Below are 72,089 nucleotides of genomic sequence, written 5' to 3' on the forward strand. Positions count from 1 at the left end.
TCTCCCCAACATCCCAGTGTTTGGAAATTTCACTAAAAACTCACAGGTAAAGAAAGGTATATAAAGTGTATCCACAGTTACCTAACTCACACACATAGATCCTCTCCTCCTTGTTTCTTTTCCTTCTTTATGGAAGTCTTACTCCTTATTTCTGAACTTGCTCGTTCGTTCTCTGCTGTTGTGACATCTTTTGCTCATATTTTCTGCCTATTTTTCTATTTACTTTCTGAGATATTTTCTCAACATCATTTTTTTTTTTAAGTTCACTTCAAAAATACCTCTGAGGGGCAATCGTGAATTTAATTTCCAATAACCCATTTTATGTTTTGCTTTTGGGTTATTCCTCCTTATAGCATCATATTCTTGATTTTTAGATGTAATGATCCCCCTTTACAATTACTATAAACATCGAGTCATAGTTTCACACTTTGGCTTTTGCCTTTCACCATAGTATTGTCCTCAAATGCCATGTGTTTTAATTGGCTGTTTTGCTGCTGTGACCCAAAGGCCTGACACAATGAGAGGAAGACCTCCAAACTTTCTTGCACTGGGAGACACCTAATATCTAACCATAACACTGTGGATCACTTGACTATCCATTTATATTTAAGGACCAAGGGAGCTGGGAATGCAGCTCAGTGGTAGAGGTTTTGTGGATGATTTAGAAGCCCTGTGTTTGATCCCCAGCACTTAAAAAAAAAATTAGCAAGAATACAGATAAAAATCTAGTACCTGTGTGGGATTTGCTGACTCTTGGCTTGACCTCTCTGTGTGGTGATCTCACAATAGCAGCCCAGTAGTTTGGAGTCCTTAAAAGTCATTACCTTGTGTCTATTCCTTTGGCCCAATCAGGGTCTCTGTCGAGGAAGCCACCCCAGCCACCCATCTCTTGACTGGGAAAAGCAGGATGGGAAAGACTTGTCCCTGTTCACCATACTCCTAATCCCCCTTATTTTGAACATGGCATTTCACTGTCACCTCTGCTTGACTGGTCACCACATTTTAAAGCATTTCTCATTCTGTGTCCCCACATAAAACAATTCTTGCCTCCTTCAGGGTTATAAAATAGAATCATGAGCTACATGAAGCATCTAATGGATGACTGTATCGGGTCTGACTTCTCTATAGATTCATCAGCTTTCTGTATTTTAGCTCTATACTCTCCAAGCTACCTTGTCCCTCCAATTTATTTCTTTTCTTTTTCTTTTTTGTCTTTTTTTTTTTTTCTTTTCCAGGATTCTATGATACAAATCAAGTTTTTCCTTTTTTTTTTTTTTTCTATTTGAATAGAAAGGCACTTGGGTTTCAGGATTTTCCAGTCTGTTAGATCAGTTACTACTTACTCATCTGCTTTCCATCTTCCAAAAATTTGTTGATGCCTCTTTTCCAGTTCATCTTGTTTCTGGTTTTCTTCATCCTCATGAATTTATACATCTTAATTTCATTATTATCATTTTCATGGTGATTCAGAAGGAAACCTAGAAAAACACATGTGCTAGATTGCCATTTGAACTGGAATTCTTCTGTCCTATATTGACATAATATGAATTTGTGTAATGTAAATTATATGAATATGGGTTATTAAAATAATATGACTCTACACTAAAATAATATAAACACATTATCTCCAGAATGCAATGGAAATCTTGGAGCTCGTTCCTTTACTATTCTTTAATTTTAAGAAATGCTGTGTGCAGGCATTTTTAGGTTTCATGCACTTTTTCAAAAACATATAATTCAAGTCTTTTGAGGAAGGAGTTCATGATTTTACAAAAATGCATAGTGAGTGTTATGCCAGTGGACGTTCAGGGACACTGGAGAATACTTGGATGGGAGACCTCAGGCACTGGAGGAAGGAAGGTTTTCCTGAAGAAATGACTTGGTTGAGACAAGACATGGAGGATGGACAAGAATTGCTCAAGATAAACAAGTTGTGTGTGTGTGTGTGTGTGTGTGTGTGTGTGTGTGTGTGTGAGTGTGTGTTTACTGGAGGTGAGGTGTAGTAAGGAATACAAGAGTTCAACCACCTAAACGTATTTTAAATAACTTTGAAATGTGAAGTGTGTATGGAGAGCAAAGAGAAATCATGGGAGGATCTTTATTAATATGCCTGAATGGATCAGACTTTATTTTAGAAATATATCTCTAGTGCTAAAATACAGAATGAACTGTACCAGGCACATGGACAGAGGCTGGAAGCTCAGGTTTGAGGCTGTTATTGATAGATGAATAGGAAAAGACTGGACCATAGTATGCCCATGGTGTGTTGCAGAAGAACAGATGAATTTTAGAAATATTAGGTAGGTGAATCAAAGAGACTTGTTGATGGATTGGTTTTAAGACAAGACAGAGAGTTGAGGATTACTGTTAATTAATTCATTCATTTGACTTAGAAGTTGGAGTGAAATTTATTTTCAAAAAGGAACACATGTGGTGGAGCATATTGAGAGCAGAGGATTATTAATAATTTAGAATTTGACATACTTGCAGGTCCTTCAAGCTGCAATTGCATGCAAGGAATTAGATGTGATTTTGAAATCATGAGTTCCTCTGGATGGAGTATCAATCTGGGGTAATCATCATAAAGACTATGACTGAATCTATGACAGTGGGTGATATCTCTCCAGAAGCATGGCTACTGATACTGGCCCACAATCAAGGAGAGTTAGCATTTAAGAACAGGCAAAGGAAGAGGAGGCTCCATTGGAGGTTGAGACAAAGTCACTGGAAAAGTAGAAGGAAAACAAGCAAAGTGAGTTCCCAAGGAAGAAAAAGGATTAGCAGGTATCATTTAGGAAGAAATGAATGGCCAGTTAAATACAGACTTGAAAGTTGCCCAAGCTTTCACAACTGGGTCATTGATGACCTCACTGGAGAGTTTCAGTGGTGTGTTGGGAGAGCCTAACTGGACAGATTCAGAGTGACTGAGAACTGAGGACATGCAGAAGGCTGGTGGAGAGGAGCTTGGTTGAGGGAGGGAAAAGAAAAATGAAAGAGGATGGAGAAAAGGATCATTCTAGTTTACTTATAGGTACAGAGTTAACTATGCCAAGAATTGTTGTGAAAAGCTTGTAGAAAGAGGAGGTAGAGAACTAAACAGGGCCACACATGAAGGGCAGGATTTGAAAAATCAAGACAGGATTGGAGTATGCACACAGGAAGAGAAGCTTTGCTGTTGCCTTTTACTTTTCTGTTTTTCTTTTCATTTTTTTAGGATAACGGAAGGTTGGAAGACAGGTATACACAGGACTAAATTTACAGGTCACGTTGTGGACAGTTAAGGAATTGCTTCTAATGTTTTTATATTCTTGGTTAAAAGGAAGTGAAATGATGTTCTATAAGCAAGGTAGCAGAAGGAAGGTAAAAATATTGAAGTAGTTATTGTGGAGGAGAGGAAAGGTGATTAAGAAAACAGTGAAATTGCTTTGCAGAGTTAAGGGCTGAGCCAACTGATGATCATAATTTTATAATGACAGCTCACGTAAAATGTCAAAGAAAAAATGCTAGTTTGAAACGAGAAAGATCTAGCTTTTAATTCTGAAAGATCTAAATTAAATTTGGATCAACAGTGTGATATTAAGTAAATTAATTGTCCTCAGCCTCTGTTTTGTCATCTGTACAATGGGGACTATTTTATATATCTTGCAGAATCGTGCAAGGATAGCTCTTGGCAGATAGTCCCTGTAATTTTTATACATTTCTTTTTAAATTTGGTGACTATCCAAGGTATATGTTGTTCCAAATTTTGAAAAGTATAGTTTCTCAAAATTACTAAAGACGTTTACTTTTTCCATATAATTAACAAAGTAGCTCTGTCAATGTTTTCCAATATGTGTTCTGCTGAGATTTTAATTCCTCATGATGTGACTAGTTACCAAGCCAAAACAGTCTTAGTAATCAAACATTTTGAGGAATGTGGAAATGCATATAGTCAATGAGTTACTTTATTATTAGACTTATCAGTGTCTTTAATATGCCCATGTGCATTATGAATTTTCACAAGAAATATATAATGTGTGACAGCACTAAGGTTTTGGATCTAGATTCTCTTTTCTTGGGAAAGCACAAGGGATCATCGTGCAGAAGTCTTTAGTAAATATTCCTCCTGAGCAGCAATAGACAAGAGTATTGCCAGCCCTGATAAACAGTATCCTGCTATGACTCTCTTAACATTGAGACTCCCTGAGATGAATGCTTAATTTCTTCATTTGTTTATTCACATGTTTTTGTTTTTCTTCTTCACATCTTTCCTTCATACATGTGCTGAATCTGGCTGTCTCATTTTGCCTCACAAGAGATCACTGTTATGATTTTAGGAATTTTGTGAGCCAGCTGACATCACATTGATAGCTTGAAAATGGCCATAGAGGGAATATTTACACTACAGAAATTGGCAAACTCTACAAATCTGAGCTTCCTATTTTGGAGAACCACTTGTTGAACATTTACCAGCACACCACTAAAATTGAATTGTAATATTATATTAAGGTAGATCTGACATGCTTTCAATACTCAGAGGTTTACTTTTGGTTAAGGGAAATAAGAAAGGGACTCAAATACATGTAAAACATGATAGAAAGTTATTCTTAACCATTGTAACAAATAACATTTATCAGATACTCGTTATGTGTTAGACATTGTTCCAAGAGCTCCTTGTGTACTATCTAACAGTAATATACATAATATTATCCTGGTATATATAACAGAGAAGGAAGCTAAGGTATAGGGAGGATAAATACATTTGTAATTATGTTGTTAGGTGGCAGAGCCAACATTCTAACTCAAAATGTTATAACTCAGGTCACAAACATTGGCCTGATCCCCTTGCCATGCATTAAAAGATGATCGAATAAAGTAGTATGCATATTCTGATGTGAGCATAAGTGATAACAGAGCTGAGGAAAACAGCAGCCTTTAACACACTGAATTTGTGTTTGCAATAAGTAAAGGGTCCCCTCTTTCCCACCTGCACTTCTTACTCAAATGCAAAACCAGTGGAGTCAAAGTGAACCATGTCATTAGAGGCCTAAACTCCAATTGTCCTTCTCTCTGGCCTGGAGCCAGATCCCTGCATTAGTCCGTGTCATTTTTCTCTGAGGTATGCACAAAGTAGAGGTTACTCATGTCACATCTGTTCCTGCTTTGTGGGTCCATTGGAAAAAAAATCACTGACTTTATTTTCCAAGGGAGACCCTTTTAAGAAAGGCCGGATGCAGGGTGGCCAGGAGGGAAACCTGCGTGCGTCCTTAAAAGCAAACCTTTCAGCCTTAGCATTCATAAAGCATACCTTGGCATCTGCGCTCAGACTCTAACGATCCCCCTCCCTGACCCCTGCTCGGGTTTAGAATTTCAGAAACGTCACAACATTGCATTCCTTCTCCGCAGAAGAAATCAAACCTCTATGTCTATATTACACACCCACATGCAAAATCTTCACAGATAGGATTGGTTTTTCACCTGAACAACTTTCAACTTTAAAACAACCTTGCATTTTTGACTCCTGGCTTTCTAATGAAAGGCTTTCTCCTGCTAAGAGACTTTGTTTGAAATGAATAGCATTTCTAAGGAACATTATTTCTACCATTCTTTCATATCATGTTATGTATTCCACTTTTTAAAATACTCAGGGAATACAGCTGGATACAGTTATAGGCAAATTCACATCCACCCAGAAATTCCTATTTGAAAGTACACTGTGGACAATTTCCAGGACAAAAAGCATACAACTTTTGAAACAGAGCATACCGGATATTCTTTCTTTTTCTCTTATGATAAATTAGTAATAATTTGATTAGTACATAGACAAGTAAAATCCTCATAACTGTGTAGAGCAAGGAACATTCTTGGATAAGCTAAGGAGCCTTTGAACTCCTTGGCAACCTGGAGCATGTCACAGCCTGATCTGTATTTTCAGGATGCCCACTCTGAACGCTGTGGAGAATTGGTTAGAGGGGAGACCTGAAATGGAGAGATGAGAGGACGAAAGAGAAAACAGAAAATTATTCACATCTACCACCAAGTTAATTAGGAGTGGGGGAGAGATGTTTCTTGCAGTCCTTTTTGAGCATCCTACTTAAGACGGGCTCTTGACTTTGAACTTACCATGGACAGAATGTGGTGTTACTTCTTGTTCCTTTGGGTATCTAATTCTCCTTCTGTGCACACGTGTGGTTTGTCTTCCCGCTTTGCACTTGAGGCTCTTTGTGGGCAGGAAATATGCTTTGTGATTACACATGCCCTTCTGTTTAACCTAGTACCTTCTACTCAATAAGCATTATATGATTACATTATTACAAGTAATGTACCCCTCCTCTGCCTCTGATATTTCCCTTTCTATCTCCCTCTCTGTTTCCACATCTCTGTCTCTCCCTCCCTTTCTCTGTGTTCTCCCTCTTTCTTGCCCTTTGAGCAACCTATGTCAGCTGCTGGTCCTCATTAATGAGTTGATGTGCTGGATACTACCAAGTTTTTTAATCTCCATTTATGCATGGAGAGAGATCCATTCATTGGAGGAAAGATGTGCAAGTGACTATTTTCAACTCTGTGACCATTCTTTTAGAATTCAGGATAAAAGATCAGCTAACCTGAGCTGGGGATATAGCTTGGTTGATAAATAGCTTACCTTACATTCACAAAGACCTGGGTTCAATTTGCAGCATCACACACACACACACATATACACACAATGCTAACCTGAGCTTTAGATTCCTTTCCTGCAAATTATAATTATTAAAATGAATGTATGAAACTGTTCAGAATAGTGCTTGGCATGTATGTATTAGGCATTTAGTAATTTTAATTTTCTTTGCCTTCATGAATTTTCTCAGTTCTTTGGCCTGTGTCATGCCAGCTATCTCATCCCCCTTTGTCTTTTGGTATCCCTCATATTTGCTTTAGTACAAAGAAAACAAAATAAATTAATACAGAGAAATTATAATTTTGTTTTTAAAAAGACATGCTTGGTTGGAAAAGAATGATGTTTTTTCACATTGCACCACCTGCCCATGACAGTTGATTAAAATACAGGGCTATGTGTCTTCATTTACTAGGCCAGTTACATAGTTATGTTTATGTCCTGCAGCAATTCATTTGAAAACAAATTGATCTTCACTAAATGGGATAGTGTTTACCCAAAGAAGAGGATGCCCGTGAAGAGGGTTATGGATCACCATTTATTATATAGTCCTCGGTCACAGTAACCTGAGTGACCATATGGGTATATTTATCGAACACCTATTTACTGGATACCTTCAAGACTCTAGGTCAGGCAGTAGATGCTGCAGATGACTTTAAGATGAAAGACAATGTCTTTGATCCAAAAGCATGAGTGGAGAAAAACAGACCTGCTAAATCTACATGAGAGGCGGGTGGGTTAACGGGTTTCCGCTGTGAAGGTAGGGTGCCTTAGGAACAGAGGGAAGAAAAGACAAGACAGAGGAGGCTTCCTGTAGAAGTGATGAGAATATAAATGAAGGAAATGACAGTACTTGCCACGTCAAAACTGGATGAACCCTGGGGGTTTTCTGGCCCAAACTCTTCCACTACAAGCCAGTTAACTAAAGGCTCCAGAGATATCCAACATGCAGCACACTATAGGAAGTTAGAACATGAATCCGTGTTGCTTTGTCCCCACTCTAATATCCTTTTCAATTTTCATGTGGGTTCGTGAGACATGGGCAGAGGTAGCACGTTATATCTTCTGAGAGTCGAAAGTGAAATAGAGCTTAGAGCATAAGATGTTTACTAGGGATTGATAGTGCGGAAGGAAAAGAGATGATACAGGATTGGTAGGGGGAGAAGTTGGAAAGCCAGACAGGCCTGACCAAGGCTTAACCAGTCTAGAGGGGAACTGGACAGAGGGCTCCACCTTATGTCAAAATGATGCTAACTTTCTACCCTCTCTCCTCTGCATCTTTGTATGTAAATGGTTGTGGGGACGGTGTGCAGTCAATGGGGCGATTCTTGCAGACAGAGGTAGATAGACCCTGAAGTTGCTGGCACCAGGAGGCTGCTTACTTCACTTCTGTATCTGGGTGGTATACCCTTCCAGAATGAGGATCTGAGTAGCCGTCTCTGTACCTATTAGAACAAAACCGAACTCAACTGATATTTATTGAAGGCTTACTATGTGCCAGACCCTGTGCCAGGACATTTTGTATGCACTATTTTATTTGATCTTCCCAATACCTTTTGGAAAATTTATCATTCTGCTACCTAATAGCCATGCAATATCAATAGTAAAACCACCTTTCATGTGGGGATGCTGAGCAGCCTGACAACATTTGCAGTGTAACCTCCATTTGAGCTTCAACAACCCCTTCATTGTCTGGGGAGGGCTCTGAGTCAGACTCAGGCTATGGTTTTTGTGCAAGAGGAACTATCCAGTCTGAGTCAAAAGGCCAATGTCTGGGTCCATTCCATTTCTCCACTTGAGTAGTCTTTAGTGATTACTAAGCAAACAGATAATTTTTATTATGCAAATATAGACTCCATGTTTGGGGAGAAATCCCCCAAGTTGGCCACCATAGTCCCTCCATCCAAATCAAGAATCTTGTCTATAATATTGTAGGCAAGTGAATATTTGAGTGAGGAATTGAACATTTCTAATTACTGGACACTCACCATCTTAAAATACAGTCCTCCTGATTGTATTTCTACTGCTCCCTGAAGCCACACAGAATAAAAGCAACTTCTTTTTCCTTGGGCTGTCTTTTTATGTGAGCCAGAAAACCTTTCATGCAGAATTTCCCCTTTTCCCCAGATTGCCAATCCTTGGTTCTGGCACTAACTCTAACCTTGGTTCATTCACTCAACTTTCTAAGTTTTTCTTCCTTGTTCATATGATAGAGAGAATAATATGTGTTTAATTGGATTATGAAAATTAAACAAACTACTGCATTTATATAGGAGGTGATCAATGAGCAGTAGTCATTATGAACAGTGTCAGCAGTGTTGAATTTATATGCATGGTAATTCTGATGATCAGTGACTTGAAAAGCACTATACATTTCCTCAAATAGGTGCAATAATTCAATTACAAAAATCATTAAAATGTATAAATTAATTTTGGTTATGTCTTTCTTCTCCCACATGGAAGTACAGTGAATTTAGGAGGGAAGCCAGCCTCTGTGTGCATCTGATTATTTATGGAATACATGGATCTCTGTATTCTCTGGTTCTCTACTGGCATGATTAAATACACTGGATCATTTGCAGTCACATCTCCATATTGTGTGGAAGCCAAATAAGTGTGGGAGTGATAGGTTCATCCAAAACTCACACACATTTTTATGGGTCAGAGCCAGTCCTCGAATTGAGATCTTTCTTTAAAAAAAAAAAAATGACACTTCATGATGTATGGGTTGTGACCTTTTTGGAAACTCTAGTAGAGTCTCTCCCTGGAAGGAGAAAGACTTCAAATATAGGTGCATAGAAATTTTTCTTTATTTGTAGGAGGTATGGACAATTTGAAAAGTTCTTACTTAAAGACAATATGGTTTAGTAGACTCAGTATTTCAGCAATCAGGCTGGTAGGGATTTATTCTGTGATCCGGATTCTGAGCAAAGACAGTAGAATCGGGGGCAGTAAGACTAAATGGGGAGCAGATCCACAGTAACAGAGTAGGTGAAACGTACGAATATTTCACATCTCTTTCATATTAAGAGAGGATGATATTCTTAGAATAAAGAATGAAATCATGGACACTCTGCACAGAACTCCTAATTTTAAAGCTAATGCATGTTCTGTGAGCTGCATATGTCAGGACACTCTGATTCACGATGCCACGAGACCCAGAGCTATCTGTCCCAGGGGAAAGCAGAAATAGAAAATAGAAGAACAAGAAGATGGTTTGTTGTGTTTTCAGTCAAGCCCAGGTGAATGGAGCTGTGCTTGCTTCACAGGACTTGGGGTTCTTTCACCAACTTGTCCTCTACACACAAATCTGGTACTGTGGTGTGAATGCAAAATCTCCATTTTTTCTCTCTTCCTTAAACTAACACAAAAACCTCTCGGTTCTAGTGTCACTCCACATTTTTGCCTCCTGATCTCTTCATTTTCTTTATATCCTCAATATAAGTCTCTCCCAAAGGCAGGTCCTCAGACACAGGTTGTAGTAGTTGCATTACATCACCTGCAAAATTGGTTAAAAGTACTGATTCCTGGGCCAAACCATTCAAAATCCAGGCTCAACAGAGTTTAACATTAAGACTAGGCACCAGTCTTTATAATTAATTGCTACACTTATTCTGTGGCCCCCAAATGTTTGGGAACTTTCAGTAAAATATTACCAGTTAGATTTCTATATTACTGTAACCCAGAGTATGCTGGGCTAGTTTTATGATTCTTCTTCACCACTATGAAAGCTCGACACAAATATCTAACTTTTCAAGGACTTTCCAAAGAACTCCTGTCATACCAAGCATTTTCCATGCCTTAAATGTTTTGGGGAGGAGTTCTAAGGTCCTAAAGAAAAGTAATACACTATAGCCGTGGTATTTCACTTGACAATGAAACTGTTAGGTGCCACTTTGCTCCAGAAGTTCTCCTTCTCACCTGCAGCCCCATCAGGGTGACTCCCAACCCTTAATGCTGACTGCTTTTACAAGAAGTTTGAATTTTTGCATTGGTCTTCATCTCACCTTAATTATGGGAAGTAAACTCTTCCTTCTTCTTGATACCTGGCTAGAAACCCAGACTTCCACAATAAAGTGTCTTCAAAAATGTTCTCTCCATTGATCATAATTTTAAGGGCTCTCTTCTCTGAAAAACAAACCCCTACCCATCCTGCAGTACTTAATTAAAATGCTCTATGGCATACAGGCATCCCTGATCTCTGCTATGTGCATGCAGTCTCTCCTCTTCTGAACTAATTTCTTTTTGTCTCATTCATCTTAACAAGCCTATTCTACTTCCTAGTAAGAATTTTACATTAGTGTATATTCCTCTCCATTAGCCCATCAGCATTCTTTATTACAAGGCATTAAAATTAGCATTTTCTCTATTTTAGTGGTGGTACTAATAACCTATATGTGATGAATAGTCTTATTAATGGAAAATTCAAACATCCATCCCATTACATTTATGCCACGTAGCTTTCTATGACTTACAAAAGACAGCAAAATCAGATGCAAAAATGGTAAAACCACCAATAGGCGATTTTAAAATTGGCAGGGATCTTTAAACTTTAGAGCTGAAAGGACATTAGAAATCACTTCCTTCTATCCTTTTAATATGCAGATCAATATGACAAAGACCCAATACAGGAAAAGAACTCACTAACCTTAGACAGCCACATAGCTGACAGCCGTCATGAAGCTCCAGATGCCCTCCTTCAAATAATTCCCACTGAAACAGAGCGCAATATAGTTTACTCTGAAAGCAACTAGATGGCATGATACCCCACCCTGGACAGCTGGGATAGGCAGATTTTGACCTGGGGACAGCTATGCATCTTTAGGCCCTGTTGCAACCCAACCAAGCTATGCATTTTTTTATGAAATCCCAGCATGGTTATAACTTACTTCATCATAAATACATTGGAAAACATTAGGTAGGCATGCACTAAAGGTCCACCTTAACTGGATGACTTGAAATTTTCTCTGGGAGTCCAAACAGGGTTTCATTTGTTGTGATCCAAAGGCATGATTCAACACAGGGAAAATAAGACTGATTTGACCCTGGGTTGTAAACATGATAATAAATACTTCGAGGAAAACTGAGATGCCTGTAAGTTATTTAGCATCTTCTTAAAACTTCCATTCTAGTTTGGGGGAGGTCAACACAAACTCCAATTACTCTAAAATAAGGTAACTGGTCAGTGTAAGAATAAATTATTTATGGGCATGGAGTGAAGAAGAACTTTTGTTATGGAGACCCAAAACTGCCTTCTTAAGAGACTAGGAACTTGTGACATATTGACTTTCAGAGAGTCTTACTGGGTTTAGCTATACAGAAAAAATGTCTGGAACTGAGATCAGATTTAGGCACCTTAAAGAGGCGGTTCTCCCAAATCTAGAAAGCAGCAAGTTCTCATCTGGTGTTCTTTATCTCACACTTTGCTTCTCTTAGGAGTCTTATTAGAATTCACAGAACCTGGCCGGGCACAGTGATTATAACCTCAGCAACTTGGGAGACTGAGTCAGGAGGATCACAAGTTTGAGTTCAGTCTCAGCCACTTACTGAGGACCTAAGTAACTTAGTGAGATCCTGTCTCAAAATTAAAAAAATAAAAAGGACTGTGGATGTGGCTCAGTAGAGAAGCATCTGTAGGTTCAGTTCACAACACCAAAAATTAAACAAATAGATAAATAAAAAAGAATTTGCAGAACCTGTCTTTTTAAAGAATTTGCTGACCTTAAATAAAACAGTAATATGGGAGGCTTTGCTTGAATTGCTTCTCACCTCCAGGAATTCCCAAGCATTCTACAAGGTACCTGTGAGTGAAGGGCTGTCCCCCCTGCACACTATTTGTCCTTCCTGATGTTTATGATGCATTGTCTGTTATGGTCTCTCAATAAAAGCCTTTGCCTCATACACTGGGTTTTAGTCACGGCTGAAAGCACTATGGAAATTGTTTTTTTCTTCCTCCATTATCATTTATCTTTCCTTTACTGCCTTGAAGAGGTGCTAACAGGACTCTTAGCAATGAAGGGCAGTTTTTCTTATCTGGACCTAGGTTGTGGCATGCTAATGTAAAAGATTAGGGGGATGCTAAATTATCCCATTTCTTTAAAAAATGACACATAAGAGGTATTTCACATGGCAGCACCAACCAAATCATATCTGACCCACCCCACTAGTGACATTTATGGAGAAACAGAGCTATTGTTGGCTGTTTGCAGAGAGCAAAGTGTCTTGGTCATATAATTGATATTCCCAAATCCCATAAACATCACGCTCTCTAGAGAGCTATATTTTTGAGTCCAGTGAGGTCATGTTTTGTTCACAAATTTTGGGGACTTTGCAGGAAGATTTTGAGTTCCGAATATGTAACTTCTGAGTATCAAATATTTGTGATGTTACATTTACTGTCTTTGTGAATGCAGCCTCAAATGCCAAGGTTTGAATCAGATATATCAGAAAGGTAATTTCAGTACCTGAAGCAACCTATATCAGTACTTCTCCATCTCTAGCACACATAAGAATCACTCACAAATATGTTGAGACCCACATCCCTGAACCCCAACCACCAGGATTCTGCTTCAGTGACCTTGGGATGGGGCTCAAGAATCTGCACCTCTAGAAGGCTTCCACACCATGCAGATGTGCTGGTCTGTACCTCCGAATGATGACACACATTATTTAGGTTAGGAGACAAAATGTAAGCTTATCCTTCTTTGTTACACACGTTGAATATTTTCATAATTTCCTCCAGAACTGGAACAATTTTCAAAGATCATCTTCTCTCATTTGCTCAAACTAGTTAGGCATATTGAAATATCTGATTTGCCTCTTTTGTTGGTTCTGTCTGAATCCTCTTTCATTAGCTTCTGCTGTGGCTAATTTTTCCTGCTGAAGTTCAAAGGACATTTCCAGTGGAAGACTGTCCTTGCTTTTGGTTTGCTGAGTTTCTTCTTCTGTAATGAACATCTGGACTATAGCTATTACTCACTACCTTTTCATATCACTTATAATTTGTATGTCTTACTGTTCAGACTGAGATTTTCATGAAGTTCTAAACCTTCTCTAGCAAATTTGCTTAAATATTCAACAAGGTAGTTGCATTATAATCAGTTATTAATTGCGTGAAGAAAGACCTCAAGATTCCAAGAAGCAGAAGAGTACAAGGGCAGGGTCATGTAACTCTCCAGAAATCATCTGCTTCAACTGACACATTATATTGGGGAGGGGGTGCTGAGACTCTGAGAGAAAAACAGTATATGTAAATAAATCTCAACTAGTACTTACTCCCTTCTTATCTCTCTCCACTGGTTCCAAGTTTATAGTATTGCAACATCCTCAAAGAGAAGACTAGAATTGGAGGTCTGTATAGCAGGTGAATTAAATACAGTTATCACATATTTTCCATACATGTCCATCTAAAGAGTATGAAATGAGGGTACATTGCACTCTCTGCCTCAAATGGACCCTTAGATGGGGACTCCATTGGTGGAGAAATGAAGTACCCAGATGGGATGGTGAGACCTAGTTCTTCTAAACTGTATTCTATAGGTGGCTAGAAAAATGATTCTGCCCTTCAGTGAATTAGGAGGCAAATAAAATCAAATAAGTTTCTTTGGCTTGACAATTCTCACAGCTTGGAATATGGGCATTGCAGATCTCTGAGGAACTAATACAGTAGTCACTGATTGACAAACTCAGTTGACCATGAAACCCCTTTGCAGGCAAATTTATTCCTAACCAATTAGGGAAATTCCAGTGAGGTAATAATCTCTGCACTTCTGTCTTGCTCTGAAATTCTGTAATTCCTCAAGCACCAAATGAGATAAGGGACTTAGAACTTAACACTAATTTTGGAATGAATCACCGTGTTTTCTTAGCAATATCCTTTCCCTTTCTGAGCTTCAGTTTAGAGTCCCTGGCTGAAAAAAAAATATTGTTGAGACTTTTCACCTCCAATATTTTGTGGTTTTATGGAGGCTCCAGGGCATCAAAGACAAGTCTCACCTACTTGATAGTTCTCCTGGGTGTGCCTTCTTCTAATGCTAGCAAGTTTCCAATCTGGTGGCTTTGAGGGGGTGCACATTGTTTCTGGATCCTATTCTGCTGGATAGCAGTTTGAGGACAGGAAGCCAAAGGACCTCCCATTCTGGAGGTTTCCAAATTGATTTCGCAGACCTCAGCAATTCAGAATGTTTGAAGACACTGCAGAGATGTGCAGTTCTGTGGTTGACCCCTCTCAAACAGTACATAATTCTGAAAAACTTGGAGCTCCTCCATTAAGCCATATTTCAGTTGCACATTGTAGGCATGCAATTTCAGCCAACAGCCATAATGTAGCACGGCTGAGGACTTTTTTTTTTTTCAAAAATATGCATTTGGACAAAACTAGGGAACCTAAAATTACAGGAATTGAATGTACCTTCTATGCTAACCTAAGTGCTAGAGATCAAATGGTAAATCACAGAAATGTAGAATTTGATGCCTTTCTAGAGATTTCCCAGTCCTAAGTCTTTAAGACTTCAGTCTTCCCTATGTCCTTGTGAAGTCTTGCTTAACTCTTTGACTACACATGAAAAGCATGCTATTTCTGAGGCAGATCAATCTGATATCATCCATCTCTTACTGCTAGGCGGTGTCTCTGAATTCATTAAGCCCATCTGTATTTCTTGCTCAACTGTCCAGGAATCTGGGGGCTTGAGGGATCTGTTCTTTCTTCTCTGAAATTGTCTTGAGTTTTTTATTTTAATTTTAATTGGTTTTGTCTTGAGTTTTAAAGACAAAAAAAGTATCTCCCTTCAACAGATCTTAATAGTATCAATCTTTCAAAATAAATATTCCCCATTTCTTTGCTAGAGTCAGTGTAGCCAAACCAAAGAAAAGCCCAGTATTTGAATTCAGAAAGTCCTGGAGTCTAAGTCCCACTCGCCCGCCTGCTTGCTAGAGAACTGGAACTCTATCATGAGGGTTGCTGGCCTCAGGTCCCTCATTTTTGAATTAGAATTCACAATGACCTTATCATGTGATTGGGGGAGGAGGTAATGAGTCAGACAAATTTCTGAAGCCTTCTCCATGGTAAGTGTCCTCTGCTCCATCTCCTCATTCCCCTTGACTTTCCTTCTGTCCTCAAGCAAATCCAATAAGACATGAGATAACATTTTACATTCTTAACTGTGCATTGCCCCGACTCAGGGTCTGGAGGTAAACATGATTCCAAGTAATCGTAATTCTAAGAAAGTTTCTCAGTTCCCTATTTTGGACCATTATATTAATGTAACTATCCTACAACATTAAAATAATGTGTTTTTCTTTAGATATCAGAATTCGGACTGAAGAAAGAGCTTGAATATTTTTCAATATAGTATTAATATCAGTGAGAAAGCATTTGAGGAAGTCCAAACAACCACTGTACTTGGACAATAGCTAATTTCCTTGAGGATTATTTTATTATGCATTCAGTGTTCTGAAATGCCAATGTCTGTGGATGCAGTGTGATTGCCTTTTTCATTTCAATTATTCTTTAAAAAGAATAATTGTTTTTCATTACAGAATAAAAAATTGCATGCTCTGGACTAACACAGAAAAAGTAACAAAACAACATCTCTCTGTGAGGTCTGATGTCAGATTTAATCACATTGAAGAAAATGCATGACACTAGACTGAAATGGGGGCCTAGGTCAGACCTTTGCTTTGCATTGGATTAAATTATGATTTGGGGAAGCCAATGCTTGCCCTTCTGTGGTCCTCAGTATCTCTTCTGATTATTAAGAATAGAACAAGCTGAAGTCCAAGGGCTCTTAGTTCTTTATTACTAGTGTTTGAAATTGGTAAGAGACTAATCAAGGGTGCTACTTCGAAATGGCCAGGATGAAGAACTTTTCCCCAAAGGGGAGCAGAGAACTCAAAATAGCCAAGCTATGAAAATAACCTAGGTGCCCTTGAACAGATGAATGGAAAAAGAAATTTGTGGTATATATACATAATGGAATATTACACAGCCAAAAAGAACAGTGAAATTATGGCATTTGCCAATAAATGAATGGAACTGCAGAATATCATGCTAAGTGAAATAAGCCATTACCCAAAAAACAAAGGCTGAATGTTCTCTCTGATATGTGGATGTGAACCCACAAAAAGGGAGGTTGTGGAGGGGAGGAATAGAAATCCATTGGATTAAACAAAGGGGAACAAAGGGAAGGGAGCCAGGAGGGAATTAGGAAGGATAGTAGAATTTATCAGACATAACTTTCCTAGTCCTGTGTTTGCAAATATCACCAGGGTCACTCTGCATCATGTATAACCATAAGAATAGGATCCTAATTAGAATAAATTATACTCCATGTATGTATAATTTGCCAAAATGCATTCTACTGTCATGTATAAATAAAAGCAACAAATTTTAAAAGGAGGGCAGAGCAGAAAATACCCATTGGACCTTAGAGAAAGCACGAAAGATGAGGGTCAGAGGTGGTCACTGGGGAAGTGAACATTTTCTCTTTTTAGACTGAGGAAAGGAAAAACATCTTGCCCAAGATCTTTGAAAACAAGAAATCTACAAAACTCATTAGATTTATGAGTGTTGATTTTATATCCTGCTACTTTACTGAATTCATTTATGAGTTCAAGAAGTCTTTTGGTGGAATTTTTTTGGATTCTCTAAATATAGAATCAAGTCATCAGAAAATAGGGATAGTTTGAGTTCTTCTTTTCCTATTCATATCCTTTTAATTTCTTTGGTCTGTCCGATTGCTCTGGCTAGAGTTTCAAAAGATAATGTTGAATAGAAGTGGTGAAAGAGGGCATTCCTACCTTGTTTCAGTTTTTAGGGGGAATGATTTCAGTTTTTCTCCATTTAGAATGATGTTGACTGTGGGCTTAGCAGAGATGGCCTTTACAATATTGAGGTATGTTCCTACTATCCGTATTTTTTCTAGTGTTTCAAGCATGAAGGGGTGCTATATTTTATCAAATGCCTTTTCTGCATCTATTGAAATAATCACATGATTCTTAACTTTAAGCCTGTTGATGTGGTGAATTACATTTATTGATTTCCAGATGTTGAACCAACCTTGCATCCCTGGGATTGCACCCACTTGATCATGGTGCACCATCTTTTTAATATGTTTTTGTATGTGATTTGCTAGAGTTTTGTTAAGAATTTTATGTCTATGTTCATCAGGGATATTGATCTGAAGTTTTCTTTCCTTGATGTGTCTTTGTCTTGTTTTGGTATCAGGGTGGTATTAACCTCATAGAATGAATTTGGAAGGGTTCCTTCCTCTTCTGTTTTATGGACTACTTTGAGGATTGGAATGAGTTCTTCTTTGTTCATCAGGGATATTGGTCTGAAGTTTTCTTTCCTTGATGTGTCTTTGTCTGGTTTTGAAATCAAGGTGGTATTAACCTCATAGAATTAATTTTGAAGGATTCCCTCCTCTTCTATTTTATGGAATACTTTGAGGAGTAGTAGAATGAGTTCTTCTTTGAAGGTCTAGCAAAATGTATGTCCAAATATGTTGGACTCAGGAGTAAAGCACCTGGAAGCTATTCAGATATATATGTATGTATGTATGTATATATATATATATATATATATATATATATATATATATACATATATATATATATATTTGTCTCAGCTGCCTACAATTCTGAGTTGATAGTAAATATAGATGTAGAGAGTGGCAGAATGGCATTCATAATGTGTCATGTTTTGGTGTGAGTTGGGGATGAGGAACAATGCCTGGGAATTTAGTTCTTGTATTAGGTTAGTATTATATTTGAAAGCTTTTTCTTGTTTCTTAAAACATTATCCTGCAACATTATAAAAATTCTCTCTGAAAACAAACTTTTCTGAATGGTCTGATGTAAACTACTATCTACATTTTGATTTTTCCTTCCAGAGTCTATTTGATTAAAATATGGGATATGGAGCTGAGGATTTACTTCACTGGTAGAGTGCTTGACTTGGATATATATTTGAGCCTGGGAAATACCACCAGCCTCCAAATCAAGTTCATCTACTCTTCCTACTTTCAAGTTCTCTCATACAATGTAATTCAGTTGCACATCAATTTGTATCTTTCCTTTTTTTTTACAAAAACATTGTAAAAAATCTTTACATTTCAATGAGAGTACATATATTCCTTAAACCCACAAAGCAGACATTCACAAGGAGAGATTGTGAGATCTAGTTCAAATCACTCCAGTCTTTGGGCCCACAGAGAAGAGGATAGAAAAAAAAAATCCCTGAAAATCTGAAGAATAAGTGATTGAAAGCTCTGCTAACACTTGAGCAAGGGCTTAGAACATGTGTCTGAGACAAGCAACTAACCATTGACTTGTAGTTTTTAGAATGATTTGCACAATGAAATGGGTGATTTCAAAGCAAAACATTCACTATTTCTTTCACCTTTAATGCCAGAAAAGTTTCAAAAGTGTGAAAACATCCACTAACAGACTCAGACTCCATGTCAGGCTACATGCCTTTTCTCTAACGAGTCATCATCCCAACACAACAAATAGTGTTGTGCTTGGTGCCTATTTATAGATGAGGGAATTAGAGCCCAGAGAAGGAAAAAAAAAATATATATATATATATATATATATATATATTTTCATTTTCAAAGAGTCTTAGCCCAAAAATAGAATCTCTTTCAAGTTTGAAATTGGTCCAGTAAGAGTTGAACTCACAAATTTTGGTCTGCTTGGCAAAACATGCTATTAATTAAACTTCAGCACCACAAAGGTCTATAATTTAAAGATTATTTTGTGGTCCATTTTGCCATGAGTTTTCTCACATGTCATTTCCACTTTCCATGTCAGTGCAAGATGCCACCCTTGAACCTTTTTCAAATGTTTTCCTAAGCTCCACTTTCTCATCAGAGTCCACAGTGTCTACCATATTGAAATTTGCAATACTGCTGCCTTCTTGCAGAACCCACTTACTCTGGTCTACATTTTTTGGGATTTTTTTCCCACAGCTCTTTTCAATGTCTAACAAGCTATACAATTTGCTTCTTCATTATGTTTCTTATTCCTCATATTTTCCTATAGAAAGTCAGCAACATAATGGAAGGAACCCACACCTGCTTTTTTTCCCTAGTGAATTCCAGTTCTTGGAAATAGTATCCGGAATATATAAAAAAATTGAATAATATTTGCTGTAAGAATTGCTAATTAAGCATATCATTCTATCTGCTGTTACTAAATTTGGCTTCAGAATCTTTCTCAACATCATCCTATGGTTTTCCATTACCATTGGATCTGAGCTGTAATTTAAATTAGAATTTAAGCACTGTTTCCTAATCCGTGCAGTTTAATGGAAGTGATAACATCCTCCATAAGATTGTAAAACAGGTGAGTCAATCAATACATGTGCTTTATACACTTTGAGGTCTATAGGAGGTACATAGTATTTATTTCTAACACTTATCTTCTAGCTTTCATTTATCTGACTTGGGACACATGCTTGTGAATAGTTCTAGTCAAAGGGAATGTAAGAATTTATCTTATCAAGAGAATCACCTTGACTTTCCACATTATTCTGATATGTGAAAATTTAATATTATCTCATCAAAAAGTGTTCCTCCAACCTTCAGTGAAAAACCGTGTGTTCACTTATCTCATTCCCATAGTACCTAGAAAATACAAGTCTTTATGGCTTCTCACACAATCATATACTCATTCTTCTATTCACAAGAAGATTCTTCAATGGCAGGGTCTTTGTCTTCTACTTTCTCTACTCCCACTTACCCAGATGGTATCTGGCACATGGTATATATTTAACAGATACTTGCTACATGATTAACATAATTATAGCATTTAGGTGCAGGGAGAGAACTTGGAATTTACAAGTTCTATCTTCAAATACAGATGGTGATATTGAGGATCATGGACGGGAAAGACTCACAGAAATCAAGTTTGTTGTATAAATTTCACTAAATTTGATTCCTTTCTCACATAACATTTTCACTTTTAAGTGGGTTTATCTTAACATAATTCATCAACTTGCTTTCCTTTTCTTTATTTCATGGTTAACATTGAAGATGCGCTTTTGCCAAAGTCAAGTTTAAATGAGCACTTTCTTTTGAAAGCAAATTCAACTGGATAATTATCTGTTAAGGGGATCAGAGGATATAGTATGCAAGGTTAGCAATTTATTATATCTAGCCAGTGACTGAAATGACTAATGCCTGGGTAGGGCTGTCACAAAGTCCATCCTGGGATGAAATTATTTGTTGACTCTGCTTAATAGAAGAGACTCTCTCTGCTTTGAATCTGTTCCTCTACCGATGAGAGCTGGGACCTTATTGTCTTAGACCCTCCTCACAGGTTTGCTGAATAGAGTTGCATCTAGTCTAGGCATCTACCAAGTGTGGGCATTCCCATTCCTTGCTTAATTAACCAGTGTTCTCCCAATGCCCGTTTGCATATGTTCAAAAACAGAGCAATCACTGCCCTGAGAAGTAGGGCTACCACTTAACAGTGAATTGGATTGAGAAATGCCTGAAGCTAACTTTGATCTATTGTCAGAGTTCTCTTGTCTGAACCACAAAGCATATCATTCCTCATTCTATCCCACCCCCAGCAGACAATATGATTTTTGGAAAGAGTGACCATTTCCTCCTCCTCCTCTGCACATATACCCATCTAAGTCATCTCTCCTTTAAGCAAAATGTCATTATGGCTCAAGCTATTTAAATGGGTAGTAAAACAGAAATGCTTGGTCCCTTTCTTTTCTTTGATGGTAAGATCCCTTTGATTTACCACGAAAGATTGTTTTTGGGCTCCTCAAATGAAGGGGTGAGCTGTCCAGTAACAAACATATCATTCACGGGTGTCTTTCAGAAACAGTCTCATTCCACATCATTTAAGTGGTTGTGGGAAAGGAAAAGGAAAGGGAAATAGTATTTATGCAATATCTACTCTGTTTTGGTCACATTACATTGATTAAGTCCTGGGATCATCACAACAATCCTTTTAAGTACATATTATTATACCCAATTTTGTAGGTGAGAAAACTGAAACTCCATGGTTTTAAGTAACTCGTCCCAAACCAAACAGCAAGAAAGTGATGGAGCTGGATTTTGAACTCAGGTCTATTGAATTCCTCTGACCACTCTCCTGGCACTTTGTCCAGCAGTCTCTATCTCAGAATGCACAACTGTGGTCAAATCCTTGCTTTTCTGACTTGCCTGTGAATACCTCCCATGAACCATAAACAATGTGGTCTTCCAGTAAATCATCCAGAAATTTACTAGAAGGGTTACAAGTGGCCAGATGAATGATGAGTCTTGCCCAGTGGTCTGTGTCTAAATATGATCCCCAAAGACAGTAGTACCATGTGATCACTGATATTTTGTGCAGGATCATAAGCTAAAACCCCAAACTGAAGGTGGTGCCCAACATTTTAAACAGATTGCCTCTGAGAAGTGCTCCTCTATATGAATGATGTAATCATCATCTCCTCTTGTTCTCCTTTGACCATGCTTCCTTCGTGTATCCAGACTCTTAGGCAATTCTGTCTACAAAGGGTTTCTCCTATTTTCATTCTTCTCTTTATCTGGTGCAATTGTCTTGTTCATTTGTTCTCATTGTTTTGCTTTCTCTTACTTAGTCAATCTGATTGACTTCAGTCATATTTACTCCAGATTGTCTTCTAAAGTGCATCAGGAGATATTTTGGAAGGATATCTGAGCAGGCCAAATACCTGATCAATATGTCTTCAGTGCTGTCATATTTCCTTATGCAGGAGATTCTCCTAGGCCTTGCCTCTGAGTCTCTTGTTTCCTCTTTCCCATGGAGGAGGAAGCAAACCAATTGCTATGTGATGGAGTTTGGCTTATAGTTCTTGACTGGATGGAGTTAATCTATTGAAAGATAATGAACACTAGGAAAGGGTCACTTTTTTGACCTTTCAGTCAGGGATCATTGTGGTATAACACACTGTGTGACTTAGCCCATTCTAAGGCAAGAATATGTACTTTGGAAATTAGAGATTTTTCCTGCCCTGTTAGTACTAGTCAGTATAGGTGGGGTTTTGCTGCAGTAAAAAAAAAAAAAAAAAAAAAAAAAAAAAGAGAGAGAGAGATTCATCTCTTTCCACTAACATCTCAGTGACTTGCAAAACCAAAGCTAAATTTCTCTTTTATACTATGTGTTCATGAGAGGTCAGAGGCAACAGCTTCATTTTCACTGCAGGATGCAGACTGATTGGTCACCATCTATCTGGATGACAGTTTGTCATTAGGACAGAGGTGAAGAAAAATCAGATATGGTGAATCTCTCATTGGCTCAAAAAACTTCTGCTTTGACACATGTCATTTTGCTTACAGGTCACTGGAAAAGCATGCCACTGGTCCACACCTGAGTTAGAAAGAGTGAAGCGGTGCATCTACCACAGGTTGCGGGACCTTAGGGAGAGGCAGGAGATGTAACTGAATGTAACATCACACCTGGAGCTCATCTCAGTCCAGACTGGAAGGTGTAACAAGGAGCATTAGCAAGTCCATTTAGTCCTGTATCTTTACAAAATCATCCAACTTAGATATTCACTTTAAAAAGTAACATTTTGAGCTGATGTTTCGAAAGTGGAAGTGACTTGCTCCTCTCTGTAAAGCTCGTGAGCTTAGGATCAAGGACTAGAGGTTAACACACTTTCCACTAAATCAGGTTGCTTCAGAGCTTCATCACCTACGTCCTGCATAACCGAGGTGTCCAGTACACACTGTGGAATTGAATTGCATTCACATGACCCACTGGTCAATCTCTCCCTGAAATGTTTTTCTTTTTTTTCGGTTCAATGAGCACACATTCCACCTGTGTTCTATGGGTTAAGGAACTGCCACACTCTCCATGCAGCTCTGCAATAAACAAGTCCCCTATCCTTCACCCGGCCTGTTCAGACACACGTTTTGGCTCCTGTATTGATGTTATATCTCCAGACCCCCAAAGCAATAAATGAAAAACAGAAAAATGTCTCAGGAACAGGAAAAGCCTCCACGTGCCACCCCTCAGTCTTAGTTTAATGTTAATCCATTTCCCTGTTTCTAAGCCAACAATCTTCTCCCTCAAGCCCCTCTCTGGAGGAAAGACTAGGTATTTCTTGAATTCATTTAATGTGTTTTTCTTCTCTTCAGTCATCCTCTCAAATAACGTCTTCCATATGTCTGTGAGCCATTCTGTTAAAGAGTTGTGCCCAAAGTCCTTATTTATTCTGAGCGGGTTGGAATGGCAGCCTTAAGTCTGGTATTTCCTCACGTTTGACAGCTTGAATTACAGACTTTGGGTACATTTAACGTAATCCATTCATGTGGAATGGCTGTTGTTCCTCTCATAGTAGGTTGGAAATATAAATATTTACAAACCTCTAAGACAAAAGCTCTTACTGACAAGAACTCTAAAGCAACAGCTCCCACGACAGGACCTCTCCCCTTAGAGATTTCCACGGATACATTCTCGATTTCCCTGGGTCATGGGCGCTCCATATAATGCTAATGTAATCTTTGTGAAATCATTGAGACTTATTCTCTATGTGTCCAAAGAGGGAACAGGGAAGAGGGGGAACATGGAGGACAGAGTTTTACCAGCAGGATATAGTCAACTCCTTTAAACCTAGCTAGAAACGAAGCTTCTGGAACTGTAGGGAACCCTCTGAAACTATGGGAAGTCTCACTACATGGGTGCCTTCCCAGTTTCAGGCAAAATAAAAGCTCTTTGCACACCATGCTCTATTGATACCTCAAATTTATTCCGTCGATGTAAAAATAAGTCTTTGAGAGATAAGTGGACTCCTCTAATGTCAAACATCTAGCAAATAATGATCCCAGAGATATGATTACAGACCTCACCCTGTCACATAGGATCAGAAGAACTAGGAGCATATTGCCTGTAAGTTGTTTGGAACCAAAGATATCAGGCGATGCTGAAAGAATGTACATTTCTGGAATATTTTTGTCTTAACTACACATAACTTTCAATAGCTGCATTAGATTGCTTCCATGTATGTCAATTTCCTTTATTTAGTCAACATCTCACTCTCCTCACTCATCTTTTTGAAGATATAACTAACTATTTTTGTTACTTTGAATTAGTTTCTGTTGTATGTAAGAAATAAACAACACCTTAAAAAAAGAAAGAAGATCAGTTTTCAGTTTAGAGCAGGTTGAGGGGGGAGTATGAATTTGGTCTGGTGATTCTATTTATATCAGTGGCACAGGATCTTCCCACCGCTTTCCTCCACCAACTCTGGGGTGTGTACCTTATCTTCATGGATGAAAATGGTAGCCACAGTGGCATCCATTAAAACCTTGATCCAAGCATCAGAAAAGAGAAAGAGAAAAGAAAGGGCTCACAGTTTTCCTTTTAAGGATGGGTACCTCCTACATTCCAATTCAGTTCACATCTCGTTTGTCAGAATGTTGTGGCATGGTGACACCTAGTTGCACAAGAAAATTTTGGTCAATGTAATCTTCTAGGTAAGTGGTAATATGTTCTCCTGAAAAGTATAACTCAGTGTTCCTGGGAAAGGGGCTGTGAAAATTAGTCTGGCTGACAGTCACTGGGATTAAAATTAGAAATCCTAACTATTGCTTGAGAATCTGTCTTGGCCAAAGAGAATTTTAGCAGAATAATATTGGACCAACTGGCAGTCTTGGCTTATTATATTCCCAGTCTCAGCTTCAGTGTTAATCTGAGGCAGAATAAAGGAGTACAGACTTTGGCCCCAAAGAGATCTGGGTTCAATCCTGTTTCTCTTTGAATAGGTACTTATGGTTCAGGCAAGGAGATAGATATACATATACTCAAGTACATATATGCTTGAAAAGTACAGGCAGATTTCCTCTCTCTACCTTAAACAAATTGTAAAATCATATCACATATAGAATGAACAGTAAGTGAGCAACAATTTACCCCACTATAATCTGACTGAGTCAACGGGTCTAACTAGTACTGTATGTCCCACAGTTAGAATGCAGAGTCTCAGGTAACCAAAGTTCAGGCACGAGGCACCAAAGAAAGTACAAGAGCAATAGCAAAAGACACATCATTGTTGGATCTCCTCTAGATCCAAGATGTTAAGTTGAGGCAGAGGAAAATAACCCTGCAGATAAACCCCAAACCCAGAAAGGAAAGTGAGATTTTAAAAGTGGAGACTGTGAAGAAAGTGAAAGGACTTTGTATGTTTAAAGTCTTCATATAAAAATAGCACAGAGAAGATGGCCCAGCTGGAGACATGAACTGTCTGCCCAATCTCTAATATGATGGCCAAAACCAAGAACAAAGAGACTTTTCCCTGGCAGTAGAAGGTCCAGAGGGATGCTGGACAGGATGGGGGTGGTGGCAAACAATTGAGGAACCCAAGTTTGACCACATCCTGGAGAATCTGTGGTCACTGATACATCAACCAGTCTTGGCCTCACCAAGTCCTCAACTGGATTCATTTCTCATGAATGTGGCCAAGGAAACTGTAAAAAGAGACACAAATGAAGACAAAATCAAACCATTCAGTGGACATCTAGTAGGTAAAAGGGTCAGAGTAGACAGAATGAAAACCCATGGGATTTTAGCCCATCCTTTACTGTTATATGCGTGTTAGTTGATGTGATTAATTGTGTTTGGATTCTGGAGTCAGAACAGGAGTGATACACCTATTACTTGCTAACCGTAGACCCTTGGTAAATCCTGGGATGTCTCTGATCCTTTTGGAATGTTTAAGAAGAACGGCTGCCTTGCAAGGTGCTTATGTGAATTAAATGAAATGAGATGCTTGAAAAAATTATCTGCAATCTGCAAAGCATAATATCTATATGAGCAATGTGAACATGAAATGTAGAGCAATTTCCCAACAGCATTTCTGTTAATGATGATCCTATATCCAATCGCTGTCTATAGCTTGTTCTCATTCTAACCTAGCCATTGTTTTCCCATTGATTTCATGACAGTAACAAATTTTTATTGAGCTAGTGTAGTCAAATCATGATACCTTATTGCCTAACACCTACTCTGTTAAATAATTCATTTGTGAATGGGGCTGTGAAAGTTTCTCAAGATGACAGGGATTGTGAACAATCTATAAATTCTAGTATTCTATTTATTCTGACTTACAGAATAATTATTTTAGGAGAATCTATCAAATTTGACTGAAAATACAATATGGTGGTTGTACATATGACTGTGAAACTTACCAATGAAACCAGTGAGAACTTAGAACCTCCACTTCTGAATAAAATTTGGTTGGAATCCATAAGCATGCGTGAATGGGGGGAACATGATAATGTGTTAATAATATTTACTATACAATTCCATTTATGTGACATTTTTGCAAAGACAAATCCATATGGACATCAAATGGACCAATGTTTGGTAGAAGCTAAGACCTGAGTGAATTTGGGGGGAGTTTCAGAAAAATTCCATATCTAGAATGTATGTTTAAGTTGTTATAGAATTGGATTAGCATAACATGTGTTTGCATGAAGTTCTCCCAATAATTTCCTTAAAGGTAACTTACCAGTTTACAATATTCCTAATGATCTATGATTTGTCTCTTTGGTCTTTGTGGTATGTCACTCAAAACTACCTCACGGAAAAAGAATTAAAAAGTCATTTGAAGAAGTATGAAATGAAAATAAAATTGAAGTGGAAAGAGTGGGTGAATAAGGAAAGTATTAACACAGAATAATAGTATCAAAAATGGCATGGTATTGACATAAAAACAGACATGAACAGAATAGAAGACACAGAAACAGACCCACATAAATGCAGCTATCTCACACTAGACAAAGGTGCCATAAACATATATTGAAGAAAAGATAGCCTGTTCAACAAATGATGCTTGGAAAACTGGAAATCCATATATAGTAGAATAAAATTGAATCCCTATATTACCCTGCACGCAATTCAACTCAAAAGTGGATCAGGGCATAGACATTAGATCAGAGACTTTGTATCTACTAGAAGAAAATGTAGACTTAACTTTTCATCATGTCAGCTTAGTAACCAAATTCTTCGAAAAGATTCCTAAAGCACAAGAAGTAAAATCAGGAATAAATGAATAGGATTCTACCAAAATTAAAAACTTCAAAGTAAAGGAAACAGTCAAGAACGTGGAGAGCCTACAAAATGGGAGAAAAATCTTTGTCACTTGCATCTCAGATACAGCATTAATCTTTAGGACATACAAAGAACTTGAAAAACTTAAAACAAAAAATAAAAAAAAAATTCAAATAACCCAATCAAAAATGGATTAAGGAACTAAATGGACACTATATAGAAGAAATATAAATGGTTAAAAATATATGAAAAATGTTCAACATCTCTAGCAATTAGAGAAATGTAAATTAAAACTATACTGAGATTCTATCTCATTCTAGTCAGAATGGCAATTACCAAGAATACAAGTAATAATAAATGTTGGTGAGAATGTGGGGAGCAAGTTTCACTTATACATTGTTGGTGGGACTGCAAATTGATGCAACTACTATGAAAAGTAGTATGGAGATTGCTTAGAAAACTTTGCATCTGCATTTGACCCAGTTATCCCACTCCATGATATATACCCAAAGGGCTTAATTAACATCAGCATACTATAGTGATGCAGCCACATCCATGTTCATAGCAGCTCAATACACAATAGTTAAGGTATGGAAACAACCTAGGTTCCCTTCAACAGATGAATGGATAAAGAAAATGTGGTATATATACACAATGGAATATTACTCAGACATAAAGAAGAATGAAATTATGGCATTTGCTGGTAAAAGGATGGAGCTGGAGACTATTGTGCTAAATAAAGTAAGCCAATCCTAATAAAGGCCGAATGTTCCTTCTGATATGTGGATGCTAACACACAATAAATGTGTCTGGAAGGGGTATCAAAGTTCAGTGGATTAGACAAAGGGAAATGAAGGTAAGGGAGGGGTGATGAAAAGAGAAAGATAGTAGAATCGGACATAATTTCCTATATTCATATACATGACCAGTGAAACTCCATATTATGTACAACTACAAGAATGGGATCCTAATTAAAATAAGTCATATTCCATGTATGTTTAATATGTGAAAACACACTTCATTGTCATGTATGTGTGTGCATTTGTGTGTGTGTGTGTGTGTATATATATATATATATATATATATATATATATATATAGAATATGCAACTCCTGGAAGAATACATGGAGTCAATATTTCAACTTTTAGATACAGGCAATGATTTTCTCAATAGGACCCCTAAGGTTCAGGAAATAATATCAAACGTTAATAAATGGTGCAGCATCCAATTAAAAAGCTTCTGCATAGCAAAGGAAACAATTAGGAATGTGAAGAGAGAACCCACAGAAAGGGAGAAAATCTTTGCTAGATACTCTTTTGACAGAGGATTAATATCTAGCATATATAAAGAGTTCAAGAAACTTTACATCAAAAAATCAAATAACACAAATAATGAATGGGCAAATGAACTAAACACACATTTCTCAAAATAAGAAATACAAATGGACAACAAATACATGAAAAAACGTTCAACATCATTAGTGATTTGTGAAATGCAAATCAAAATAGGAGATTTCCTCTTTCACCAGTCAAAATGGCAGCCATAAAGGAAACAAATAATAAATGCTGGAGAGGATGTGGAGAAAACGGAACACTTTTACCCTGTTGGTGGGACAGTAAATTAGAACAACTGCTATGAAAATACTTGGAGGCTCCTCAAAGGAAGAGGCATGGAACGAGCATATGAGCCAGCTATACTGCTCGTTGGTATTTACCCTCAAGAACTAAATTCATCTTACTACTTTGATAATGCACACCTATGTTTATAGCAGCACAATTTACAATATTCAAACTTTGGAAACAGCCTAGATGTCCATCAATGGATGAATGGATAAAGAAAATGTAGTATGTATACACAACAGTGATTGATTCAGCCATAGAAAAAATGAAATTATGTCATTTGCAGGAAAAAAAGATAGATGTAGAAACCATCATGTTAAGTGAAATAAGTCAAACTCAGATGTTTAAGAGTCCTATGATTTCTCTCAGATATGGAAGCTAGAGCAGGAAAAGGAAAACACAGATGGGAATGGATCTCATTAAAAATCAAAGGGAGATCAATGGAGGAAAGGGACCAGAGGGTGGAAGGGAGGGAGGGAGGGGGAGGGGCTGGGGAGTGATATTGGCCAAACTGTATTGTTACATCGTGTGCATGTACGAATGTGTAAGAACAAATCCAATGAATATGTACCACGAGAATGAATAACAAAAAATGTGGGAAAATAATTAAACGAGAATTTTGGTGTTAAGTTTTCTGTATAGGCACTTTTACTGATTGGCTGAGTGATCTTGAGAAATTCACATATTCTCTGTAAATAACGTGGTTTGAATGTTTTGTCTCCTCCAACACTCACACTGAAACCAATTCCTGAATGGGACCAAATGGAGATGTTCAGGTCAGCTAAACATGGCTGAACTCAGCTCTTCTGTCATGAGCACACAGGGCTCATTCCTCTAATTCCCTCCCACCTTAAACCACATGAAGTCCCTCACCACATGCTAGCATTTTGAACTCAGACTTCCCAGGCTCCAAACTGTGAGTAGATAAATCTCTGTTCTTTTTAAAACATTATCCAGTCTCAGACCTTCTGTTACAGCAATACAAAGTTGTATGAGATCGTAAGACAGCTTTCTCATCTAAAAAATGGTAGTCGCAGATACCAGCTCTCAGTGTCATTAGGAAAAAGTCATGGGACAAGCCAGGAGTAGGCTGCCTCCCCTTGACTCTCTCCTTGGTCATCTTTCATTTGTGACCTTGTGAAAATTTCTCACATCTCCATGCTTAAATTTTTTTATCAAAAATTCATAATAATGTTAGCATCTACATTACTTGAATGGTATAAGACTTAAGTGTGTTCAATATCACTACACATCACTACCTACTTTCTGGTACACATGAAGAACACCATAAATGATGACTTCTAGTCTGTAACACCCAAATGACAAGTAGTTAGAGCTTAATAAATTATGAATATTACCATATTATTCAAAATATTTTCTCTTTTATACTCTACCATAAAATGGAATGATTAAAACCATCCATAGATAAAAAAGATTAAGGGTTAGTAATTGGGGGCACAATGAATCCCACACACACCTAAATCCATAACCCAGACTTTTCCAAAATATAGGATCATTCTTTATAAAATATCCCAGGAATGAGACATGCTATTTCCATTAAAGTCTTCTCACCCCAAATTTCCATCCCCAAATTGAAAAGGAAAGTTACTGCTACGAACTGACAGTTTGGAATTCATTCCACTTATATAAGGTCTTGAGTTTCATATATATGTATGTGGAAGTTAAGTACATGTTCTTGAATATGATTTATGAGGACTTTCTGACAAGGTTCAAGAGGATCACTCATAATTCGCTCCTGGACTATGTGCTATAATCTAAACACGGGAAGGGAAGTTTGAGAAAGCAATTCTCCAAGTGTCACCCTCATGGAAATCACAGTATCTTGTACTTGAAACATGCCCTCACCCCAATTCAACTTGCCTTAGAATTGAAATTGACTAAAGTTATTATAAGTTTGTGGCTTATCTGGTTTATATTAAATACTGAAAGAGAAATGAATACATTCATGATATTGGTGGGAGAGAAAAACATGGTATCAGCCTCTCAACCCAGGGGACGGAACTCTTCTCAAAGACTGAAACAGAATTGCTTCCTTTTCTCTTGTGGGACACAGGGACAGAAAATGAGAATGAAATAACAGATCTCAATTGAAAAGCCTGGCCTGCCTGCATGGCCTCTGTTGGACAACACTGCCAACGTTACTCAACATGGCCTGCTGCCGTAATCTGGCTGACTTTCCAGATTATGGCATGTTGGAGGCTGCAAAGATCACTAGATCCTTCATTGCCAAACAAATATTAAAGTCCCTTTAAAGTCTTCTGTGTCAAGTTGTTTCAAATGGCAAGCAATAGAACATCTAAGTCAAGCTGGCTTAAGCCATACTGGGGATTTGTTGGCTCATGTCACTTCAAAGTCCAGAAATGTTACTGTTGTAATGTGAGGCTTAATCCATTGGCTGAAAAGAAAATGCCATTAAGACTCAGTTTTTGGCCTTGCCTATTCAGTGTCAGCTTTATTATTATTATTATTATTATTTTCTTTCATTTTCTTTCCCTCTGGTCCACCCCAGAGCTTCAGGTTTCCTTATTTGCATGTAGTAGGAGAAACAGTATTACCTTCAGGACACATTGAAGATGAAGATGTTTTCTTGTTTAAGAAAATAGAAGAGTATCTCCTTTACTCCCACCTGCAGACCTCTGTGAGTCAATCATTTCCAACATGATGATAGGATGCAAGGAAAGGTTCCATCTGGCCTCTGTGGTACTGGTTGTGGGTACAATCTCATCAAAGACTCAGAAATGTGGAGGTGGCAGACACAACACTGAAGAAGAAATCTTTAAATTTTCCTACTTCTGTCCTGAGTGCATTTTTTCTGTCCTTACCTCCTACTTTGATTTTCTTTGTACACTGAAGTACTCTAGTTTGGCAAACACACCTTGATCCTCCAGCCTCTGATCTACTTTCCTCCTGAAATATCCTTCTGTTTCCATGTTGTCTAAAGCACACATTCATGCTAGTTCAGTCAGCTCTTCCATCACTGTGTTCAAAATACACCTCAAGTACAACTTAGAGAAGGAGAAATTTATCTGGGGTTAGTTTCAGAGGTCTCAGTCCATCAACAGTCAACTCCATTGGGTCCAAGGGGAGGTCATATATTAAGGAGAAAGGACCCAACAGAGGAAATCTGTTCAGCTCATGGCAGAATCAGGAAGCAGAGAGCCAGAGGCAGGAAGATGTGCGGGAAGAACCCTTCCCGGGGCACACCCCCAGTGACCCACCTCCTCCAGGTACGCTCCACCTGCAGTTACCACCCCAGTCACTTCATTAAAACAAGGATGAACTGATTGGGTCACAACTATCATGATCTAATCATTTAACTTCCAAACATTTCTGCATTAACACGGGAGCTTTGGGGGAGACATCTCATATCCAAACCGTGACACAAAATTTAGGGCCATTTCAAGTAGGCTCCTGTCCCTGAAATTCGTTCGTATTATTTGCAGCTACAGGTTGTATTTCCGCCATTTTGATTCTGAAAGGAGTTAAATGTTTCTTTGTTTCTGGCACTCACAACTTCCCACTTTGTGTTTTGTTGTATGGCGTATGTCTCTTCCTGGTACTAGAAGTTCTCTGAGCAAGAAGATAGTGCCACTTTTTTATGGCTCCTTCTACTCCCCAGCCCCCCTTCAATATCAGCTGCCTGCCCTGCTGACTATAGGGAACTCAGCCAATGGTTTTGGGAAGTCATTGTCTTAGTGACACAGTCTGCATTTTCCTGTTACTATCAATAACCCAATTCCTGTCTCCCTGAGAAGTTCTAAGTATTTATTTAGCATTCTGGGAGGTGAATCCATTCCCATCCTGCAACTTATTTATCTGGTAGCCAACTCCTCACCTTTCATAGCTAGTTAGTGGAGTGAGTTTGTCAACTGAAAGAAGAATAACAAAATAAACAGAGGAGCTTAGTAAGTACATATTTTTGCATTTCAGAATCATCTCTAATACAACAGCTTTGGGCCACAAGTCAATAATGCATGGATCAGAATTAATCATAGCTGCCTTGTTTTCCTACTTGCTTCTGTCTCATAACATCACTCTATTCAGATGACATTTACCTGAGAGGGAGAAATTTTCAGAAATGAATACTATATAAATTAGGAGACTGTATAGTGTTGGAGAATAAAGTCAGTGGAGGTAGTCATAGGGCACTCACCACAGAGGCCTTGGACACCAACCTCAGGATCAAGGTCATTATCCAGAAGGCAAGGTGGAGCCATTGACAGGACCAGGTATGACCATATCACATTTCTGTTCACCTGGCTGGAAGTCCTGTAGGTCTTCTGAATACAGGAAAAAGCTTTATATTTGACTTTCTAATTTTGCCATTCTTTTCTTTGACTACAAAATTCATCAATATTTCATTTAGTACACTTAAAATCTCAGGAATTTGTTCCTGAGATTTGGCACTTGCTCATTTTCATCCAATCTGCAAATGTCTCCATCACTTACCCTGTTTCTGAAACACAAATTCTGGGAGTCATCCCTCATTCCTATGTCACTGACTCTACTCACCAATCCACAAACAAGTCCTAGGGATTCTGTCTGCAACTTGTCATCAAGTTCATTCATGTCTCTTTCTGACTGCTACTAATTTAGTTCATCAGTTTCTAAATGGCCCTGACAGCCACCCCAAACTGGTTTCCAGTCCTAGATTTCTACCAGACAATAGTGTGGCCCTCTTTATAATGTTGCACTGTTTTATTTCTCAGATCTAGCTAATGTATAGTATCCAAGGTGGATTTCTATCACTACCTATCTAAATTGTGATCCCTTGTCATTCTATATGGTACCATTGTTCATAGTATTTATCACATTTTATATTTGTGTTTCTTTGATGCCTTTATTTTTATGTATGTGGTTGTTTCTTTTTCTGTTACATTGTTAAGTTTACAGAGTAAAGTCTGAGTCAGCTTTCTCTATCATTTTGTATTAGTCCCTCGCACTCTCAGAGTGCTAGGGCTGGATTAAATACCTACTCAATGGAAGAAATTTCTGCTAATTTCTCCCCATTTATTGAATTTCATAGGATGTTTATTGAGCCTTGAATATGAAATGGTAGATAATTTAAACTTCTTTTCTATCTAAATAACTAATGTCTTTAAAAAGTGATTCTTGAGACTTTGTAGGATTTGGGTTTCCTTCACCACCAGGATGCACCATTGATGGAACTGAATGTACTCGAGGCCAATCTTGAGAAACAGAAGTTTGGAATCTGTGAAAAATGACAATTTGTGCCCTTATATGGCAAACCAGATTTGTTAGACAAAGACTCTCAAATCCACAGAGTCCCTGTGGTCTGTGACATGCCACTGCAGTGCCCAGGGATGCTGAACAGGATTTGTTGGAGATGATGCATATGTATCCAGCAACTTTCATAGGTTTTCTTTCACAATCTTTTCCTTAACTGGATGTTGCCAGAGTCTGTCCCCATTCCCCTGTTCCTTCTGGTCTAACTCTATTCTCATGAGAAAAGTCATCCCATCTCACCTTCATAGTTATCTACTTTCTATTAACAAATCTCAAATCCAAGTTTCTTATCCCAACCTCTGCTCGGATCAGCTCTGTCTTCCATCAGCCTGCATCACAGATTCCTAATATTGTCCAGCAGACTGGATTTGAATTTGAGCCTGACAAATACAAACTCTTTACCTTGCCCTCTTAAGCCTCAGCTCCATAGTTCACTACCATCATTAACATCTTTTGTACATGGCCATGTGCTTTATTTAGCATCATTAAATCCCCCCTGTGAATTTACATACATGAAGGTGGGAAATGTTTCTAAGTCCCATTTGGCACCACTATAGAGACTGCGCTCTGCATAACTTTAGAGGGTGCCATTGATGCAGCAGTCTCTGTGAATGGTGCACAGTTGTATCTGTAGAGACCTCTGACTCTCTCCTACTTTTTCCATATTCTGTGCCAAATGCAAATCCCTCTACATTGTGGGCATCCAGTAAAAGCTGTTGACTGACAATTTTGGCCAATGATGAGGACAAAAAAGTGTCAGAGAATGTCAAATCCACACCCTAAATCTTCTTTACTGGTTTCTGTGAAACACTTGCCATGTCTCCCACCTTAGGTAATTTGCTCCATTCTGAAAAGAATGTATTTATGTTAAGTGTTGTCAATTTATCTCTCACTTCCTTGTATAATCCTCCTATTGTGTGGATGTGGAGCTCAACAAAGAAATTCAAAACTAAATAGCAGTTATTTCCTGATGGCTCTGCCCAGAGATTGGTCACGGTGGTTACTCAATTAGAAAATTGGAACATGAATCTCCTATGCTGAGTACTTAGATGATATATTTACAATAGTGATTGGCAGAGGGCTTTCAACCAGAGTTCCTCAATGAGGAAACTCAGAAACAACCTCCATGTCCTTTTGCTTAGCCCAGGACCTAAGGTTTAGTAGGGTCTCCCCACATATGCTGAATGAATGAATGAAGCTGGAGTCAACCTTTGGAATGGCGGAAATATCAATGGGTGATTGCTCCAAATACAAAGTGATTCAATAAGAGATCTTGTGGAAAGACTAACCAGATACATGACAAAGGGGAAAATTCATAATTTTTTAGGGTTTCAGAACTATTTAGTTACAATTTACACTCACACAGGTTTTATACACTTAGATCTGTGTTTTTTCATGACTGGAATTTCATAAATCTATATTTACCACACACATTTCAGGTAATCAGCAGTAAAAATAACATATCTGCTTGAGTACTCATCATATTCAATTTTTGAAATAATTGTCATATTCATGTTATATATATTATAAGGAGATACACATTAAGCACATTATTAAAATAATGAATAGAGAGACTTCCTTTTTTGTTTTCCTTGATGTTCTTAGTAAAAATTCTGGCACAACATGGATATTCAAAACTTCATCAGTAAATGAATGAACTGATGAGGTTAAGGGGCATCTCCCAATACTGGTCAGAACTCTTTGAGGCATCAAAGTGTCCATGATAGCTCTTGAGCCCTTGTAGCCATTCTGGATATACTGACAAGAGGGGAAATACAGATACAAATGGAACCTAAGAGGTTACTGTTCCTACAACTGAGTACTAAATTAAATTAATCTCTGAGCTTTCAAGAGGTCAAACTACAGAAGCTGCATCACAGATTAAGAAATGCTCACTGTCTGCTAAAATAACAACTAAAACAAACAAAATCTAGCAACATAAAAAGTGAGTATACAAGGTAATACAGAGAGACCATGGAAGGAAATTTGCACTAAACACCTTTAGATATTTTCTTGTGGTAATTTTCTAAGCCATATTGCTCTATTATTTAGAATATGTCTAGGTGTATAATGGAGCCAACAGGAAGTCGTCTTGTAATGCAAGGTGGCTCACTTCAATTGCCAGCCTCATTTTTTCCAGACAGAATTGCCTCAGTTCCTATAGAAGCTCTCAGGATTTTTCAGTGCCAGTCAACCTGCATTTTAGCTATGCTCCCACGCTGTTTTATCCCCCACCCCCAATCTCTTCTTTCTTACTTCCCTTGGTTCATCTCTCTCCCCCTCCCTCCAATATTTTACCAATACTTATCGAACATCAGTCACTTGACAGGCTCCATTCAGATGCCATGTCAGGCTCTGGGGACAGAAAAATCAGTAAGATAGCCCCCCTACCTCCAAGGTACACTCTGGATACTGATCTACACACCTGCACACCTGTTGCTAACATGTTTATGCCTGCAGACTCTTCCAGATGTGAGCTTCGTGAAAATAGACAGTGGCTATGCTACCACCCCTATCCTGATGACCCAGCACAAATGACTGATACGTCAAAGGCACTCAATTCCTGCTGTCGAACAAATAAATCTGAGCTAATGTCTTAATCCAGTGATTTTCCAATTACTCTTCAGAACCTTAGTCTGGGAATATACTCTTAGGAAGTCTGTGGGTCCAATGTATGGGGACAATGGCAGCCTCTTCTGCTTCCCGCTACTGTCACAAATTGTATTACTCTATTAAAGGCTCTGGGAAGTACCATAAGTATGAAATATGTTTAAGTTATGCCAATTTTTCTTAGTTTATTTAACTACACGAGTTTATTTTTTAAATACAGCATCACATGAAACTAGTCATCTGTGAAAAATGTAGAGGCCCTTCATTCTCAGAAGCGAAGCAGAGGAGGGGGAGCTGCTGAGAATGGATCTGAGCATAGATGGAGCTGCGTGGATTGAAGCCATTCAAGGAGGCTCGCTGGCCACTCCAGCTCCTCACCCTTCTTTGGCCTTCAAGCACACCACTTGCCAGCCACTTCCCAAGGACCTGGGCCATAATCCCAGTCTCCATTCCTTTGTCTCTGCTGTTTGCACCTGAAACACACCTCCTCCCTCCTCTCCTTGCTTCCAGCTCCTTCCTGCCATCTCTTTCCAACAGTCTTCAAAATGAGAAGTCCTGTTTCTGAGGTCTGGATCAGGTGCTGCCACTACTTATAGAATTCCACAGTCATTTTCCTGCAGAATCCCACCCACTCCTGCTCAGTGCTGTTGAAGGGAAATTATTTCACCTCCAGAAGGCAATTCATCAGCTATTGATTTCCCTGCATGTTTTTAACATTTCAATGGCACACCTCAGTTTAATGAGTTCTACAGTACTCAAGAGGAAGTTTGTGCATAAGGATGGGTATCAGATTTAAATCAATGTTTTCTATTTACTAGATGTACCAGCCTCTGTGTATCCCTCATAGTTCCTGTGTCAGTTCCATCCTAATACTATTACTAAAGATAAGATAGCTGACAACAACAATATAGCAATTCAAAAAATGCCTTATGCCATTTCCCAAGTTGTTTCCTGTCATATCCAGCAAGTGTTTATATCAATGTGATGTTTTTAAAGTAGACTTTTATTCTGCTCTTATTTAATACTTTCTAAATGGGAAGAACACCGTGGGTCACTATTCATTTTGGTTTGGGTATGCTTTCAAAAGTAAAAGAGCACTTCCTCCTACTGACCCCTGAGTTTATTTACTTAAGTTATTATTTGAACATAAACTTGTAGGGAAAAGCTACTGTATCAAATATGATATATCTGTTACTAGTTTGAATTCTTGAAAGATTAAAATTATTTTTGTAACTTGTCACTTCACGTTTGTTTACCCCTGATTGTTTTTCTACTTTGGGGAGGGAGAATATTTAAAATAAAGTATTCCAAAGTCCAAGCCTGCAAATTGATTCTAACAAAGCATTTTGGAGAAAGTTTACTAGAAAATTCAATTTGAAAATGTTTTAGAGAGGAGAAAATCATGTCCTATAAATGGTATGAATCGTTCTTTGGGATTCTTCTCTTATGACCCCAGAAGGATTTGGAACAAGAGGGCACATTTTTTTTCCAATTTTAAATAAAAAAGCATATTAGTTCTACTAAGTGTTTATTTTCCATTAATACGTTAGAGTTTACAAACTGTTCTCATTCAATTCTCCCAGTAGGCTTGAATGGTTGGCACAGGAATAAAAATAGCTACCATTTACAAGAGGCTCTGTTCTCAGGGCGCTCCAAAGAGGACCTCAGAAGTGCTCAAGGAATCTTCTGAGATAAGTGCAATCGTTGTTACCTGGGGCACATAGAGATCCAAGGGCACCACTAGGTAGTGGCAGAGTTGATGAGCAATCCCAGGCAGTCTATCCCCACCCCACCCCCGCATAGCTTGGGTTTTTGACCTGCACAGTAATCTGTCTCCTATGACCACAGTCATGCTTGTTCTTCACAGCCTGCAGGAAGAAACAGTGGCTCATGGTGGTGATGTGCCCATCACTCCAGCCAGGGAGCAGCCCCTGAAGGTCAAAGGTCAGCACCAGAAGATCCACAGAGAGGATGGAATCTAACCCTTCAGGGACCTGGAGCAGGTGCTCAGCTAGACGAAAGGGGCCTCCACTGTGAACAAAGCATCCTTCTTGGAGAAGGATGGGCCTTCTCCAAGAATTGTGTCTTAAGTATAAGGGTCCCTCAGAATTCAGTCTGTTGCTCTGTGAACAGGGGAGAAAAAGTTGGAAAACTCAAATAACTTACCCAAGACCACTGAGTTCTTAGATGGGACATCTAGACAGGAGACAGTCTGTGGGTCCCCAAGTTGACATCTTCCCCCCTCTTCCTTTCCTGTGACTTCTTCTTGTCACTTTCACGTCCTCGGTGTATTTTAAAGTCTTCCTTCTGCCCCTGGTCAGACTTGAGCAAGCCAGAAAACTGACTCAGTTTTCTCATAAGAAAAATGGACAAAGGCAAACCAACTCTTCTAAGCAGGTTTTAGGGATCGTGATGCAGAAAGATACTGTACAGTGTCTATAAGAATGCACACAGACCGGCACTGCCTTCCTCCAGAATCATGGCGGTACTATGTCCTATGGGATCAGGTTCTCTATATTTCTAAATTATCCATGCTAAACTATGTATCCCAACATTTCCTATACCATTTGTGTAAAGACAGAATACATACTAATAAAACAGAATACATACTAAAAAAAAAAAAAGCAGAATACATACTACAAAAAAAAAAAAAGAAAAAGAAAAAAAATACACATTTCCTATCTATCTTTAAGGTGATTCCAAACTAAAGTAGAAACAGTGGCCAACTAAAGCAATGGGAGGCAGCTTTCTAAGAGAATAACTGAAAAAAGAAATGCAATATGTAGAGAAAAGGAAATAATTAATTTTTACCTAGAAAATTTAGGAGGGTTTTAAGAGAGAGGTCACACTTAAATGAACATGGAGAGAGAGAGAGTATTTTGGCAGGCTGAGGGCAAAGGATATTCACTGAGAGTGGAGGGGCTATGTGGGCAAAGGTAGGGCAAAGAAAAATGTTAGGGCATATGCAGGGAATAAGTATTGAAGACAAAAGACTCAGTGTCTGTAGTGTTCATTCTAAAGGAGGTGAAATGCTAGGTATCAGAATGCCTGTTCTACCCTTTCATAGGAGAGGGTAAGACAGGTGGGTCATGGTTTCCAGGTGAGTGCCGAGGACGGAGTGGACTTGTTTTGCTGAGAAGAACATGGTAAAGTCAGAGCAGGAAAAGCTCTACAGGAAGCAGTAGTTCAGCCAGGTCTGGGGAAGGGAGACCAGGTGCATAGTGTTACATGCAAAAAATATGTGGGTCGAGATCAAGGCAAAAGCGTTGGGCTTGAAAATGAGAGAAGAGGTGAATGAGTCTAACTTCAGGACACTGAATGATGAACAGTAATACGATCAGTTTCTTATTTGTGAAGTTGGTTCAAAATAGAGACTTTCCTGTGTGAGTGTGCATACACACACACACACACACACACACACACACACATACACAGGGGGAAAAGAGAAAAGGACACCTTGTGATTCATTTTGGCATAAGGTCCATTTCATGGGAAAGATCTGGCTGCATCAGATCATCATCAATTATTCACCTGGTTTCTGGCAAACTTTCAAAGCACCATATAGATTAGTATATTAGTTACTCCTTTGCCCTAATGTATTTCTCCTCTGTCATTCCTTCCTCAACCCTGAAATGAAACAAAACTGTAATTAATTTCATGGCACATAGAAAAATAAAGTCAAGGGAAATGTTCTTCATTCCCTGGAGGGCAATGACTCTCGACTGCCTGAAGAAATGGAAAATGATTTTTACCATCTTAGGGAGAAGAAAAAACAGCAATTTCCAATTAAGCTGTTTGGTCTCTGTGTTTAGAAAGAGGAATAGACTGCTTTGGAACACTTTCTGTAAAACAGAATTAAAATTATGGTACACAGTAGAGGACAGGAAAATGACATGAGGCAAAATAAAGAGTAACACAGAAATGTCAATACAGTGCCCAACATCGTGCCTGGCACATTGCAGGTTGGTGTTCTGCCTTTTTGACTGCCCCAAAATACTGAACATAAATTTGTTGATACTGGGATTCTGAGGGAGTCAGACATAAAATCCCACTGAATTGTAGGACACAACAAAGTACTCCCTCAGGATTCTGGCAACAGATCTCATAACCACTTGTTTCTAACTTCAGGGACCTGGTAACCAGAATGAAGCCGTTTTATTCTTTTTCTTTTTTCTTATTTTGTTTTGCTTTTATTTTTTTAATTTGAGGAAAAAATATTTAGTTTACTGAGAAGTTTTAAAAAAAAATACAAATTGTTTCTGCTTCCCCAGACTTTTTCAGATGTGAATCTCTTACATAACCTTAGTACAAAAATTGACATTATGAAATTAACATGGATGTGACTCTATTAACTAACCTTTTTGCAAATTTGACAATGGTCCCCTTAATGTTCTTTTTCAGGCCCAGGATCCAATCCTGGACTGTGGGTTTCCTCTCAGTGCCCTGTCTCCTCAGTGTTCTTTGGTCTGAGGCAGGTCCTCAGCCTTTTATTTAGTCTATTATTATTTTACATTTATGATCACAACACTTTAGAAGCATGTAGGCTAATATCTTGTTTCTTTTCCTACCTTTCCTGCTGACTTTAGTTTCTATTCATAAGCCTTGCCCGTATATTGCTGTGGTATTTGCCAAATTACAGAGTCCACCTACTTCCACTTATTAATTGGGATCCTATCCTACTAAGGAAAGAAGACTTGTTTGGAATCTGCCCTCTGCCCCTTCCAAGCCATGTGATTTTTAACAACTCACTTAAACTCTCTGTCATTTTCTTCTTCTGGAATTTAAAATCTAAAATGGTACTTATTTCAAGGTCTATGTCTTGAATTAAATTGACTATAATAAATGTAATGTGTTTATAAATAGCTAGCACTAAGAAAGCACTTGTTCATTAAGGGCTGACTGTCACGATTCTCTCCTTTCTTATGCACCTAGACTCTCTAACTCACTGCGATATCTCCTTTATCCATGTCCCCATGAGATGTAAACCAGCTGGCTGAAAGAGCACTCCAAGAACTGCCCTTTTGGGCCATGAAACTTTCCACCCAAGGACCCATGATTTCACCTGTAGACCATGGCTTGGTGTCTGCCTTCTATCTCTTCCCAGAAAGTCTGATTCTAAGGTCCTCACTAGGTCACCTCCATTCCAATATCCTGACTGTGCGACCACGGAATATGTACACCCCAAAAGTACTATTATATTAAGAGTACATAATATGTACTCTTATTGCCTTTGGCAATAAGAGTGTCTGTGACAGAAGAAACACAGATGCCACTCCACATATCTCAGATCCCTGGAATAGCAGAGAAGTAGGAAGGCTAAGGAAAAATTCTCATTTTATAGTTGAACAAAGGTGAAGTCATAGATCAAATCAGTATTATAATCAGGTTTAGAACTCAATCGGCTCTCTGCAGAGGCTGAATACTTTCCAACTCATAAATGGTCACAGGAACAAATCAGATCACTGACCTTACCTGCTTTAAATGAATGAATCCAAATTCTTTTTTACAGAATATAGATATGGAAATCCTTGGGAATTCTCATCCAGTTTTCTTTTAATCTACTTCTGAGGTTTACATAAGCTAAAATAATTTGTATGTAATTACACACATTAAAGTATATATTTATAATTGTTAAAAATGCCTAAGTAATGATTTATTTTTCTGTAGATTGTTTTTGTTCACTTGAATTGTTTTTACTGAGGAGAAATAAATATTCAACATCTCAAAATAAAAAAAATTAAATACAGAAACATTTGGAAATCCCATTGCTAGTTATTGAATCTCCCCTCCTCCATTCAGATATTGAAGCCCTAACTTCTGGCGTGCCACCCGGACACGAGGTCTTTAGGTGGTAAGTAAGGTTAAGGGAGGTCACAAGAAGTGACTATAATTCAATAAGAAGTTGGTCTTATAAGAAGAGGAAGGGAGAGAATAATCTCTTTCTCTTTCAACCATGTGAGGACATAGTGAGAAAGTAGAAGTCAAGGGGAGAGCCCTCAGAGAACCTGATCATACTGACATTCCAATTTCCAAGCTGACTGATAAACCCATATGGGGATAAACCAAATGGGGCATTTCAAGTCTTTAACAAATATGGTCTGAAATTGACTCCTGAGAACCTGGAATACAGGCATGAGTTCACAGTGATATTTTTTCTTCCATTAAGTGCTCACCAATTTTACTAGAATTAATAAAAATGAAGATGCAATGGTAATGCTTGGTAAGGGGTAGGAGAGGAGAGGGGGAACTCAGAAAGGGTATTGTATTGCTCTCCTTGACAGGATCAGTGTTTGAAATGGCCATGGTCAGAAATGGGGAGTCATACGAGGCAATGGTGCAGAGTTCTTCCGGTATTCTAGCAGCAAATGGGCATGACTCTCTTCCTATACTCCCACCGGCACAGAATCGCTCCCAGTGGGACACTGGGATTCCTCGTTCTGGTCTAATTTTAAGTAAATCAAATGAAGCAGCTCTTTGCCACATCCCTCTGGAAACTATTCCAAAATTGAGCAGATCTCATCTTTTGAAAATGTTCCCTGAGTAATGGAAACATGAGGAAGGGGAATATGCTACAGACCCCAGATGTATCTTTCGACCACAGTGGAATGCAATATACCAAACATACTTTTATAGTGGTCAGGGTGGACGTGGGAAAGATTTGGGGAATAGGATAATAAGTGCAGTTGTCATCACAAATCACTTCCTTTGCTAGATGCTCTCAAGTAGTCAACCACACCGTGCTAGGCACACTGGGAAAGGTTCAATCCCATTTTAATCCAAGACATGTAGATATTGTGACATAGCAGACACCATCTTTTTATAAAAAAGTATTTGTTCCCCTTAGTTATACATGACAATAGAATGTGTTTTGACATATCATACATACATGGAGCACAACTTTCCATTCTTGAGGTTGTACAGGTGTAGAGCCACATTGGTCCTGTGTTCATCTACGAACATAGAAGAGTCATGTCCAATTCCTTCTACAGACACCATCTTTGAACAGACTCATTTTCTACTTTTCACCTAAATCTTACAGTGTGAGATTAGAACAGATGAACTTGGGAACATTCTAGTCACTAACTAACCTAGATAATAGGCAGGGTTTCTTTGAATCTTGAGATTTTGATCTCATTTATTCAGACCCCAAATTGACACTCAAATCCAAAACTGATTGAAAGATTCCTATGAGTTCTTGACTAGGTTTTGTTCTCCAAAATCATCTTTGTCTCTCAGCTTCAGCATCTCTGTGTGCTTCTGTTCCACACCTTCTGAACTCACTTCTTTTGGTTTACCTCCCCCTACAAAACTAAAACCCCAGCCTCTCTCAAGTTTGCTACTTAACTATATGAAGAAACACCAATATGTATTTAAAACACTGAGAAGTAAATAACTTCAAATAATAGACAAATTTGCAGGTGACTGAAACTAATGCAAGCCAAACCAACACCTAAATATTTCTCATCATCTCAAACTGCTTTGCTCTTATTGCCTCTGTCCGTAATTCCAGTCCCACAGGCCCAACCCTGATCTTATTTTCACAAGTGAAATACAAATTATACCAATTTAATAGAGTCTAATGAAAAGCCATTTACTGTCGCATCTACATTTCTCTCCTGAATATCTCCTTCCACTGGATCATTCCAAGGCACTTACCAAGGTCTTTTTTATAAAAGAGTATAAACTATTGTATGGAGAAGAGGAATTCTGATACCAGAGCCTAAAATGAAGCAAACATTCCATTCTGCTACATTTTCAACTGCTTCCCTTCCACTCTGATCTCCATTGAACAGAATGGTCAGCGTTGCAATTACTGCACCTGTGACTAGCTCCTGTGCCAAGTAGACCTTAACTGAAAAGCAACCACAGACCACAGCCCAATTTCTCCCGGGTCAGGCTACTTGACCCGACTCACGTAGGTGATGCCTTACTTGGAAGTGAGTTTTCAAATACCTTGTTAAACACAGGTATCAGTTGGGAATCTGTTGTGGTGCAATGGAAATGCATGTCTCTGTTTATTGAGAACAATAGAAGTAGGAAATCTGTCCCTGCTAAATGACCAACATCATTTTTTTTTTTAACACTGAAAAGTTGTGTTAATACAATCTACTCTTAGGACCATCAAGGATATCCAAGAACAGTTGAGTATAAAAATTACTTTGGAGGTTCTCAATGATATATTGCTAATGTTATTTATTGTAACTTCACTTTCATCCATTAATCTCATCTTAAATTGGATTTGTTTATTAGGTAATAGAGTGCAGATTCTTAAGGACAGGTAAGGCTTTTGTATGTGTGCACACGTGCTATTAAAAAGAGATTTATCATAAGGAATCAAGACCTGTGATTTAGAAGGCTGGCAAGGGCCAAGATCTGTGAGTCTGACACTGAGTCAGCAAACCGAAGACCCAGGGGAGTGAGAGTTTACTTCTAGTCTGAAGGCCAGTAGGTTTAAGAAACCATTCAAGTCTGAAGGTAGGAAAGAGTCTCATGTCTCAGTTTGAAGGCGGTCAAGTAGGAAGAATTCTCTCTCACATGGGGAGGATCAGCCTTTCTGTTTTATTCAAGTCTTCAACTGATTGGCTGAGGCCCACTCATATTAGGGAGGACAATCTGCTTTACTTACTCTATCCAAAAGTACCTTCACAGAAAAACCCAGAATAATGTTGAATCAAATATCTGGGCACTTTATGACTCAGTCAAATAACAAAAATTAACCATTACATATCACAGGAGTTCAGGAAATCAAAGGAAGGGTCAGAAAGAGAGTTAACTCAGAGAAGAAAACCCACTGGGTTAGAAATGTTCTAGCAATCTTCCAGTTCTAGATTAATTTGGTCATTTAAATTTGAAAACACCAAGTCCAGGTAGGGATCTAGGATAGAACCATTCAAGAAGTTATAGGACACAGATAAGATCCCGCAGGGTCCTAACACCTACAATCCAACTGCCTCTCTGCCATATCTATGTCTCTCCTTCCCCAAGAAAGAAATCAATCCACATTTATTCTTCAGTGCAGGATTAGTTATTTTGTTTTGTTTTTATAAGCAGATGTTGAAGGGATTGAAACTTTGATTCACAGTGTAAAACTTTTAGAGTTGAGATTCTTATTCCTTTTGGGAAAATCTGGACGAGAATCTATGACTTCTCTATTTCTGATAAGGCTGAAGGTGAAACAAGACCCCTGAGCTAGGAGGCAGGCAGACCATGATCCTGTAATCCTGGGTAATTGACTCACAGCATCATGGAAGCCCTGGGCTAGAAGGCATTAGAAAGACCACCTTATCCACCTCTCTACCAGGGTGGTGATGATGTCCTCTAAAGTAATCATTTCATTTGAATATCTCCAGAAAGGGGAAATGACATCTATTTTTTTGAGGCACTTTTTATATCAAATACTTAAATCAGCATTTCAATTTGTTACTCATGAATTACAATAGCTCCTCTGGGAAACGGTTATTTTGATCTGTAATTTATGGTTGGGAAAATTGATCCTCAGAAAGGATGAACTTTGCCCCCTATATAGGGAACAGGTTAATTGCAGAGCTACTTTTCCTGCCCAGATTTTGGTTGGTCTCCAAACCCTGTCACAGTGGAGCAGTTAGGAACACAGACATTGGTCTCCGTCAAACTCAGTTCAGATCCTAAGCTGTTTAACTGTATAGCTCTGATCTCAGAGTTGATTTATTTATTTAAAAATAAATACAAATGAAAAAGAAAGTATCAGACTGAAGATGGAGTCTATCTTTGTGAATTGCTTCTCATGCTGCTTTACATAGGGGGAACTCTTGGTGAATATCACTAATATTGTGCCAACCTGGTGTCTGGGCCATGGATTGCTTTAGCACATCTGGGTTGGAAGTCTCCCAGCCTTCCAGCTCTGAACCTCTAGAGCTGCCTGCATTGCTCTGCTCGTGCCTGAACGTTGGTGCTGCTATGTAGCCTGGATCTACCGTAGTGACTGATACTGTGTCTCCAGCTCCTGCCACCTCCATTCATTTTGGAAACTCCTGGTAAGAGAATCTCTTTTCTGCTGCCCACTCTGTCCACCCAATGGCAACACAAACTAAGCCTTTATCTATATGGCCTCAAACACAGTCCCAGCTTTAGGAAAACAAAGACAAGAGGGCATTCGAGATTTCTACCACTCCCGTCTTACAAGACATAGGTGTCCCTGATCAGAATGAGTGGCGGACACATTGGTTCAGTGGGCAAGAAAAGCGATCCCCTGTGTTCAGCACATTTCATTCATACACCACCAGGAAGAGAGTCCCAGTCAAAGGTAAAAGAAATTCTTCCTCTAGTTGGACCTGATTGTCTAGACCCAGAAAGGAACGTGATGCAGGCGCCTGCCAGTATCTGAAAGCAGAGCAGATGTTCTCAATTGCTCCCTCCTTTTGTAATTCTACCCTGCAAATAAGAATTTCAAACCTGGAAAATAATAGGAATGCATGAACCCATACAGGGACATACACAGCAGAAGAGGACAAACCAGGGGACAGGAGAGTGAATGCATTTTGAAGTACCCAAGGGGAATGTTTAGGAATTATTTTCCTATCAGATCAGTACACATGGAAAACAAGTTTACCTCTAAATGCCTTCTAATTGAGATGGGGGGGGTAGTGAAATACTCTGCTGAATGTGCTTTCTTTAAATTATTGAAAAATAGCAGGATTTCTTTTAACACTGGGATTGAGCACTAGTTAATAATCATCTGCAAAGATCTGATGTTCTAACAGGTTTGATTTACAGTTATGAACTGTAAGGAGTTATCAATAAATCTGTTAGTTACGCTTTACTGCAGTTCTATAGGACCTTGGAATAAATGTTACCAAAGGTAAGAGCTAGAAAGAACCTGAGAATGGACTTACTAAGTAAACTCAATGTATCCATTTTCCAGATAGGGGACTGAGATACGGCAATGCCAACTTCCCTAAGATTGAAGAATGAGTCAAGGACAGAATGCAACCTTGAGGAACTTGAATTTTTGGGGCAGATGATTGTATTTCTTTCTTTCTTACACAGTTGAATGCATTAAGTTGAAAGGTTATGAAGACAATTCCAATTTGCAAACTTATTTAATAAACAGCACGTGAAAGAAAAAGAACACTAATTCAAGAATGTCATACCATCTTTTACTTTCTGTTGTCCTGCTATGGTGTGATAATAAGAAAACAATCAGCCTAAAGTAAGCCTTAGTTAAGACTCAGCACCTTGAAAAACAAATGACCCCAAAGGAAAACATTTTTAAAAAAATGTTTATATTAACTTCTTGAAGGAGTCCCTTCATGGTCTCCTAAGAGGAGAGTGCATCACGTATAAATGAACTGGGATTTTTAAGTCTCTTTAAGCGATGGAGAATATCAGTTTGGCACTGTAGAATCTTGTACCTTGGGTGCACCTGGGAGTTCCCTGGAGTCATCCTGACCTGAAGCCCATCCCTGGGCAGTATTCGCTGGATACAACAGCTCGGTCATACGTTGAGGCCTTCATATAAACAAAAGAACTTGCACTCCACAGGTGTTACTGATAGAATGCTCTTCGCGTTCTGAACTTGACCTCTCTGGAGCTGCCCTCCTTGGTCTTCCTTGGGCTCTCCATGACCTCTCCAGGTAATTCTCACTTAGCAACTTCCCTTTGGGTATTAGAGGCCAGTGATCATGTGCTGTCTATGTCTTCCTTGTTTCCAAAGCTTGTGTACAGGAACTTAACATTTATAAGCTACTTTCACAAATGTGTCTCATGGGATTCTCACTTCAATCCCATAAACTCCATTTTATAGATAGGAAAGATGGTCTGGAGATATAAAATGATTTTCCCAAGACCTCTCAACTTATATGTGCTTAAACTCTAAACCGGGTATTCTCTTTCCATAGCTTTCTCTCAGTCAGTAGACAAAAGAACTATGGAGGAGATTCTTCTGTGGCTAATCACTCATGGGAATCTGAAACATTGTGACCAGGTTCAGTGGCAAAGGAAAAGACCTCGGCCACACTCAGACCATAAGATGTCCATCCCAGCCTCAAGAACACTACAGGATCAATGGAAGCATACATTGGGAAATAAAAGACATGAGAAAAAATTTCAAACTGGCTAGTTTTCATTTCCTGTTGGCTTTTCCAACACATTCTTGGCAGCAGATGAGAGTGGTGTGGTAATGTGGTGAAATGTCTCAGGGAGATGCTAACCATCTAGACTGGGACTGAGATACCCCAACCCCTGGGCCCTACGGGCTCATCTGGGCATCCTGAGGTTTTCACAGCAGTCAACACGGTGGACTTTTGCCATACCAAGTAGGGTTGCTTTTTAGGGAATCTCAAGCCATCGGCATTATGGTGCTATCTATGTTTCTGCTGCTGGCTCTGATTTGGAAATGTCAACAAAATAGATTTGCTTTGTGTTTACTCGATCCCTAAAGAGAATGTGCAAACTCAAACCTTGTCTTGTCCTAACATGATGGGATAACTACCCATCATGGTATGTGTTTTATGGGATTAGTATCAGTAACAAGAAATCACACTGTGCCCTATTAAAAAAGAAAGAAAGAAAGAAAACACAATTGTCTAGGTCCTGAACTTGAAAAATGAATTCAACAAGGCAACAAGGCAGTTATGCTCATAGTTGAAAAGAAGCATGTTTTGATGTAACAGCAGAGGGTGTGGTTTATTGAGCACCTTCTATAAGCCAGGTGTTTTAAATGTGGTGTATCTTTCTCATAACAACTCTCCAAAGTTGGTTAAAGAAAATTGTACTTAGTGAACGAAAGTAACTTGCTGAATGTCACATCTTTAGAAAATAGCTAGTCTAGGAAGGTGTTTCTCCTGCTACTGCAGTTAATTGTTTATCTTCAGATCATATATATAAAATGCACTAACTATTTGCAAGAAAGAAGTTCTCTCTCCTTACAAAGTATATGTGACTAATCTATATTGTCATATATGACCACATAAGTCATTCATATATGAGATTATATCATATATTATAATATATATTTGAGAGAAATATCTCAGACACAAGGTTCTTCCTACTGAAATATAATTTAAAGGAAACTTATTACAAAAAAAGGTTATTGCATTGAAAACAAGTATATTCATCTTTTAGAACCTAGAAAGTGGCTACAGTTTTGTTAGGTGTTTGGTTAATATTTGTGAAATGAAGAGTGCATCCTTTATTCCAAATGATGCAAAGTGTTGTATCTAAGACCTCTCCTCCCACTCCATCAATCAGATAAAGATTTTTAAAGAAAGTCATAGCTCTTTGAATAAGCATGCAGAGGGCACATACTCTGGCCACAGATACAGTTTTAGGAAATGGAATGTGGAATTATAAGAGGGAGAATTTTAGCTACTTGAGAGGCCCCAATCCAACCCAATCCATTCAGGGAAAAAGACTTTAAGCTGAACATTAGATTTCTAAATTAAGACTTCCCCCTCACCTTTGGACTCTCTACAAGTGTTATCAGAATTTAGTTAACCTAAGCTGTCCTCCATGAAACTTATCACCTCTGAGGGCACTGTTTACGGGGAAGACTCAGGACCAGAACTGGGAAAGGACCAGACCCCTGAGAAATGTTGCAAAGAAGTCACTAGGTCCCTGGATGGCAACCCCATTACTGGACACACCCTGTGCTCTCCAACAGGGCAGCCCCAGGACACATGTAGGAACAGAGCCCTTGCAAATGTCTAGTCCTGCACAGTGGTAAAATGCAGACCAGATTATCAAAGAAAATATAAAATTATTTTAATTGCTCAATTTTTATAGATGTTAAGATATTTAAGTATTCTGATATGTTGAGGTTACATAAAATATATCACCAAAATTAAAAATAAAATAAAATCAGATTTCTATTTTATTTTGCTATAGGATATGATAGAGAACTGAAAAGATACACTGCTGTATAACACTTAGCAACCCTAGATAGGACCTTTTACATGCACAGCTGAATTCACAAGAAAAACAGTACCAAAACTTTTAAGTACCAAAAGTTCAAAGAAGGAATTGAGATCCAGATGAGTAAATCAGTGGATGCTATAGCTGCTCAGAAAGGCAAGGTGAGGGGTTGCCGGGATCTTGGTAATGGAAAGACTGGGGTTCATTCTGCAGTGGAGTCAGGAGAGGAAACTCTGGGCCTACTTGTGTGTGAGAGTTGAAATTTAGACTTCTGCTGTAATCCAGGACTTCCAAGGGTCTACACCTTTGCTGAAGGTGGACTGAACTTGAATCTGCCCTCCTAAACAATGATATTAATCACAGTAATCTTTCCCTGCAGAAAGTTTACAGCTGTGGAAATCGCACCTCCCTCTAAGCTGCAGTGTACCCGCTTCTTTTCATGTCAATATCTCTTTATGCCCTGTGGAATTTTCCATTCAAGGAAGTTCTTAACTCTTCAAATATGTAATGAAATTTCATAAAGATCTGAAAGGCCTTCTGATATACTTGCCCAAATGCTCATTAGAAAGATTTGTTCTAATGTACATTTTCTCCAACTGTGTGTGACAAAGCCCATTTCTTCACTCTTTCACCAATCTCTGTGTACAAAAAAATTAAAATAGTATAATCTTTGAAAATCTAATAGGATAAAAATAGCATATCTTTTAAAATTTAAGTTGTGTTTTCCCATTCAACCAAATACCCTTCCATATGTGTATCAACTCTGGTGGTTTCACCTGTGAATTATTACTATGTTTGCACATCAATATAATTTTCAATCCAGCTCTCTTCCTATTTTGTTCTTTTTCTTGTTGGCAGTTACTTACACTTAAGATTTATACAAAGATTCATACAATGTGCATAATGTGTGCACCATTTTCCATTCTTAACTTACTATTATTTATTGAATCTTCATGACAAATCCTAGGGTATGTATTACTGTTCCCATTGACATAAAGGATAAAACAGGTTAGAAAAGACTGAATAACTGACAGAGTCAGAATAAAGGTCTTGGAAGCTTGATCCTTCAGTTTGTTATGTCTACTGACTCACTCCTGTTGGATTACTTTGTCACGTGCTTTGTAATTAAAGACTGTGAGCTCATATTCAGTGAAGTTTTATCTGTGAGAATCCAGCAGGCCCTGAGATGAAAGTTTGTCCCTCCAGAGAATATTTTCATTTGCCTATATTAGACATTTTGGAGATTCCATTGGCAATGTTTAAAAGCATTATTGAGATGTAATTTATATGCCATAAAGTTTACTTGCTTAAAGTGTACAATTCAAAAATTTTAGTATATTTACAGAGTTGCACAACAAACACCATAACCTAATTTTATAATATGTTTATCCTGCCCAAAGGAAACTTTGTATCCATTGAAGTCATTCCCCATTCTTTCCCAGCCCACTAATCTACTTTATATATCTGTATATTTGCCTACTTGGAACATTTCATACAAATGGTATCATCCAATGTGTATTTTTTGTGACTTCTTTCACTTAGAAATATACTTTTATGTTCCTTTCTCAGCATGGAAGATGCTAGTTTTATAAATAAAATTCTCAAACTTGCACAATACTCAGACTTCAGTTCCATTCCCTTTAAACTGTTGGGCAGGTTATTGCTTTGTCAAGTCTCCAATATTTTGGAAAGCAGTTGGAGGACAAAAGAATAGAATATGGGACATCTTGTACCTGTGGAGCTCCTCGTTCTAAACAGTGGTAGCCTTCTTAGAAATGCATTCCTACAGGGAGGCTGGGAATTGTGAAGTTTCACCCTGGTCTAGGGTATAGTATGGTCACTCTCTTCTTCAGTAAATATCTCTGTATGTTTTTATATCATTTTTCATTCAAGTATTTTTACATTTTCTGTGTCTATTGGTATCTTTCTAATGATGACAGCCCCATAGTAAGTGTGAAATGTGCATTGTATGAACAGAGAAGACTTTGATGATATTGTTAGCAGATTAGTCTGATAGTCTTGAACATGACTTCTCCAAAATTTGGTGAATGTGCAATTGTTCATCATCCATTCTTGTGTCAGATATATTAAGCTCCTCTAAAACCATTTTCTTGTAGGAGTATGAAATATGTTATTGAGTAAAGTCAAGATTCCTGCCTCCAAAATCATAAGTTCTACTGGGAAGAATAAATTTCTTATTTAATGCCATAAAGGTGGAACAATTATAGAAATTGAAACTGTCGAATCCAGCTGACTCATTTTAGAAATACAGAAATAAGAAAGAAAAGTAATAGCCCATACCCAGGGTCACAGAGTAATCTGCCCAGATCTTCACTGGTCCACCTTACCTCCAGGTTCTGCCCAGCACAAGCAGAGAATCAGAGGTCCCTGGGGCTCACCTCTACCCTGGGTAGCTCTTACCAGTGACAAGTGGGATGTCACAGTGAGAAAGTTTTTCCCTCATCAGTTGCTCTTGGAAGCATGTCCTTAATAGACACCATGTGCAGAATTCCTCATCTCAGACTCTGCTTTTGGAGAATCCAAGACCCAGTATTAATAAATGGTGAATACAGAATGTCTGTCTCTTACATCTGTATCCAGATTTCACACATTCTCCTTTATACCAGGGAGTGAAGGAAGGAAAGTAAGATTAAGAGAAAAATTCTTTCCCTACCCCTCTCAAGATACTGCTTGGAAGAGCCTCAACCTAATATCCTAAAATCTAGAAATGTGAGCTGAACCACATTATCTTTTAAATTTTACCGTAGGGAAATAAATATGGAACAATGAACTATAAGCTGCAAAGATTTCTTGGACTCTCCCAATTAGAATTATATTCTCTCTCTCTGTGTGTGTGTGTGTGTGTGTGTGTGTGTGTGTGTGTGTGAGAGAGAGAGAGAGAGAGAGAGAGAGAGAGAGAAAGAGAGCGAATCTTGCTAAGTTGCCTGAGAAGACCTTGAACTTGTGATCTCCCTGTCTCAACCTCCTCGGTAGCTGGGATTTCAGGAATGCACAACCACACCAGGCTATATTCACATTTTGAGTATTAGTTTCTCCATTTATAAAACTAAGCAACTGTTATTTTCTTTACTTTTTTCCATTAAATATATTAGATGGAATAACACATGTAACAAGCTTCGGCATGCAGCTCAATGCTCAGTTCATGCTTGTCCTTTGTTGAAGAGTCAGGGTAAAGAAAATATAACCAAATAAGGACTCAAATGATCAACATTGTTTTCACCAACCACAGGGTTTTCTTGAAGTAAAACCTCCATTTCTGGAAAAATGCTGAAAAATAACAAATAATCTCATCAGTCCCCCATATAAAATGGACTGTATCAGTGTCTCCACAGACCTGGTGCATAAAGAATGGAGGTTCATGTGTTCAGAAGTTTTCTTAATAAAGTCCAGCTCCTTCCCAAGGACGAAAAGCCACAGAAGACAGGAATGCCACATTAAATCTGTAGTGACCCAGTCAGCCCTTCCTAACTACTAACTAGGCAATTCCCAGGAGCTCAGGAAGGAAATCCAGAAGGATATAAACATGAAATGAATCAAGCATGCAATTGATTTTCTGTTCTCTCATTTTCTTTCTGTTTTGTTTTGGTGTGTGGATATGTGTGTATGTGTGTGAGTATGTGTGTGTGCGCATTTGTGTGTGCGAGGGGGGAGCAGATTTGTTTATTTTCATCATCATTGGGACATTAGTATTCAGAGAGAGGAAAATGCCTCTTGAATGAGATGTTTGTAGGGAAAATTACAAGGGAGAGGAGGCTGGCTTTGACCGAGCAATGCCCTCTGAGGATTGGGGTGGATCAGAATGGCTTCTCATGTTTTTTCTGCTCCCCTAATGGAAGTAAAATAGCAACATGAAATAGAGGGATGGAAGAACCAGCAGGAGGATAAATACCAAGGAAGCGATGTAAACACAGCCCCCAATTTCCCCAGCGAGTAAGAGAATGAGGAATGTGTTATTTATCTCTCCTTGCAATCTGCAAGGCAGAGTATGGAGCTGCCCCCTTTGTGAATCTCTTCTATAAATAATCAAGGAATTGCAGGACAGAGATGAAGTAAAAGGAATCCAGGAGACAAATTCTCCAAAGACTAGGTCTCCACACACCTCTTCCAGGAAGCCTCTCCATCATCCCCCTTTAAAATAAAGACACTATAGAAATCATTGACTCCCCCCACCTCCTTGCCTTAGAGTAGAACGAATGGCAGCAAGCTGTGGCAATGATGTACGGTGGTCCCCATTTGAGGTGAGTGTGCAGTGTGGGTGAACCTCGCATTCATTCCTAACTGTGCTACCTGGGAAGGTGACTTGACCACAAACCTGGGTTGGTTTTCTCATCTGTAAAATGGGATGATACTCTTAATAATGTTTTCTAATATATCTCCTGCAAGGAATAAACATGGCAACCTATGTGAATTTCTCAGCCCAACAACTGGGACATGTTAAGAGTTCCATAAAACCTGGGAACAGTGTTGGTTTTGTTGTTGTTATTATTATTAATACTACTATTCATTAATAAAGAGAACAAACTCATGTCCTCATCTTCAACTCCATTCCTCTTTCCTCTCCACTCTGGTATGTCTAATCCCTTGGAATTTCACATGACGGTAGCAAAGGTCATTGTTTCAATATCTAATAGCTGGCAGCATATTCATCTAAGTAACCAGGTTGCTTGTAGAACTTCTCTGATTAGACACCAGCTCTTATCAAGCAAATAAGTCTCAGTAAATGTCCAGGTGCACATGGACCTACCTCGCCCGGATGGAAAGAGCACAATGGAACTGCTGTTGTGAATGAAGTCGATTATCATGGGTGACATGTTTCCTGAATATGAATTGAAATGATTGGAGTCTATTGTTATACAGAAACCTGGACCCGTTTTGAAAGGCAGGGAAGGCTGCTTGGGTGGGGCTTCTGACAACTGTAGCACATGGACTTGAGCATAACTGGGCCTTGGCCGAAGGAAGCAGGCAAGAGGGGGATTCCAGGTGTGCTCACTTCATAAGCAATGGCGCTAGGGACACCTCGAACCCTAAGGTTCCTTTTCCAAGTCTTTTGCTTAAAAATACTTTCCCTGATACCACAGTGGTGTCCACAATCATGTCCACCTCATCTGTGCCTCTCCTGTGGTTTTCTGATGTCTCTTTGAAGAAGGTTGCTATCATTTAAAGTGGAACGTGTCTTCGTGAGCATGGATGGGGTGGAGTGGGTTGTGGAGCTCTGGGGATGATTGGTTTTATCCCAAATCTGACAACTGGTGGAATTGATTCTGGGGCCCTAATTCCTCCCTGACTGGTGGAAGCACATCCGGTAAGGAAGGCAGTTGAGATAATGTGTCCAGGGCCTTGACCTAGGGTCCTTTGCATTTTTCAGTCCAGGACTTACTCCTCCAGGGTCTTCCTCTTGGACCCAGGCATGCTTACCTTCACCTCTCATTTTCCCATAAAGGGAAGAAAAGAAAAGCTTACTGCAGCAAACCGCAGGTAGAAAGACTATTTTCCCCGAAAGGTGCAGAAAGCGAGGAAGCTTGCAGAGGCATGGGGAAAAGTCAGGGCAGGAGATGGCGGCAGGGGATCAACTGGAGCCTGAAGCCTTTTGGCTCCTTTCCTCAATTCTTCCTCCTCTTCTCCTGCAGCTTTTAAGTTTCATTCACTATTTCAGTGGGATTTGGGGATTGAATTGAGGTTGTAGTCACGAGGTGCCAGAGGCAAACTTCGATTCTTCAGCTTCCAAGGAAAACAATTATCTTAATCTGGTCTGCCATCCTGCTTCTCCCCACAGTGGAAAATCACTGGGCACAGAGCTCATGCTTGGGGAGAAGACACACGTGAGGGTTCAGTCACATGCATTGTAGGACTGGCTGCACTTTGCCCAGGCTTCTTTTTCCCCACTCACTTTAATTCACACTGTTTCATAAGCATCTACCTAGTGCTTCGGTTTGGAGAACCACTATTCAGGGCACTCTTGCTAGAAACCCCGTGCTTACTCCAAGGCATGTACTGCATTATCTTAGTCTCTGCAATGTCCCAAAGGGAGGTGTGATCATAATCCTTACTTATCTCAGAGAGGGTAAGTAACCTGCTCAAAGCCACCGCTGTTAAGAAGAGGGGCTGATGTGTGAACTCAGTTGTATATCCATTACCACTCGGTCCTTTTCCTAAATCTGGACGCCAAGGCACAGAGGTCTGGAGGGATTTCACAGCCCATACAGGCAGAGGCAAGTACGTCAGCTCTTCTGAGTTCAACGTTCATGCTGTTTCCACCACGAAGATCCACATGGAGGTGGCTGTGCCATGGTTGAAGGTGACCTGGAGAGATCTGCATTCCAAAAGAGGGATTCCGTCTGGTGGGTGGAGTACTGTCTGGTGGGAGCAGGGTGGACACTAGGAGACCAGTCTTTCTCATGTCCTCACCACACGAGGCTGTGAGTATCTCTTCTCTCTCCCTCTAGGATGCACCTACATGTTCATTTGAACCTGATTTCCATTGCCAAGAGAAGGTGGAAACAGTGTAATTTCTATGAAACACTGCACTACCCTAGGGTAGCGGGCCAGCCCTGTCAGAGCTTTACTGGAGACTCACACATTTCAATAATTTCTAGAAGATATGTTTTTAACTATTCTGAAGTAGGAATGCTCAGAAATGGACCCAGTTATCCCAATTCTCGGTTTATACCCAAAGGACTTAAAATCAGCATACTACAGTGTCACGGCCACATCAATGTTTATAGCAGCTCACTTCACAATAGCTAAACTATGGAACCAACCTAGGTGAATGGATAAAGAAAATGTGGTATAGATACACAATGGACTATTACTCAGCCATTCTTTATAATGAAGAATGAAATTAGGGCATTTGATGGTAAATGGATGGAGCTGCAGACTGTCATGCCAAGTGAAATAAGTCAGTACCCCAAAACCCAAAGGCTGAATATTCTAATATGTGAATACTAACATGCAATAAGGGGGTGGGAGGGAAGAATAGAAGTTCATTGGATTAGACGAAGGGGAATGAGGGGAATGGGGATGGGAATAGGAAAGACAGTAGAGTGAATCAGTCACAACTTTCCTATGTTCACCTAGGAATACAACACCAGTGTAACTCCACATCATGTTCAACCACAAGAATAGGATTCTAATTAGAATAAGTTATGCTCCATGTATGTATAATATGTGAAAATACACTGTATTGTCATGTATATCTAAAAAAAATCATCAGCAACAAAAATTTGCTCATCCTCATTAATTGTAACAAAAAGGAAGATAAAAAAGAAGGAATGACCGGATGACAGGAAGTAAAGGGAAAGAAAGAAGACAGAGAGGGAGGAAGCGGAGGGAGGAAAGGGAAATAAAACTCCCAGAAAACCTTATATTTTTCCTATAGCTACAGTTGGAAATAAGTGATAAGATGAATGGATGTGTACCATCTTACACGAAGCACAAGCAAAGGTGGTCGTGGAAAGATTGGTAAGATTTTAAGTGTGTGCTTATACAATGCTGTTGTGTGTGTATGTCTACTACATCAATATATTATCTGCCTTCTATCTGTAGAATATCTATCTATCTATCTATCTATCTATCTATCTATCTATCTATCTATCTATCTATTTTCCTGTAGTTCCTGGCAGGGTATGGAAAGGGGAAGAGGCAGCCCTGTGGCTCTGGGTGCCGTTGAGTGTTTATCAACAATGACTTACTTGAAGCTTCCACTCATAATTGTCCCCCATCTCCAAACTCTTATTTCAAGACCCATTACATAATTTCTGGAGACACAATGACAATCTAGGTCTCTCATTCCAAAATGATGAAGAACTGAAAAATAGCAGCATCAGAGCAATGAACTAACCCCCACCCCCAGGACCTGGGCAGTGTGAAAGCTAAATGCACAGGTCCCAGTTACGGGAATCCAGCCCTGACCCCATTTTTGTTTTCCCACACCATTTGATTATAATAACAATTTAGACTGTACTTTGTCTTTTGTTATGGAAAACCTCTGCCTATTCTTTTAGATGGTAACTACCTGAGGGTGGAGGTGGTTTGTTGTCCCTAGTTTTAGAACCATCATGTCCTGCAGAATTTCTCCTTCCCCACTACTAGTCTTTGCTGCATTGATTCACAGAAACATGCCAAGAGGAAGATCTACTGGTGTGTACAGGTGCGAAGGGTTACTTGATCAGTTTCTGGAAGGTTTTGAATGCTAGTTTTGTGTGTATAGAATGTATGCAACAATTAGAGATTGCTTTTTTGTGTTCACTTAATTTGTGAGTTGAGCAGAGTAATGTTTTTTTCTGTTCTTTCCCAGTGATAATGACTCTGATCTCTCTCTCTCTCTCTTTTTCTCTCTCTCTCTCTCTCTCTCTCTCCTTGTACACACATGACATGCAAGCACACATACACACAGAGCTTCATACGTTGCTTATTTTTTTTCTCTGAATATAACTAGTACATGGGTTAATTGAAGAAAACACAGAATATAAATCAAGTAGAGAGAATATGAAAATCACTCATAATCCCACATGAGAGTCATTAATCTGTTAGAATGTTTTCCAAAATATAGTAAATACATAGAATATTGTATCAGATTCACTCCAGAGATCTATTAACAGACATTAAATTAATAAGCCCCTGATGCTATTAATCCTAGAGTTTGTAACAGTGTTGGCCAAAAATGAAGCAGCTGGATCCCACATCAGCTTTGCAATGTAGGAAGCACACCCTTGTGATTTAAAAACAAAACATTTATGCAGCACTCACTATAGCAAGCACTGTTCTCAGTGCGTTTGAAAATATTAGCTCATTTAATACTCATAACTGCATTAGGTAGATACTAACATTATCTTTTTATAGATGGGGAAACTGAGGGTTGCATTGGTCTAAGTAATTTGCTCAAGTCCTCTCCTTAAAGGGCCTGTATTTGTAACTGTTTTTCATTTTCTTCACATATGATCTCCTAGTAAAGATGGTGTAACAAGAAGAAAATAGCCCCCACCAAAGACATCCTTGTCCTGGCCCCCTACCCCTGTGGATACCTTACCTTACATGGCCAAAAGGACTTCTCAAATGTGATTAGTTTAAAGACCTTGAGAGGGGAAGATGAACTTGAATCAACCATGTAGCTTCAATGTAGTCACAAGAGTCCTTATAAAAGGGACATTAGATCTAGCTCACAAAGGAGGAGATATAATGAAAAGAGTAGAGGTGAGACTGATTTGGGGTCATAAGTCAAAAATACAGGCAGACTCCAGAAAATATAAAAGATAAGGAATCAGATTATTCCTGAGAGCCTCCAGAATGAATGACGTGGCCATTGGTTCCTTGAGTTTTAACACTCTCAGACGACCTTCAGAATATTAAAATGTTAAATCTATGTTGCCTTAAGTCATGAAGTTTTCATTTGTTACAGCATCAGTAAGAAAACAATATGGGTGGCATCTAGAATGCACATTGTATGTCTTTGAGTTGTCAAATAGGACGCTTCTGGTGTTACATACATCATATTTTAAATGAGAGGATCTCAAACTATAGTACCAAACCCTATATAGAAGATTTACCCTTGTGGTTAGGCATTAGGTGCCAAGACCTTTGCAGATGACTTTGAGTTTCGGAAAACTCCAAAATCACAGAATACATATCACCACCTGCTGATGCAGCACAAGGAAGAACCGTGGAACTGGTTTTACCCCTTGACTCATCCCCCATGTTCTATGAACAGAGGAGATTCTAGAAGGTTGATCCAGTGAGAGGAGGCTTCAGACAATAATATGCACAGCCTGGGATTTAGTGAGCAGGAGGACATGGGCTGTACTTCCATCTGAATAGATCTAATGAGGAAAGATTTGCTGCTGGATCCTTCAGCAGGGGGAGGTGGGGTTGTCTGGGGACTCTCACTTCTGTCATTATGGGTGAAGGCACGTGAGTCCTCTAGGTGAGGCAAGACAGCAAGACTTCAGGCATCTTCAAGGGGACTCTGCTCCCGGTGCAGCAGCCTTGGAGGCGAGGGACACACCTTCCACACCTTTCCTTTCTCACCTTCCCCTGATCATTCAGGGACAAATCAAAGGAGTCGTGATGATGGAAAGAGGAGCGAAGGGCACAGCGGGGAAGCAGTCAGGAAGGAGGTGGCCCGTCTCCTCTCTCTCTCTCTCTCTCTCTCTCCCCCTGAAATCTTGGGAAGTAACTATAACCCTCCTGTTGTACCTTAGATCTCTAGACTAATTCATCTTTCTGCACCTTTACCATGTTGTATCTTTTCATTTACATCTATTCCCACCCCCCACTCCCAACCCTGTGCCAATAAGCACCATTTTATTCTGTGTTACTTCACATTTGATTTTTTTTTTCTTTCAGATTCTTCATAAAAATGAGATCACACCATATTTTTCTTACTACGTCTGGCTGATTTCACCTCACATAGCGCTCTATAGGTCCATCCACGTTGCAAATGGCGGGACTTCCTGGGGACCCAATGGTCCCTCTTCCAGATGTATAACTGAGGAAATGAAGTCACCAGCTCTTAGAGGCATTTGTACTGCTATATGGACTGCAGCAGTATTCACAAAAGACAAGATGTGGAAATGGAGTATCCATCAACAGATGAGTGGATGAAGGAATTGTGATATGTGCGTGTGTGCATGCGTGTGTGTGTGTGTGTGTGTGTGAATATTATTCAGTCTTAAAACAGAAGAGATCTTGTCATTTTCCTCAACATCAGAAGTTTTAATTGGCTGAGATTGGCTTCAGTTTTACATTGAACTGGACATTTTAGTACCTGGAAAACAAGATTATGCATTGAGACCTGAGAAGTATCCAAAAAACTTTGAGCATCCCCTGACACCTAGGTCAGGTGTATGGAAAAGTTCAGTCTATAGGGTAAGTGAAGGGGGTAAAAATGGGAAAGGAGTTAATTTCATGAGCTTAACGATCCGTGTAGTCAGTAGGGCAGCAGCAGACACTGTAAGCATACTCTGTGAACACCTCAAGAAGAGCTCTGTCAGAAGCTGCCATGTGCTGGGGAATCTGGGAGGAGAGGTGCTTCCCCGTGGGCCTCAGGCCCGCTGTTGCCACTATGGCCCCTAGCATCACTTTCTTTTACCAGATTTCTTTGGGAAACTTCATGAAAATGAAGGTTTTCACAGTAAAAATGTTTGGATGCCACTAGCATAAGACACAATTTATAACAGCTGACTATGATCGAATATGCCTCTTATTTTTGCCGACTGTGTACACATTCAACTGTCCCCATGGGACTGTGCGATCTTTGGAGAGCAGAGATTCTATTCATCTTTGCATCTGAATTTCTGTCACACAGAAGTGCTCTATTCTTCTTACCATAGGCAGTGTAATGTCTCCTATGGATATAAGTCCTAATACATGGAACCTGTTAATAGGTTATGTCATCTGGCAAAAGACACTTTACCAATGTAATTAAGGTTAAAGTCTTTGAGATGAAGAGATTGTCCTGGATTACCTGGATGAACCCAATGTAATTACATGAGTCCTTACCAAAGGAATGCATGATTCTATTCTCATTGACCCATTGCAATTACAAACTCAATGACAATTTATTTTCTGTCTTTAGGTAGCAAGCTATCACCTTGATAGGAAGAAGGGGTCAATTTAAATTCTTATATGTAAACATGGGAAGTCAGATCTTTAATCTGTTTCCTCTCTAGGAGGAGGATGTGGTTCTTAGAAGGGCAGCAGACTAGGCCATGATAACTCATACTGACTCCAGTTTCCTCCCCATACTGAGTGTCGCTTGTAGCAGGAAATGGGTGATTTGGGGTTGACATCAAGTGGAAAATTGTTTCATGTCAATGAGGCTGGATGTCTCCATTTTTTCCCTAAGCAGATACAAAATGGTTTTGTGCGCAGGAAACATTTAGTGCTCAGTGAGCTGACATCCCTTTGGCTAAAAGGTCAGAGGTTCAAGAGGAATGTGGGAACTTTAAATGCCAGAGGAAGACCAAAGTTGTCACATCAGATGAAACCAGCATGCCTGTCTTTTAGCCTGTAATTCCCGCGGGATGCCTGGGTGGAAGGGAAGCAAGAAACTCAGTCCCCAAGATGCTTGTGGAATGTGGTGGAAAGCAGGTGTGGAATTTTGTTCTAGTAATTACTCTCCCTCCAAATTCTCATACCATTGTGTAATCTGCCCTGGGGTTTGCTGCTAACCCACTGAACAACCTCGTGCCAATTGTTTTTTCTCGTGATGCCTGTTTTCTCCTCTGTGCAATATAGGTTCTCAAACTGGGCTTCTTTGTGTATACTTTTTTTAAATGTGGGGAGGAACCAGGGAATGAACCCAGGATTGATTAACCACTGAGCTACATCCCCAGCCCATTTTAGTTTTTATTTTGAAACAGCTTTTCACTAAATTTCTTAGGGTCTGGCTAAGTTGCTGAGGCTGGCTTTGAACTTGTAATCCTTGGTCTCAGCCTCCAGAGCTGCTGTGATTACAGGCATGTGCCACTGTGCCCCACCTGTATGCTTTTTATAGATAAATACTGTGCTGTGTCCTCAAGAAATACCTTATTGACTATTCACCAAATATGGGGCCTATTCTCTTCAGTTAACAAATGAGAAAACTGTGGCCCAAGGAGACCAGGTGATTTTCTCAATGTCACAGGCCTAGTATTTGAAGCAGCCAGCTTCTCCATCTTCTTTCTGTACCTTGTTGTATTTTAGACTTCCCAATGTAAGGATCTACTGTGTGCGGTCGCTGTATTCATACCTGAGCAGCATGCATCTTTATTGTTGTCATTATTGTTGTTACTTTAATTGGGGAAAGAGGATGCAGTCAGGAACCTTGCTTCTGGATCCAAACCAACAGCACCATCTACTTTTTCTCTTTTCATGACCAAAGAACACTATTCTATCTTGGCTTCATCTCTCTTAAGTGTGATAGGCAGTGTAATGTCCCCTGTGGATACAAGTCCTAATACTTGGAACCAGTGAACAGATTATCTCATATGGCAAAAAACACTTTACCAATGTAATTAAGGTTAAAGTCTTTGAGATGAAGAGATTGTCCTGGATTATCTGGATGAACCCAATGTAATTACATGAGTCCTCAGAAATAAAAGTGGGAGGGACTGTGGTCCAGATAGCCACAACAACAGGAGAAGCAGCAGAAGAGGTGGCAGGTGAGGATCTGACACTGTGGTGCCAATTCTGAGATGTAGGGACCTCTAGGAGGCAAGAGCTGGCCCAGCTCGTAGCAAACAAAGGGAGACCCAGGTGGTTCAAGCACCTGTGTGCTAGTCCATTTTTTATTGCTATGCTGACATACTTGGGAAAGACTAACTTTCTAAAGAAAAGAGGTTTGTTCAGTTCATAGTCCTAGAGTTCTGAAGGCATGGTGTGCGTCAGTGTGGCCCTGGGGAGCAATTCACGGTAGATGGTGTCAGACTGGTGGGATTGCTTATGGCCACAAGAGATCACCTATTGATTCTGGAAGCCAGAGTCTGGGGCCCTGCAATGCCTTCTGAGGGCTTGTACCCAGGGACCTAAGGACCTCCCACTGGCTCCACCTCTTGAAGGTTATCCACCTCCCGCCTCCACATAAAGGACCCAACCTCTAACACCTGAAACCCTGGAGGAAAAACCACATCCGCACAGTGCACATGGAACTAAACTGGACACTTCCCTAGAGTCTCCAAAATGGAGACTTGAGCACCTTGAATCTCACATACAACTTCTCATCTGTAGGCTGTAAATAATAAATTTGAGTTGTCGTAAGTTGCTAAGTTTATAGTGACTTGCTACAACAGACATAGAAAAGTAATGTGTCACTTCTAAAGTAAAACCATCCAACTAGTCAGTGTCAGGAAGGATTCAGAGGCGGAGGGATCATAAAGAACAAAAATGATGCTTACAGAAGGGAATTTCAAGAACATCCTGAGATTCCCAAAGCTCAGGCAACATGGATCCTCAGGGTCCCTGGAAGACTGTGCTATCAGAACACTTGCTGCTGGGCAGAGTCTAAAAGGACATCCCGCCTCATTTTTGGAACTGATTTAAAATGAAAGTTTAGAAATAAACTTGAAATCCCTGACCAAGGACAAATTAAATATGACAGGGAATCTCTAAATTGCTTATAATCTCTCCTCGTCTCTTGGGTTGTGACACTGAAGTCGGAACGGAATTACTCTGGATGACGTTGCCAGACTTGGAAAAGTCAAACACTGATTAAGTCAATGCTGTTCAGGGGGAAAAAGAAAAGAAATTTTCTCTAGTTTCAGGGGAGAAGAAGGAACCCATAGGTTCTACTCTTATCCTAAAGTAAATTACGCTTTGCTGTCAGGGTTTATTGACTTTGAATCCAAATGTCCATGGGTCTAAGATGGCCAGTGGTGTCTCCAGAAAGGACAGTGCTGTTGTTCCAGATGTGGTGAGCAGTGGCCAAGCGGGGACACTGAGAGCCCACTGGACCCCAGCCTTACCGGTTGACACTCTGCATTTCCCCCGTGATCCACCTTGCCTTTACTCACTTCTTCCCCTTCTCCATCTGTGAACGGTTCTTAGCCCTCATGAGTCAGATCAAAGATAACCCCACTGAAGCTGATCACATATCAACTAACTATATTTCATCCTCCCATTTTACCTTTTGCCCCAAATTCTCTGAATGCCAAAGGCATAAACTCACCATTCCATTTGATATCTATGCTTGGAATTTGCAAAGTGCACATGTCTAAAATGGAAGTATGGACTCCAATCACACCTGCAAAGTATTCTACTCCCCGTTTCTGCTTCTCAGTAAGTTGGGGGAAAAGAAATTCAATTGCCAATACCCATGTCCTCAAGTCATTCCTCATTCTGTCATTGTCATTATTGGCTGCAATAGTTCTATTCATAATAATAAATTATAATAATTTTTGGATTAACCATTATAATCATTCTCCCACTCGACATCTATCCTAAATCACCAAAAGTTCAAATGTCATCACCATAGCCCTATCAGTCTCACCTGGATATTTCTGACTGTTCACTGCTAAAAAATCCTATCATCTACTTTCTACATAAAGGCCAGAGATCTTTCTAAAATCATTAACTGGACATGGTGGCACCTGTCCGTAATTTCAGTGACTTGGGAGGTTGAGGCAGGAGGATCATAGATTTGAAGTCAGCCTCAGTCTCAGGCCCCAAGCAACGTAATCAATCTCTGTCCCAAAATAAAAAATAAAAAATGCTGGGGATATGGATCAGTGTTAAGTACTCCTGAGTTCAATCCCCCAGTACCAAAATAAATAAATAAATAAGAAAGAAAAAATAAGAAACTGTAATATATATGATATATATAAATAATCATGTCTTATTACTCTTCTGTATAAAACTCCTCATGAATGAATGATCCTCCACCAAGGAAAATTAAGTGATTCCTCCTTTTCTTCTACAGAACTGACATTTATTGTCCCTCTAGCTTTAGCATCAAACTCTCCCTCTTAGCAATTTCCATGCGTGGTACTGAGTGCTATTTTGGAGACTGACAGAGGATTTAATCTTTTGTCCAAATGACAGATTTCCACATCCTGTTTCTCTATTTTTCTGCCTTGTGACTTTTTAAGTTGATAGACTTAGCTTATGAGAACAGGAGTCATGTGGGTAGGGCTTCTGATACAGATCAGGGATCCAGTAAAGTTGGGTAAACTGGTGCACTCTTGATCAAGCAGAACTGTAGCAGCAGCATGAGGCCTAGAATCCAGGCCTCCTGACTCCTAGTCCAGTGCTCTTCCCATGCCACCTCACTTATTCCTGGCCATAAAGACACAAAGTGACAGAGCCTTCATCTTAGTGCGTGACATCACCCCTGAGTTCTAGGAGATCCACATGTCATTTCCTTCACCAAACACCCAGTCCTGCACTAGTTTCCATTCCAACTAGACACCGTCTGGAAAACATGAAAGAGTGGAAAGGTTTTACACAAGACCAGAACTCCAAGTTGGTCAAGAAGAATGTGTCCAAAGCACTTAGGTTGTCTGGAAAACACACGTAGGTGCTCAAATGTGTGTTTTCATGGGGAAGGAGGGATTTTTGGAGGTTGGTTTTGGTGCAATGGAAGTTTTTCCGAAAAGTATAGTAGTAACCTGTGAAATATTAGAATTAACTTCAGAAAAGTACTTGTATCATTGCATTAAAAGGCACTTGGCAACTTTAAAAAAAAAGAAAACAGTAATGTTATGTATTTCTTAATGATCACATGATAAGATTGTCGAACATGGGGAAACTTGTTACTGAGAGTCTCCAGGACACCTGCCAATCCGTGATGTATGTTGACTTGAACTCAACCTTCCTTTGTGTCATTCCAGAGTTGTTGGGTCCTGCAGAATGGATTAGGCATGGAAAGGATGAATTAAAAAGGATGACAAGGAGCTTCCAGTAGCAGGAGAAACCATGTTCTTGTAGTATGTGTTCACACCTCAACACAAGAATAATAATGGAACTTGGGACTAGAAATTCAGAGACAGGCCCCAAATTCTGCTCCTACTTACCATAAACAAGTGACTCAAACTCTGAGCTTCTTATTTCCATTTCTTTGCATTATAACAGAACTCCCCAGAGCACATTCCATGAAACATCATCTCTAAAAATGGTGACCTAAGGAACCTGTGTGAAAATGTATTTAAGTGATACTATAACACACATCACACTTCATGATTCAAGATGCCTATTAGCCATCAAAAGCTCTGATGAGTGCTTCAGCAATGAAATCATTTTCCCAAGGAAATGCGTTTATGGTAACAAGGTTCTAACGAATGATTGGGGAAGATTAGATAAAGTATTATTTTAGTCAGATTTTTCACTGCTGCAACCAAAAGACCTCACAAGAACCATTAGAGGAGGAGACATTTATTTTGGTGCTCATGGTTTCAGAGGTCTCAGTCCATAAATGACTGACTCGTTACTCTGGGTTCTAGGTGAGGCAGAACATCATGGTAGTAATGTGTGGAGTAGGAAAGCAACTCCGGATGTGGAGCCAGGAAACAGAGTCTCAACTCCCCCAAGGACAAAATCTATACCCCAAAAGGACACTCCCATGACCCACCTCCTCCAGTGACACCCTATCTACCTATAGTTATTTCTCAATTAGTCCCTTTTAGGGGGTTAATACACTAATTAGAGTAAGATGATCAAAACCGAATCATTTCACCTCTATACTTTCTTGCATTTTCTCACACATGAGCTTCTATGCAACCTAATACCTAAACCATAACAAGTACTTTCAAACATGTCTTTAGGATTTAATCCGTAGTCCTGTGTAGAGCGCACTACGCTCTATGACTGGTGAGAATGAGTTGAGAATGTGTACGTTTGCCTGAGATATCTAAAAAGTTGAAGGACAGTATAGCAAAATCTGCAAAGATGGGCACCAGATATGCTTCTATTTTCTAAATCCTCAAGACCCTCTTTATAGTAAGTAGATTCTATTTCCCTTATCCTTGAATCTGGTTTAAACTAGTTACTTGCACTAAAAAGTGTGAGAGAAGTGATGCTGTAGTAGCCTGGGCCTACCTCTTAAGATATTTGATCCATTGCTTCCTTTTTCACTCTTTCAGAGCACAGCCACTATGTAAACAAACTTGAGCTGGACTACTGGATGATGAGGGGAGAGAGCGAGAGAAAGAGGACTTATGCATGATAACTTAGACTCTTTCACATACTTTCTGCACTGCAGGCCCCAGATGTTTGAGTGAGTCATCTGAGATGTTCTAACCTCAGTCAAACTCCCAACTGAACAAAGTTCCCTTATTTATTGACCCGAGTCAATATCATATAGAGCAAGCAACCAAGAGCATATTCAAAAATCATACATTAGAAAAAAAAAAAAAACTTTGTTGTTCTCAAGCCACTGAGTGATGGAGAAATGTTAGATAGCACTAGATAACTGAAAAATAAAAAAAATAGGTAGTGCTACCATAACAAAAGTATAAAATTCTTGGTTTCAGCTTCAAAACCAGACTACAGGCACAGGCCAGAAGGGAGGCAAGGAAACTCTTAATGGAGAATGGCAGAGAAGTATGGAAATTGTTCTTGGAGACTACGGAAAGGGTGACAAGTTTTATGAATGGAAACATTATTATAGTAGTAAAGTGGAAAGTTTAAGAAAAAAATGGAACTAGTGAACTTGCGAATCTTGATGAGGAAGTTTTTATGGGGGATATTGACTCTATTAATTGGTTCTTTTATCTACCTATTAAGTGAATGGAGAAATAAATTAAGAAAGACCTGTTTCATTTCCAAAAAGAATTTAGAGAAAATATTTCCAATCCTGGATATGCAGAGTTGGAAAATAAAACTGTTTCTGATCTTCAGCTACTCCAGCTGACATATAATGAGAAAAGTAAGATATGGTCCCCAGGCAAATATCAAATCCTGAGTACTGGAAGTGACATGTGGGGATGTCATCAAGATCAAATATAAGATGTGGTCATGAGACCTGTTGTTAGGACATCAGGTATTTTTAAGTTGTGGCTGTTGAATCTTCCTCAGATATTACACAGACCTGAGAATCTTAAGGTTATTCACCAACAATACCTTGATTCAAAATCCAAACTGGAGAGAGCTTTGATATGAAGAAACATTTAGTATGGCACTATCTCATGGAGCAAATTACAATTTCATATACAGAGAGCTGACAAAAATTTGTCACTAATGATAGATTTAATCTATTTATCATAATATCTTTCTTAAAATAATTTTATTGATATAAAATTTACATAAAACAAAATTCACCAATTTTGGTGTGATATTGCTTAATAGAATGACTATGGATGACATTAATGTGTGTATATTTTGAAAAATTAGAAGAAAGTACATTGAGTGTTGACACCAAAAAGAAATAATAAATGTTCATATTTCATCCATGAACATGGTACATCTCTCCCATCATTTAAGTCTTTAGTATCACTCAGGAATAATATTTTAGTTTTCAGTGTACTCTTTGTATGTATTTTAAATATGTCCTTTAAATATCTAGTAGTTTTAAGTAATCATTAATGGTACTTTAAAATTTTATACAGTTGTTTCCTATTAATTATTTTTTGAAAATAATTTATTGATGTGAAAGTCACAAAACATAAAGTTAACAGATTATTTTTTTTCCATAGTGCTGGAGATTGAACTCAGGACTTTCCCTCTGCTAGACAAATGCTGTACCACTGAGCTACATTCCCAGCACTGAAATTAACAATTTTAAGTTTTAAAATTCAGAAGTATTTAGTATACTCACAGTGTCTCACAACCATTACTTCTTTCACCTTCTAAAATATTTCCATCATTCAAAAGTAAAGTCCCTTACCCATTAATCAGTTTTTTTCTCCTTCCCTCCTTCTCACACCCCTAAAGTCAGTAGTTTGTTTTCCTCCTTCTCACAACTCCCAAAAGTCAGTAGTGTGCTTTCTGACCCTATGGACTTAACTACTCTGAACATGTTTTATGGTTTGGATATTAAATGTTCCTCCAAAATACTAGTGTTGAAGTTTTGCTTCCCAGTAGAACAATGTTCAGAACTGGGAATGTGGAGAAGTGATTGGATCATGAGGCATCTTACATCATCAATGGATAAATTCAATGAGAAATTCATATTTGGTGGCATTATCTGAAGGTAGTGTAAAATGTAGGGTCGATGGGACCTACATGGAGGAAGTAGGTCACTGGTGGGATGTGCCCTGGTGGAGTATTTTGTCCCCTGACTCTTCCTTACTTTCCCCTCTCTGCTTCCTATCTACCATCAAACCCTTCCACCATGATATTCTGCCTTGCCTCATGCTCAAAACAATGGAATCAGCTGACTATTTTCTTCTTCCATCTTTGAATTATCATTGTCATATTTTTATTTTCATATATTTTATGAATATTAGAATATTGCTTTGTTGGAGGCATTTAGTGGATGAAGACTTATCATCATCATTACTAACTTTATGATCATCTTGACATTTTCTGAATTATTAAACTTGTCTACTCTTTAAATCAGTGAAGAATATTTTTCATAAGATTATCATAAATTGTCCTTCACAGAATTTGACAAAACAGCTACACAATTAAGGTCAGATTAATCAAAATATATGGAATTGCCCATGACATTCTATGCTAGGCACTAAGGGAAATAGAAAAGTGTGCAAGATTATTGAACTGTGTGCATAGAATTGAGTTGAATTTCCATTGGAGAAAAACTTAGAGTATATACAAAATATTAATGTGATAGCTGAACTTGATTTTCCCATAAATCTTACAGAGTGATATAGGGAATAAAGATTAAGGTCAGGTTAAGAGATGTATGTATATAATAAAAATTATTGGGTCCTAGGAGGGGTCAAAGGAGAGAAAAATAACTGTGTATTCTGAAATCATAACAGCCTTCCTAGAAAAGGGAGACACTGATTTAATAGTCAAGGAAAGTGAAGACTATAACTTAAAAGACACATAGAAGCAAGGATGTTCAAAATGCCTTTGCTTCCCCCAAATGTTTTATCTCCATGAGAGGTCAAATAAATAAAAGGTGTCACTAAATCATGGCTGACTTCAGTTAACAGGTTTCTCCATCTTTTGCAAGTTTACAGTCAGACATCAAATTCTTTGCCTTCTTATATCTTTTCCTTCCTAAGAAGTACTTGGTAACCATGCATCAGATTCTTGGTAGTGAAGAAAATACATGAAGAAAAGACTCTGGGCTTCTAGTTAAGGAATTCACATACTGTAGGATGAGGTGGCTTGCAAAAGGTTTACACAGAGGCAAGAATTTGTTTCCTTTTTCTGACAAAGTATTATCATAGTAATACGTTTACATAAACTTTACTTTCCAGAAAAAAAAAAAAAAAAACTCGAACCATGGGAAATCTTAGAACAACCCTCCCCTCCTGCAGACCTACTTGTAATTGAACACTAAGTTCTGTGTATTCTCCTTTTTGTGTATCTGCTAATTGCACGGGGCTAATTTCAACCCAGAGCACCACCTTGATCCAAAGTACTGTCACTTCTTGGGTTAGGACAGAACACAAGCAGCCTCCCTCCAGAG

Source organism: Sciurus carolinensis, chromosome 14 (genome assembly GCF_902686445.1).
Source record: "Sciurus carolinensis chromosome 14, mSciCar1.2, whole genome shotgun sequence".
NCBI classification, from domain to species: Eukaryota; Metazoa; Chordata; class Mammalia; order Rodentia; family Sciuridae; genus Sciurus; species Sciurus carolinensis.